This window comes from Macrobrachium rosenbergii, chromosome 21 (assembly GCF_040412425.1).
Source record: "Macrobrachium rosenbergii isolate ZJJX-2024 chromosome 21, ASM4041242v1, whole genome shotgun sequence".
Lineage (NCBI taxonomy): Eukaryota > Metazoa > Arthropoda > Malacostraca > Decapoda > Palaemonidae > Macrobrachium > Macrobrachium rosenbergii.
This window is the reverse complement of record NC_089761.1, coordinates 57,322,987-57,395,075: the sequence shown is the minus strand read 5'-3', so window position 1 is coordinate 57,395,075 and position 72,089 is coordinate 57,322,987. Positions and strand designations below refer to the sequence as shown.

Genomic DNA, 72,089 nt, shown 5'->3' with positions numbered 1-72,089 from the left:
AAAATACCAGTATTTCAGTATTCATTATGACTCTAAACTCACTTATTTAAAACATGATGTATGTGTGTGTATGCGTGCATGCATGTATATATATATATATATATATATATATATATATATATATATATATATATATATATATATATATATATATATATGTATGTATGTACTGTATGTATGTATATATATGTGTGTGTGTGTGATGATGTAAGGGCGAGAGATTTGGGAACGTTCTGCACTACAAGAAGAATATGCAATACTGGGCAACCACATTCAATCATTTTCACCAAACAGCTGTTGGGATACGAAGCAAAGCATGTGAAAAATGGCACCAACACAGGGATAATGAAATTTTGAAGGTACCCCTAGTGCTTTATCAATATGAAAGAAGATTTCATAAATATGTCCAAGCTGGAGTGTATCACTACATACAGCAGATATACAAGCCCGTACCGCAGCAGAAGGATTTGTTCAAATAAAAATTGACACTTACAAGGCAGACCATCAAAAAACTTATAAATAGGAAAGCATTGTTTTGCACCTGATTGTTGTTTTATCTGTTTCATAAAATTTCTAGAAGTCACTGGTGTTCAATTTATGAATTTCAAAATACTTCCAAATATCCTGAGAAATTATCAAACAGATATATATATCGATGGATTGTCCTAGGAGTGAGGACAAAGAAAAACAATAATTTTACCAGGAAGCACAAGAACGCATCGAAGCTTCTTGATCCTGCTTACATCTCGATTAATCCATTCAAACAAAGGAAGAGATAACAACAGGAAACTTAAGAGAAATACTATGTAAAAAAAAAAGACAATCTGAAAAAAAAAATATCATTCTCATATGATAACAAAAGATCTATGTGGGACCTCAACGGCAAAAGGGAGGATGCATCACTCAGCTTCAGGAGAAATATTTAAAAAGTAGCGGAGAAAAATAAATTTGTATGATATGTCTGAAAGTGACACATTCCTAATGTATGGTCATGAATAAAACTCACAAAAATGAGAAAAATATTTCACTGTATAAAACTAAACAAAACCTTACAAGAAAATTTAATTGACTCAATACAGATCACCCTTCATGGCAAATGATTTATTTCCGATGCGACAAAATCCACATAACATGAAATATCACTTACTGACGGCGATATAAAGGTGAACTGTCAAACAAAATCTAAAATGCTCACGCAGACGCATTATAAATGGTTAAGCAAAACCCCGAACTAAAATGAGAAACCAAAGATATGAATTTCTGTAACACAAAAATAGAGGGAAGGATGAATATCGGTAATGCTGAGAGGGTGACATACAAATTTTCAACTGTATTTTATCACGTTGCTTACCCATAATCTTATTCTTTTTATCTTTTATTATTCAAGACTTTGTATACTTGTTTCTTTATCCACTTAAGTAATGAAAGCAATAACTTGTAAACAAGAATAATCCAGTACAAGGAAACAGTGTTTATGAAAATGACCGAACTCAACCTCCAATTCACATAAACAGTAATGCTGCATAAATATGAGTAAGGATAATGATTAAAGTATTTTGGAGCAGTAGAAATAAATATAAAACGAAGGAGTACACCCAGGGGTAATAACTATGTCCAATCATAAAACAGCCAATGGAAAACATGCCAGAAACTCAGCACAAAGTCATCCAATTCGGAAATGCGTGACAAGATATTCTAACAGTATATTCCGTCACATCATTCGACACATGGCCGTATAAGTTATTGACTGGGCAACAGAGCTAAAATGAAACGCGGAACGACGTTATTTGATCGAACGCCATAATAAAACCGGGCTTTGTCAATATTCACTCCACTGAAACCAATACCGTTGTTGTTTATATCACAAATAAAGCCACGGGGATATAGCTAAATCTCCCTCTCTTTGTAATTCAAGAGTAAGAATAATATCACTAGAAATTTACTGTCAATCCGGCTATTCCCAAGGCCCGAAACAACAAAATGACTCGTTTGATACATCACATCCAGCTGTAAAGTTTGAATGTTCTGAATTGAATGGGAGCGCATGTTGCAGGACGTGACTGTTGAGTTTCTAAGCCAGGACAGAGAAATTTCCATTGAAGTCAGACCAAAAATCACTAAAAAGGGCAGTGGAATGCATTTTTTTCATTAATGGTAAAAAACTCAAAGAAATACAGTTGAATTTACGTGCGGCTAAAACCGAGTCTTTATGTGTGGCTCATAGGATATAACAGAATAACAGTGAAATATCCGGAATTTACACCTGCATTCCTCAGAATGTTTCATTATTTTAAATCTGCCTTCTTTAATATGTTTTAATTTTTCATATAATTATGACCTTAAAATATTTGCAAATCACAATTTTGAGAAGCAAAATTCAATAAGAAAACCGTAAGTTACGTAAGTATACCTCAGTTTAACCAGACCACTGAGCTGATTAACAGCTCTCCTAGGGCTGGCCCGAAGGATTTGACTTAGTTTACGTGGCTAAGAACCAATTGGTTACCGAGCAACGGGACCTACAGCTTATTGTGGAATCCGAACCACATTATAGCGAGAAATTAATTTCTGTCACCAGAAATAAATTCCTCTAATTCTTCATTGGCCGGTCGGAGAATCGAACGCGGGCCAAGCAGAGTGCTAGCCGAGAACGATACCAATCCGTCCAAGTAAGTTACGCAACTGATCCAAAATCTGATAAGGGTACTCTGTGAATTTAAAACACAAATAAAATTTTAATGACAATAAAATGCAAGCGAATGCAAGCGTATGCAAACGCCACGTTAAAAGATCTTAAAATATAACAGTTGACAGTAATTCTTAAATTACTTCAAGAAATTTATGAGGTCCTTTAGAAATTCGACAATGAACATTAAAGCAAAAATAAAGTAACCAGAACACCAACTAAAACATAATCTGATTTAGTAGCATGAAATTTGCAACACTACTACTTTTCTCTTCAAAATTTCCAAGACTTTTGATGAAATATACACTTTTATCCACATTTTTCCTGTAAACAACTACTTACTGTAGTGTAATTCAGTTCAAGATAGACTGAAGCCCTAATGATAGCCATGAGTTAATGGCTGAAATAGCTGTCAACAAAAGAGAATAAATGGAAAACATAGCTGCAGTTTTCATTATTTTAGCCTTGAGGATATCTGGAAATTCAGAAAATTAAAGATGTTTCTTAAAATAGTGGACGCCACATATGAATCAGCATTCAATAGGATATATCATAAATGTACAAAGCTGAAACCGTAAACTGTATCTTCCTAAGTGTCAAACGAACCTTTAAAAAAATTACAAAAAGGTTCATGTCAAAAATATTACTTCGAAAAAATCTACATCGATTAACACATGGACTGTGGCAGTTGGACTCTCTTCATGAACTTTAGCAAAACTAAAAATCCTGATGAAATTACCTCGAACACTTCGGAACCTCCTAGTCCAACGAATCCCAAGCTGCTTGCAAACAAAAGGCACGTACTAGTAATAGCATTAATCTTGGCTTTGCCAGCTGCCTGCAAAAGCAATTGCAAGATTCACTCAGAAATTTCAGCTCCAGTCATCAGGGCTGCAGAAATGCTGCTGCCATCTTCTCTCGGAAAACTTCGGAATCCCCCAAAGGGAAATGGCACAAAGTAGAGCTCGGGTTTCCTTTTTGATCACAATGTGCAAAAGGATTCATTCGAAATTCGGAACTGGAGATTTAGTCTGAAAAGAGTAAATGAAGAAATTCGCGAATGCAACTCTCCCATGATTAAAGATAAGCAGATAAAACTTTTCAAATAAGTACGAATCAAGTCAGGGTGAGAAGAAAATGGAAATGCTAAAATACTGAAAAATAAAAGTAAGTGACCGGAAGTAAACTAGACAAACTTACTACGCCTAAACTGCAAAAGTGTCAATAGATATTCAAAGCAACATAATGTAAAGAACGACTCTAGTAAAGATTTCCAAAGTATATATAGCTTTATTTCTTTTCAATAATGAAAAACATTGGAACCAATATGAAGACAATAAATTACCCTGTGTACTCTGCGGTAGGAAGAAACAGTTTAGCAACGTTACATGAAGGAGCGATTTGTGCTAAGTATGGCTTTTACATACACCAGACGCCAAAGCACACGCTAGATGGTTGTGGGTCTGAAATTGAATGAGCATATTACAGATGTTTTAACAAATTTACAACTGAAAATTCCCGCTTTCATAAGCAAAAAAAAAAAAAAAACCTAAATTAACTTTATGCATAACGACCAAAATAAAATTTTAGAAATCCACAGCGACTGCTTGTCACCATGAAAGATTATTAATAAGGTCAATCAATTCTGTTCCAATATGGATATTTAAATCTGCAAATAAACAAATCTCATTTCCATTTATTTCCGTATGTTTTTTTCTTCTTATACAGGCACCATACAGAACATATATAATTCCATGAAGGACTTAGTATAAAACAGAATAAAGGGAACAATATAATGAAGAAGCCAAGAAAATACTGTAATAGTACACCTCGAAAACTTTTTTTTTTATAGCCGACCGGCAACTTTTCTGTTTATACCAGCGAACGTTCAAGAATAGGAGCAGAGAGAGCTTTTCACGGTGATATCTCGCCGTCTCCTTCCTAACGCTAAAGCCACAGGAAAAACTGCCGAATTTCAGCAGAAAACATAAAGCAACAACCATTGAGATACAGCGGCCAGCGTCTTCAAAGAAACGAGTGGTCACCTGGTTAAGTTCGAGGATTTCCACGTTTCATTATTCGTAAAGAGTCACGAAACCGATGGCTACCAGTTACTTCACAATACGCATGTATCATCGTAGAGGACTATCACAGATAAATTACACTAGGCATTACGAACAATCCGCCATTTCAATATTCATTTTACTTGACATGATAAAAGGACAGAGATAATATTCCATCCGAATACATAAATTAATTATCATTTAACCTGGTGAGATACAAAAGATTAAATAACATTTCAGGATCCAAGCTATCAAATGCATTTAACATTGGACTGCACGACGCAAGAGCATTTACTGACATTTCATAATCTGAATAAAATATGAGGATAATCTGATATTTTGAAGTAATTGATAAATAGTCGTCACTGACATCCAGTGCCGATTTTAATATTCAAAATAAAGCCAAACATCTATACCCCATCGGGGAAAATACATGTCTACTTGAACATGTCCTCTGAATATTATGCTATGCAACAACGGACTGGCATATCAACTGATGTGGCAATATACAAGATATATACGGTAGAATTTCAAATGACGGACATGACGACACCATAAAATTTTGCTTAACGAGGGAAACAATAACCGACTGAACCTTACAAAGCGACATAATGGATGAACGGGTTGAGAACAACAGCACCTACAAAAGCGTATAAACCATTTACACAAATGGCGTAATTGGCTAGCATGCGATGAATTAATCTCGTCAACTTAATCTCTCACGAGAATGGTCTGCTACCTGACGCTGAGAGATAGTAAGGGGACTTACGTATGGTGTGTCCTATGTTGTTAACAGATTATAATGGGGATTATACGCTGTTGCTTTTACGGTATATACAATATATAACAAAGAGTTCGTAAAAGATGCAAGGTGATCCATTTAAATTATACATTCATAAGTACAAGCTGCTGAAGTCGCTAGACCAAGGTAATAAATAAAAAGTTTAAGTTATCATTCTAATTCACAAGATCAGAAGCAAGGTGTGTGTGTGTGTGTGTGTGTGTGTGTGTGTGTGTGTGTGTGTGTGGAAAGGGTTTGGCGTATATGTGGGTCTGAGGCAATGGTGTGTTACGTCTCAAAGGCTGTTGAATATCTTTGTGGATGAACAGATTCAAGAAGTCAAATACAGGATATTAAAAGTAGGTGCAAAGTTGTGGGGTTAGGAAATGATCGTACATACGCTGTGGGATGGTTCATGTTTGTAGATGATACGGTGCTAATTGAGGATAGTTTAGAGAAACCACAAAAGCTTGTGAAAGTTTGAAAACGACTGCGAAGAGGGAAAGTGTGTTAAATGTGAAAAAGAGTCAAGTTATGGGGATAACTGTAAACCAGGACGATGGAACGAAGAGGAAGAATCACTGAGATGAAGTTACTGTCTGCGTTGCATATATGGCCCACATAATAAAACTGAAATACTGTGAAATCATAAGATAGGCAGACATAGTAAATTGCTAAGTGTAGGGGAAAAGATAGCTCAAAGAGCTTCGAGATGGTTTGGTCGTGTGAAAAGAATGGAGGACGATAGATGGGAGAAAGGCGCATACTCGGTAGCGTTAGGATGGAGAAAGAGAAAGGCCAAGAAAGCTGGACAGATGCCGCAAAAAGGCATTGGCAAAGAAAGGTTTCGTGCTTGCACGATGAAGGTAAATGGCACTAGTGCGTTTGGGGGAGTTTGAAACGCCTTTGCGTCGTTTTCTTCTAGATACAGTCCCTGATAGGAGGAAAAACCTTACTGTACATATTACACACACACATATATACATATATATAATATACATACAGTATATATATATATATGTGTGTGTGTATGTTTATGTATATATAAATAATACAAATATATACTGTGTATATATATATTTATTTATTTATTAATATACATATGCAAGTGTATTTGTGTATACATACCGTATATATAATATACATATATTTATTTATCTATGTATTATAATAATTACGCCGTTGCGTTGTTTTCCTTGTAGATACAGCACCCGTTAGGAGAAAAACTTACATTATATACATACATATATATATATATATATATATATATATATATATATATATATATATATATATATATATATATATTTATATATATATTATATATATATATAAATATATATATATATATATATATATATATATATATATTGTATATATATATACATAAAAATATATAAATATATACATATACTTATATATATATACACACATATATCTTTATATGTAAATATGTATGTGTGTGTGTGTGTGAGCGCGAGCGTCTTTGTACAAAAATATATAATGTATGGATTATCATCATCATCATTTAGAATACGAATCCCATTCATATGCAACCAGCTTACTAGGCCAGACTTGAAATTCAAGCTTCCAAAGGATTTTAGCGTTCACTTGAAAGAAGCAACAGAAGGCGTTAGAAAATATGGAAAAAAAAGAGATCAGCTATTAAGAAACTAAATTAACGGAGAAACAAATAAACAGATAAAAATTCAATGAAATTAGGATAGTAATGCATTGCATCTTCGCTTGGACTTTTGAGGTTCCAGTTGTACAACGTCCTCCGGAAAACTGTTCCACAGTCCAACCGTGTGAGGAATAAAGGACCTCTGCAACTGTGAAGTTCGACAGCGAGGCACATTTACTGGATAATGCTGCCGCTGTTCAGAAAATCTGGTCGTTCTCGGAAAGAAGATCAGGGATCAATTGTGAATGTGAAAAATCTCTGAAGTATTTATCTCTCTCTCTCTCTCTCTCTCTCTCTCTCTCTCTCTCTCTCTCTCTCTCTCTCTCTCTCTCTATATATATATATATATATATATATATGTGTGTGTGTGTGTGTGTGTGTGTGTGTGTGTGTGTGTGTGTGTGTGTGTGTATTATGTATTTACACACACATAAATATATATATATATTATATATATATATATATATATATATATATATATAATGTGTCCATAAAAGGTAGGTGTTTAAACGTAAATCCAATACCAGGATGAGTATAACTGACCAAAAGATTAATTACCGTTCACTCTTAACAAACCTGAAATGTACAGCTAGTCGAAAAACTTGATTAATTCACCTAAAATCATAAATACATTAAATTCCCACAATATGCACTACACTGACTTCTATCACAGCAATTAATCAGTACGTAATGATCCTTTTGCACAGACTTTAATCATTCTATTAGTGCTTATGCCAAAAGAGTGAAAATTAACAATGGATATTTACTACAAAGTTTAGTTTTCTTTATTTCACTTGAATCTATGACTAATGCTATTTGTTTTGAAAGAAATTACAAGACACCATGAAGCCCTATGCTTGCAAAATAACAACACTTACTGTGTTCAAAAGTAGTGAATTCAATAAAATTCTTGCAGAATACTGGAATGGAAAAATAAAATACTTGACTCTACCTTTTTTAGTTTTCTGTCTAAACTGCTTGAAAATCTCTGGTTTAAACGCCAGAATGACCATAAGTAAAAACAAACATACTGAAATTTAAACAATTTTACTATGGTTATGGTGAAGTAATGATCTACTCTCACCACACATTTCTGGGTACTTATGCTTAAATATAAAAAAATTATTAAAACAAAAATTTTTAATATATACTATATAATACATACATATATATATATATATATATATATATATATATATATATATATATATATATATATATATATATATATATATATATATATAATACACACACATATATATACACACACACTTGTGTAAGTGTGTGAATGGTGTATGTATTACTAAAAGCTAAGGTGAAGGGTAAAGCGGAGTCACTTGACAGAACAACTTGAATTACCGCCAAGCCTAAAAGCACTTGGATAATTTAGAACAAATTCCTGTCACCAATTACCACAAACTAGTTTTAATTACTCAAAGTTCTTATCTTGTCAAACGTAGCTCGAGTCCTGACGTAAAATTTCTTTTTGGTGCCAGTGCCATTCAAACAAACGAAAATTTGTCTACATAAACACATAACTAGAATACGTGCACAAATAAATCAAACATTGAACTAGCAGGAAAATCTTCTTACCATATAACTGTTAACAGCATGACATACAGTTCTTTTTTAACTCTATCAAACCCAATATTGTTTAGTACCGAGCACAGTTTTCTTAAATCCACATATCCAATAAATCACGTCATTTGATCTTATTGCGCCAGAGCATCGTAAAACCAAAGTCAATAAACTTTTTTTTTTTATTCCATACTGGATTGACATCAGGCCAAGTAGTCACATTTTTTCAATAAATTAGAACAGCTCCTGTGATTTCATTCCTGATTTTACAGGGAAATAAGGAGAAAAGCCTTGGTGTTGAGGATAACCTAAAATATTTATACCTTAATCTACGAGACAAACACTAAGACTTGTTATCTCATCGTTATGGCAACCAATGCCCTTACCTTTCCTAGAATCACCTACAGTGTTTTGTTTACAGCCTTGAAAAAATAAACAACCACTGTTGGTTGAGGAAGTTAAAAAGATTACAAACACATCACATAATAACTTATTTTTCATTTATCACTCGCATCACTTACTATTTCCAAGAGGTTTATATTCTGGAAATAACTCAATGTTTCCTTTTTATGGGTTTCTTAAAAATAAAGGCGCTATTCATGAATTGAGCTTTGAGTGAGCGTGTGTCTCAGAGAGAGAGAGAGAGAGAGAGAGACTTTTATCGTACAGAAAATTCTACGTTCAACCTACTGAAAACTACCATCACTGACTTCCGTATGTGACTGTAAAATCAATTACAATAACTGTTTTCCGTTAATATGAAGCAAGTTACCGAGTAACTTGACCAACGTGAAAGAAAACGTGATATTTTATCACAGGGCATACTGATGTAGTTCCTTCTTGGGAAACGGCTGTTTTCTCATTTCTAGTAATTAAATTGTTTCGCCTCCGCACATCAAAGGTCACTGATACTAACAGCATTATTCATGGCTACACAACTAAAGCAGATATAATTTGAACAACAAACGTGTCTCACTACGTACAGCATGCAACTTTAAGATTTTAATTTTCCAAATGTGAAAGCACTGTATTTTGCCAAGTTCAAAGGTCACCTGATGGTGTTCACATGTACAGTATACTTATTTCTAACACTATTGCTGCTAAATCGTTTTTTCTTTGAAATAGTCTTGGTTCCTCAAGTACTAAGGTCGCATTACAATACTTTAATATTATCACTGAAAAATAAATATCTTAAACTTTGGAAAAACGCTAAAAAGACCTTGTCCAACAAGAACCCATGTCGGATTAAATAGGAGTATATACGGTTATTTTAATAAACAAAGTTAAAACCCACATACAGTAACTTTAAAATTTTCTTTACCTCAGCAAAATAACAGTTGAATTTGACTACAATAAAAAGGGACAATTATATAAAACATGTTTTCGTAGAGAAATATCTTTCTAACAATAGAGGAATCGTTAAAACATGGAGGTTTGATTGGAAGCATCTAAAATACAAATACAAAAAAGGAAAATTCATACAAATATATATATATATATATATATATATATATATATATATATATATATATACACATACACATATACAAACACCGATATGTGCGTATGCTCTATGCTTGTGAGCTGTGTGTATGCAAATATTTATAACCCCTGCGTTTCATGCACGAGACATACTTTTTATAGGGAAGACACAGATTAACAAAAAACACGCCCAAGACGTACAAACTCGAGAAGGTATCCAATAATCAATATGGAAAACCCGACGACTCCCTCACCTGTGCAAAGAAAGAGTGCGTGCGAGGAAGGCAATATAAATACCAGAGATCGCTTCGCAATGCAAATATTCCTCCATCAGAATAGCAAATGAAGTGCAAAACGAATTTTTGATAGAAATTGCGACCTTATCGACATTCAGCATATGGGTCTTATTATCTTGTGAGTATGACGTACCTTAATGGGATTTTGTTTTATGAAAACTTGGTCAAGTTTTTAATCATATAACTGGAATAACCGAAACAAATATAAATGAATCTACTCACCATGGAAAATCGTACTCGATTTTGCTATTATGGCGCCCTTCTATTCAGCGGTTGGAACAGGTAAATTGAATACGGACTGAAATACCAGGGGTCATTAAGAAGCAGTGGGTTTTATTTTGACTGTAAATAAACCTGGATCAAAGGAACTAGTGGTAATAAATGCAATGACTGGGCAGTAATGATTAGCGCAGTAAATAGCAACTTAAGCCTCAAATTAAATCACATGGTGCAGTGTACAATGTTCCAAGATTACTAAAAAGAAAAAAAAAAACTACAAAATATTCTTCCCAGATTGAAGGTTCTACGGCAGTGACTCCAGCAAAAATTCAAGACACGATGATGGATATGTTACTATCAATATCATTATCATTTTAACATAACTTCACGTTTACCATCCTCATAATGAAAAATAGAAATGTCACACTTTGCTGGACTTGTTTATAAGCGGAATATTTATATTCCACTGGTTTTTGAAGGAAAGTTTACACGGGATACATAATACAGTAAAAAAAAAAATGAAAAGATAAACGCAAGACTACGTCTGGAGAAAAAAATGAAACCAAAATCAGATGAGAGAATATCATTTCGAATTTTCTCCCCGTCTCTTTCTCTGATTCTTACGTTTTTTTTTTTTTATGGCTGGGCTGTTGCATAACAGCTCTTCATCTTAATATAAATAAGAAAACATCCCTTTAAAGAACCGCTGGCCCCCGAGCAAAATCCTGAAACACGAAAATGGATTAATGAGAATGGTCTATTGAAACACAGCTCGTAAAAAGAAGCCAATATAGAGATGGCATTATCATTCAAGCCATAACAATTACGCCCAGTAATTGCGATCCTCAAGGTAAGAGTAATTACCCGAAAAATGCAGACGTTACATATGAAATAGGGCCATCATCGAAGCGAAATGACCACCAATAATTGGGTAACAGAATGGGAAATGTTTTGCATTATATCAGGTGAGATCAAAATAGAGAACTGAACAATGAACAGCAGATTATGCGAATGCCTAAACAATGCTGACATTGATTCACCAAACCATGATGAACAATACTGCAAATTAGCAGTTCCCAGGAGAGATTCATAAAAATGTTCGCACTAACTGCACACATAAATATAATATCTATATAAAAATGTAAATATCGCACTTTTATCACATCACCGTGATTCATATACAATCAATCACGGTTTTCACACACACATAAATAACATATATAAATACTATATATATATATATATATATATATATATATATATATATATATATATATATATATATATAATGTAATATGCATATGTATGTATATATAAAATATATATATATATATATATATATATATATATATATATATATATATATATATATAAATATATATAACACCAAACTTCATAATTAACTAAATGTTGCGACAATACAAATCAGCTGTCTTGATGGGGTTGGATGGATTTCGAGTTTATGTACAGAACCTGAGTTCTGCAAGAACATTTACAGTACAGTCGGCGTTAACTTCTATCTCTCTTGATGGGTGGCCGAATGAATTTAGTCAACTCTCTACACTGAATCTAAACCAAATTCATGCATCCGAATCCTGGCCGGAACAGATGCATTTATTTATAATTCTCATTGGGCGTAAGTTATTCGTCAATATCAAATGATGTTTCTGGCTTAATATTTGTGACATTACATACGTCATATGTACATAACTGACTTCGTGTGTGTATATATACAGTTTATATATATATATATATATATATGTGTGTACGTATGTATGTATGAATGTATAAATATACACATACATGCGTGTCTTTGTGTATATATACAAAGACTTGTTGAGAATTAGAGGGTCAACTTCTTTGGAATAACCATTCTATGTGAAATCGCGTATAATGAAATACACATCGACACACGCATGCACGCACACACACACATATATATATGAGTGTGTGTGTGTATAAATTAAGTTTAGTCTGCGTGTTCCTTACCTGGAAGCACAGAAAAATGCATGCATACATATAGCCTGCAATACAGTACATTGATGCAAAACAAAACGCAATACAGAGAGGTCCAATATAAAACCCAAAATTCAAATACATCCCGTGTAAAATCCAGGGAAAAAAGTCAATCAGTAAAAGTAGGTTTATCAAACCAGTGATATACGATATCGAAATTTCTGTAAAAATATAAATAAATTACCAGCATACCCAATAAAACCGACAACATTCATCTAAAATTTACGTTGTTTTGAGAGAAACATTTTTCAGAACAAATGCATTCAATATATCGCAGGATGCTTTGCAATAACGCGACAAAAATAAATGCACTACGAGAGAGAGAGAGAGAGAGAGAGAGAGAGAGAGAGAGAGAGAGAGAGAGAGAGAGAGAGAGAGAGAGTTATTTTGCTTGCATTTACTGAGCGGAAAACAAAATCTCGAAGATGAGGGGATATGCAAACAAACAACTTCCTCAAGTATCAATGACGCAATCTCTTACAAGAGGGGTAACGGGCTCTGTATTGGACTAGACAACAACTTCTAACATAGAACCTCCGTTTAACACAGTTCTGGAGCAGTAGTTAATTACCTGGGTCATATAATAAATGCAAATGCCAAGCAGGCATCCCTCTGAGAATGAAGCTCTTGGATTAGTGGCCAATTCACCCGGATTAAGCTACAGAACAGGTGAAACGTAAAGGGGTCTCCAAACCACGTTCGGAATTATTGAAAGACTAACGAGGCCCACATCTCCGTCACTTTCAGTGAAGGCACGAACAAGCAAAACCTTAGTGGAACTACAGTTAATTTATAAACGCGAGTTATTATACGAAAGGGGTTGGTTTAGCTCCCTACACTACGCGAGAGACACGGTCTTCAATCAAGTCGTACTTTAAATGTAAACTATCCTATCCAGTTAAGCAGTAGATTTTATAATCTTTGTTTCTGATACCACGTCATTCCGCTATCATCACAAGTCAGGCCCAAGTGTGGAACAAATCTAAAATCCATCAAAAAGCTGTTTGTAGGCAATGGTCACATTAAACTTGAAGCGATATTCATTTTCTCATCGTTGCCTTATGAGAGAAGTGTTAAAATGTCGAGTTCGTTATTCATTACAGAAGGGATAAAATAATAATGTCTACAAAGACAAATATTTTGAGTACATGTACGCACAGATGTACGGAGACAAGATCATAATCCTATGAAATGAACAAACACCAAAAAGGTTTAACAAAACCGTTGTCTTCATATGGATTATCGTCAGACGTTGTGTCAGTTTTAAAAAAGAACCTCTTATGAAATTTTCTAAATGCTTAATAAGCAGTTAATGACCATCGTGAAAATAAAAAAGGAGGCAAATTATTAAAAGGAATCTTCATATATTTGTCACATGTTCAATTTTCACTTTTTACAATTTGTAATCAAAATGTTTTTCGATCCCTGCTCCCTATAATCTTTCTTATGAGACAGGCTTTTTTTTCGTTAGCACCCTCTCTCTCTCTCTCTCTCTCTCTCTCTCTCTCTCTCTCTCTCTCTCTCTCTCTCTCTCTCTCAGTTGGATAATATGATCATGTTGCCCTTCCCATTGGTCATTGCAAGCGCGAAAACATTCTTTGAAAGAAGCATTCTGAAGACAGCATACCAAAACTGACAATAATTTACTCAAAGAAATATCATTATTCTCAGTCAATGTAATGACGTATTCTAGGAAAAAAATCACTGCAAGAGATTTTGCCCGGCTACTTTCTCGTAATCGTTTCCCATAATCACTGGATGATTTTTAGCAAAACCTATCATACAGCAATTCTTGGGTTAGGGGGATTCACGTTAAATTTGGGGTCACGCCCCTCGCAAGGGGTGAGTGAAATTTGCGCGAGGTCATTCAAAAATGTTCTCCATAAAACTACCAGCCCAGAAATGACAAAACTTGCATGGAAACTTCCTTATGTTTGTGAAAATTTAAGTTTATTCAAATCATAACCATGGGAATATGATGGGGCCACAATAGTGATCCAAAATTTCACATCACCCTAACCTTTACAAATCTTCTCAAGAACAATGCCATAATTTGCCAATTTGATATATAAGCATCCACACTTAGTGAAAATTTAACTTTCACTTATAATCATCTTCGCCTAATGAAGTCTACGTTTGTACCCGCTGTCGTTCAGAGGTTGCGTAACGTCCTAGACTAAGGACTTAGCGTCTCGACTCTCTGATGCTGGCGTCATATTTGACGGTAGGTTGAAACTTTCCGTCTCAACCCTCTTCTATATTACTGTCATTTTTGACGATATGCACGAATTTATACTAGTTTATAAATAAATCAACCAAACGGGCCACAATGCTGGATCCTGGAGCCATCGTCTGAACAAATCTGAATAAAGATAGGAGGATGATTGCATATGACCTTGACAAACTGCAGCCTATTTGCTTTTGAGAAGATTTTTAAAGATCCTTTATCACAAATTTCTATGTAAAACTAACTAAGCCGCCACGTCGGAACAAATTTGAATCAGCACTAGATAAGCAAGTTTTCACACCTGGTTTTTTTTTTTGGCCCAGTACTTCTAGACAAGGTTTTTCAATGACTCGAACTGTTTTCACAATTTCTTAATTATCCTCACCTTTTAAGGAGGTTGACCTCCGTTTGAACAGACTTGAAAACCTTTAACAATGATGCTTTGTGCCAAATTTCGTTGATGGTAAACCAGTGGTTGTGGAGAAACCGTCGAAAATTGAAACAATTTACGCCAGCAGACAGACAAACACACGCCGGACAAACTTTGATCAAAAGCCTAGGCAGATGAGCTAAAAAAAATAAGGGCAAACATACTGCTCAAATATTTGTGTTAACACAGTAATCTATCCAAAATATTTGATGAGCATTATGTTCCAGTGTTTGCCATTTCGATGCATCACGATAACAATGCGGAGATGTACAACCGATGGGCCCCAAAATAACAGCAATAAAAAAGAAAACGACTACATTGGATATTCGGTCGACAAGGGATTTCTGATTTCCATATTCTGCCTTTATTCGCCTAATATTAATGAATATAAAGTGAATACACTGCAGAATATTCACGAGACGGTAACTACTTCTCTCTCTCTCTCTCTCTCTCTCTCTCTCTCTCTCTCTCTCTCTCTCTCTCTCTCTCTGTGTGTGTGTGTGTGTGTGTGTGTGTGTGTAATCGTACAAAGGTACACATCGCAATTACTACCTTCTCACCTTTCTGAAATACACTGTAAATTTTGTCATAAAAGTAAACACACTTTAAACGCTTTCATATTACATTCTTACACAAAGACTCACACAAACAGAAAAGGAATAGCGGTATTCCACAACACCATTCACATTCCAATTCACAAAATAGTCAACTGAAAGCAAAGTAGACAACAACATGCATTACACGGCAGATACGCTTCTGTAAAAGTAAAATTTCTTGGTCCAGGAAGCATCAGTTTTTGCTATAGACCATTCTACAATGACATTCTACGACAAAAAGCGTTTTATTTTCTTAACAGAGTAGTTTATGGCACCAATGTTCAGCTATAACTATAATATACATTAAGGGATATATATGGGAACTGCTGGCAGGCCTCCAGTATTTTCCACAAAAGGACCACACTGGAGGCAGATATGATATGGTGAAGAAAAAAAGATGACGGGAAAACAGATACAAACACAAATTCAACCTTCAAATATAGGAATATATAAAAAAAAGGTATTTTAGAGTACGACATGGAAATATAAATAACTTCATACACTAAAAAAATCTGAAAATATACATTCATATTCTTTCCAGATTGGCCAACAGACTGACGCAGTATCGAAACGCATTTATAAGAAGTTTCTTTTATGACTGTTCTTCTCAAGAAAAATAAACAATTTTCGTTTCAAACACAATGTGTATATATTTATATATATTAATATTAAGCCGTAAAATCCCTTAAATATCGGATTCACTTTACCCTGGTAATAAACTTTATCCAAAGGGAATTATAAATGATAAGTGCACCCCTCCCGGCAAGAAGTCGAACCTATGTTTTTTCGGTTTTGATATCCACTACGCTATCGTGCGGCCGGTTATCATTTATAATTCACTATGGTTGTAAGTTATTCCCAAGGTAAAGTGAATTCGGTATTAATGGGCATTTGTGGCTTAATATTTGACAGTATGAAATAGTCATATGTGCAGTAGTGACAAAACTATTATCTATTTGTATATGTATATATATATGTATATATATATATATATATATATATATATATATATATATATATATATATATAGATATAGATAGATAGATAGATAGATAGATAGATAGATAGATAGATATTCTGTCCAGAGGCAAAAGCTTAAAAACTATTACCCTTTCTCTCTCTCTCTCTCTCTCTCTCTCTCTCTCTCTCTCTCTCTCTCTCTCTCTCTCTCTCTCTCTCCATTTAACTTGAATTTCGCAAAGGGTGAAACTAACAGATTCAATCAAAATCTCACGGTGGAATCTCCTCCGCAGTTCAATTATCAGATTCCCATTAGACAACAAGTGAACTCATTATCACTTAACTGCCGGGGAGTTTATGCGTATAACTTGGAACGTCCCCTTCCAATCCCCCTACCCTCTCAGGGGCTTTCAGGGGGTAATCATACTGAACTCAGAGCAGAAAATTGTTAGCACAAGGCACTTGGCGATCTTGAAGAGGCACTTCTGTGCCATTATAACCTCACTGTCTTTCATCAATAGAGAAAATTCTAAAGTTTGCTTCCGCTAATTGTTGGCAGACATAATGCGTATTAACAAACTTTACCTTTTCTTATGAGATATATAAAAACTAAAAAACTGTATTTATAAAATCCTTGGACCTATAATCGCAGGTCTAGAACACAACAATATACAAATAAATACCAGTCCTTTAACTGAATTCATAATAGAATCACAAAGTTTGCTTATCTCTCCAGAATCATTATCCACAACTAATGCACATCTGGATACACCAACAATATGTAGGGATTTGACTTTAAACAGAATTCTAAGAGAGCTGAACATCTGTATAAAACCAATGATATCGAGACAAACCGAACTTCTAACACCTGGATGCAAGCAACGACACCTGCATGCAAGCAACTCTGAACGTCGCCATAAAAAAAAAATCTTTCGAAGCCGCAGTAAAAACATTCTTCATGTTAAAGGAAGAAATAAGACTGAGGAAGAAGGGATGTTCAGAAACACTAATTCCCAAGTAACCGGGGAATAGAATCACAAAGTAATCGTAGCAAATAAAATACTGTTTTCTCTTACAGCCCTCCTTCCCACTGCTCTAATTTATTATCTTCCGTCATTTGCGTCTACGGCTCCCAGAGGGAGCGATCCATCAGCACTGGAAAAATGAGGCTCCGTTCATCTTAACCTCTTCCTTTTATGGTATCAGTTGCCAATTCATTCTCAGTTCACGTCTTTCTATCCATCACAAAACCATGTCTCTAAATGTGTGCGAGTGATACCTCGTGAATGGAGCTCTATTATTTCTCAAATACCTTTCTTTTGTGGACAACGGTGCTCACACACACATATATATATTATATTATATATCTAAATACTGTATATATGAGGCTATCAGTCGAGAAACATGCCAAGCGCCATCTTGGGTCAAAGTATTTTTTAATTCAATTTATTATATTTTAAAAATGGCACTTGGCATGTTTCTCGACTGAAAAGCTCATACATATTAATACACACACACACACACACACACACACACACACACACACACACATATATATATATATATATATATATATATATATATATATATATATATATATATATATCCTTTCTTTTTTTCACCATACGTGTTTTTTTCCTTTATAAGGTGTGGCACCAGAATGTCAATTGTGCAGCAGATTGGTAAGCCAGGAAGAATAAAAATGCACAGCAAACGTGAGTCAAGCAGTGCAGGGAGTACGTATTTGTTATGAGTATCCATACAAGCCAAAGCTGGAATACATGAAGGGATTGTTAAGTCAAATGTCTTTCAAGTAAGTGACCTCTATGGAAGTGAAATGGAGATCATGAATAGAAACGGGTGAGAAATGGGAGATATGTAAAAGCGGTAAAAAGGCTAAAGTGGGAGAACGGATGAAACAATTTGTGTTGATGGCCTGACCATGCATAAAGAATGAAGGAATATAGGTTGGGGAAAAAGTGTATCATTCGGAAGTGTTGGGAGGGGGAACGATGGGTATAAATCACTGTATAGATATGAAAGTATCAGAAAGGGAGTACGTACCACATAGAAGCGAATTGCTAGAGATGTACAAACTGGTTAGAGGTGCCGCTGATAAGCTTTCTTTGAAAGTGCATGGAGCGTTTAGTGCTATGCACGTTTCTGCAAATGGGTTTCATCAGGGATTCAGCACATCCAATAAGAATGTGATATGTGATAATGACCTCCTGTTGTGTTTCTTCTTCTGTATCTAACTCCCCCGTCCCGTTAGGGCATATAGAAATATACGTATTGTACATTTGCAATGTGCAAATTTATGTGCATTGATGAATATATAAATATAAGTGTTTTAGTAAGAGAATGAGAAATTTCGATACCAAACTAGAAGAAATTTAAACAAGAATGTACTCATTCAAAATACATATTAACTGATGCATATAAGCTGTGCACTTTTGTATGAATACTGATGACTAAATAAAGTAGCTGCTTAAACATGGTTAAATATGAAATAAGCTAACAAACAAACAAAAACTCTTCGAATAAAAAACTACTTGTTAATAAGTATACTTAGTAGCACGTGACCTGCCACTTCAGTGAGAACGCAGAAACAAAGAAATAAATTCACTTCATGCTTGAAGTCTACGGAACGAACGTTTGGTCAAAGGTATCGATCACCCGATTTATTTCTTCCATCCTTTGTTTATTCTATTATACTCGTACATAAAATACAAGAAAATACTAAAACGATCGTTAACGATCATAGGGCAACAATTCCTTTTTCTGCCAAAGCTTCCCATAATAAAAAAGGAATTGGGAAAGGTTTTTCTTTCTTGTGAAATATCCATACTTGATTTTGTTACATACAATTACAAACCAAACATAAAAACTATCTGTGAAAGACTACCGTACAACAGTTTGTTCCCATAATGACACACCAAGAAATCTGCAATTTATTCTTGAAAAACTTACTTTCTTTTTATCTCTCTGAACACCGCAGTGTCCGTGCAAGAAGCACCATAAAGTACATATCGTAAGGTTAAGCGTAAGGTCGCAACAACAGCACCAAGATATTCATACATACATGAATTCATATACATACAGAGGATTGTAAGGTTCTCTACTCCCTGGCAATACGAGGATCCCTTCACCCCTTCCGACTGAAATGCTCGTTAAAATAAATGATATTGTGCATTCATGTATTCCCAACCCATTCTCTTGGGAAATCCACAGAACAAGAGGCTCCAATAGCAATATCCACAAGACAAACTCAAGCCAACCTTAATACTTTTAAATAGCGCTATCTTCCAGTTTCTATTTCTCGCTATTCTTTTTTTTTTAACAAACATTGAAAAAAACTGGCTATCTTTCGGCCAACGAAAAATAAGGGATTGGTTGATTAATTCAATTTGTGCCCTGGTGTTAAAAGGAAATAAGGAACAAACCAGTAAATAAAAAAAAAAAATTGTTCCAAGTAAAGTCGTGAGGACAGAATGAGGCAGTCCGTGGTCTTCACGCTGGCCCCTTGGCCCTTGCACGTTCCTTCGCTCTCACTCAGACTCAAATAATCGATCAAAAGTTAAAGCTTTCCTTCGCCTTATCCAAGTTTCAACTTTATAATTTTAAATTAAGAATACTTCTACTAATATCATTCTTTTTCTATACTACTTAAAGGGTTTGAGTTACTTTCATACACACTATAAAAATCAACGTATTCATATCTTCTAATACCTAACCACTTAACGTCCTGGGGAGTTTCAGTCCAAAATCCCAGAAAGAACCAAATGTTTTTACGACAGTGAACGGTCTTGAAAGAAAAGTCCGATCCGATCGATGGTATTTCTTCGAAGACAAACCGCCCTTTTGACAAGACCAAATGAGAGAGAGAGAGAGAGAGAGAGAGAGAGAGAGAGAGAGAGAGAGAGAGAGAGAGAGAGAGAGAGTTAATTTAATGTTTACAGGATTCCCAGATATGCAGTGATATTACAAAGGGTATGTCTTAAATATGACAAAAATAAAATTTTAACCATTACTTACTAGCGTACCAACATCACATGACAACAGTTTATCAGATTTTAATAAAATGTATGGTCAGGCTCAGCTCAACAGACATGTGATTTTAAATGTTAAAGTCTTCCGCCCAAAGCTTATACCACTTACTTCAACTGATCAACACTCATTCAATAACTAAACCAAATCAGAAATGAGTAAAAATTCTGGTATAATACTGAGCCACACGAAACGCAATATGATAAAGATCTCAGAGAGTTAGTCATAACCATAATCATGAACGCGCTCGCGCGCACACACACACACATGGGGATTCGAACCGCCCGCCTCTGAATCAGCAGCTCGATACTTAGATCATTTCATTCATCTACAGCGAGCATAAAAGCGGGTATACATATACATATACATACATACATACACACATATACATACATATATATGTGTATATATATATATATATATATATATATATATATATATATATATATATATATATATATATATATATATATATATATATATATATATATAGTGTATCACACCTTTACTGTACCAGACCTAAAGCAAAACAACGCGTACCTTTAGTAAGTCGAAACAAGTAAAATGGTTCGATGTGTGGCGGTGCCGCTTACGGCAACAACAAACTTGCAACACACAGAATTAATCTCATTCTAATCCCTGGTTACTGCCATACCTCTTACATCGGGGGAGAGCACGGTTTCAAATGGGAATTTTCCTCTGCATAAACAATGTAATAATACTAATGGTAAAATGCGTTGCACAAGGCTACGCAATTTTCCCTTCGAAATACAATTGCCATTAACAGACACCAATTTTCTTTGTGCGATCGAACATACGGGTATGGAATCAGGCATGTTTCCGAGCATATACATATATGTCTGAATGTGTAAATACAAAAGTACAGGGCACTGAAAGAATGACTGCGTATGTAAAGTATATGCAAATTTACATATAAACATCGATGAGTATGATTTAAGTGCTCATGCCGACGTGAGCATTCACAGGTCTATACATATATATATTTATAATCATATGTGTGTACACACACACACACACACACACACACACACACACACACACACACACATACATATATATATATATATATATATATATATATATATATATATATACATATACAGTATATATAATCAATTTAAACACGAAGCTGTTTCCTGTAACAGGGTAATGAGCTATTCGAGAGAGAAAGACAATAGGTACCGACGCAATCTAACTAAAACCGTAGAATCGTAGATAAATTTCCTGTTCAAAAAACTTACACAGCTTAAACCGTTTTGTATAGGCCGTTACTTGATCAAAAGGTGTAGAGAGAGACACCGTATGTAGGTAGAGAAAGGGACGAAAACGACACCAGAAAGAACAATATGCACTGCGAAAAACCTACGGCACAAACTAGTTCAAAGTCGTGAGTAAAAAGCCACAGGGGCAGAAACTACGCCAAATCTTGTTTGATATGGACAGCACATGACCAAGGGCTGAAGAGTTGGGGGAAACTAACAGCCTACGCATGTTAGATTACCCCAAACTAAGTTAGACCAGTTTTGGCGAAATCAAATTTACCGACGCGAGGACATCGAATCAACTTTCAGGCGATTCACTACAACGCTGTGTCAAGGCGTCGTAGACTGCATCCCAATTGCAGAATGGCACCCACCTCTGAATTCCAGCAACAACACCGCAATTTTCTGCACATTTCAACGGCAGCTCAAAGTCATCCAGCACATTCCACCCACTTTCGGGTGCAGCATTAAAAGTGGCCGCTGAATTAATGGGTCGGGTTTCTCTGGCCAATTCACCCATTCTTTGAAAAAACAGAAATGAGACAACATGCGACCAACAGAGAAAAATAGGAAAACCGAACGGTCCCGAAAAATTCCATCTCCATCTATTGAATCCTTGAAATTTTACGTAATCTTAGTTAGCATTTTATGAATGATGATTTTTTTCTTCACTCATTTAAAATTAAATTTTTTTTTCGATTGGATATCTACGTGGAGTAAATGAACTACATTTAATGTTCATTATGAAAATTAACACAAGTAAATAGTTTACCTCCCGCTAAATAAAGAACAGAAAACGGTACATAACAAAATCACGATATGTAATCTTATCTACTGTGACATGAGCACTTTAGCTTAGTGACTGAGAACAAAAATATGAAATCTGACATCTAGGCTGAGATTAAAACCAACGTTGTGCTCATTACACGAAAAACTGCATATCCTCCTTCCTCTACAAACGGACTTGGATATCAGACACTGCACAGACGGAACAGTCTCCTTCACACAAAACTTATAATACCCCATACACACATATATTTATATCGCACATCACCACAGGTGAAAAAGTAAGAGACAGGGTGTAGGTCCTGACCGGTTTCGACTTTATTTTCAAGCCGTTGACGCACCTGTGGTGATGTTGGATTGACGAACTACGCGTTTATGTAATTATATATATATATATATATATATATATATATATATATATATATATATATATATATATATATATATATATATATATATATATAAACTATATAAACCACTGAACTCTATTCTGCAATAACTGCACCATACCTCTTCAGGGTGAAAAGTGAAGAAACCCAAACAGTGTATGTGGCAATTCGACAAAAATACCAATTAAAAATAATAATAGTAAAAACAACAACAAAAATCATGCTCATTAATAGTATTACTTGGCCACAAATAAAAAATGCCGAATGCAAACTCCTTTTCTTTTACAACTACGTCCATTCCTGCCATTCAAATAGAGAAAAACAACTACAACAACCATAATAATAACAATTATAAAGCACATTTATTAAAAGCTGACAAAAAGCTCCTTAATAAAACAGCAGAATTTGTGACAAATAAACGTAGAGTTAAAGCTCTTCGATGAGCAACAGCAGGAGCAACGGAGCTAGTTCGAGCTATTCTGCACTTCAAGCGTCACTGTATAATATATTACACGCATCGTTACGACTACACGCTACTCCTCCATTGAAAAGCGGAGACTTGTACATAAAATTTGCAACCATGAAACAAGTTTCCGATTGCATAATCTAACGAAAGGTAGGTGAGGCAACAAGCCAGTCAGATGACACAACTAGGCGTTGCTAATTTGCAACAATAGACTCAATGGTCGCGCGTTGGAGGGCAAGAGAGAGAGAGAGGAAAAGAGCGAAACTGTCACCATCAGTCTTCCAAGTAAAACAGTTAACACTTAATTTAAGGGTGAACACTGGACTCCTGACACTGGCCCTCTCCCATATAAATAGGGGTTTGTTAGCGATCCTTTCCATTCCGTCGTTAACCATCGAACTAAGTCGAACGGCGAAATCCAGCAATCGAACGACAACGACTTGTCTCACTCATCTGTCAAAGGAGCCATGTTTGCCAAAGTTAGTGCTGGTGATTCTTTCCCTTTGGACTTTTGTGACGCTATACGCGATGACGAGATAACCAGGAGAGGTTAATACAGCTGGATTCGATTGACGGTGGTAGGGGACTTTTTAATTCGGAAAACTGATCCACTACGCAACTGTAATTCAGAAAACAAAACAAGCACTCAGTATTTCACATCAAAGATGAAACACAATTCATGCTTAAGCCGGTAGTTATATGAACATTATTAATGTTCGGCCTCGCTTTGACATATGCCTACCAAACAGCCAGAATAGCAGCGATCGGGAGGTGGAACAAAGCCATACTAACTTATACACCGGCAGTTGATAGAACACAAGCATTAACAACTAATCCGTAAAAAGATCAAACACCGGATTAACATTAAATTATGTATCTCTCAGATTTTGTATGACGACAGAGGTTTATTGACATCCAGTGCAGCGGAAATTAAACAGCAAGTGCTTATCTCTCAGTCACTTTTCATCTCGTCAGCAACACGAGGTGGAGGGGATATGTCGTTACTCAAAAATAATTTCCTTTTCATCTTGCGGAAGTCACTGACCTCTGCAAAGCCATTTTTACAACATACAATATCTCATCCTTCAACATCAAAAGTGTGTGTATAATTATCTGAATTTGTTGTTATTATCTTAACGTTTTCAGTCTAATATTAATTAAGGCATGTTCCGCCAATTAATTCTTGTTAACTGTTTATTTATTTAGATACGAACAGCTATAATAAAGTATCTTGCCATATATACAGACAGAAGGATATAAAAAAATATTCGGAAAAACCTATCAGACTGCTGCAAGATACTTGAAAATTCTAAGTCACAGAGAGAGAGAGAGAGAGAGAGAGAGAGAGAGAGAGAGAGAGAGAGAGAGAGAGAGAGAGAGAGACAGAATTTTCTTCCGATACTGATAATCTGCTTCATTTGTTTTTAGAGTCAGTTCACGGCCTGAATATTATTTCTGCACTTAATAGCTTAAGAAAATCAGACCCCACCCCTGTCCTACGTTGTCTAATTCTCATCTGGAGTCTCAAAAAAGGAAACAAGGAAATACAAGAGCGGCAAAACAGTTACACTTGCACGAAAGTAACGCATTATGAAATTAACGACTTTTTACCTTGTGCAAATCAGGGCTATCTATTGTTCATAATCTGTAACAGCAAAGAACTTAAGCATAAATGGGACTGAATGTATCTATAAAACATTCTGGTCACTCATTCAAGTGGGATTCTTAATTCAGTCTTAAACATTTCTTTACATAATATGTTACTTACTCGTATGAAAAAATAATAATTCAATTCTAATATTTTGGAATAATTGTCATAAGTTTACACTGTATGCAAGTTGTTATTCCTCTGAGTAAGTTCATAAAACTAATACTGTAATTTTGGTCTAAAAACCGTTTCAGTTCACCATAATATGGAACCGAAATTACAGGGAACTACAAGCACTGGTTCCACTTCTGCGATTCGTGTTTGACCAAGATACGTAAAAAAAAAAAATGAGAAATCCCCAATGCCATTAAGAATTTTCTCTTTCTGACAGAGAGAGAGAGAGAGAGAGAGAGAGAGAGAGAGAGAGAGAGAGAGAGAGAGAGATGCATATATGCTTGCAAAATGTCAAAATGTTTCCCCCTTTTTTTTCCACAGACTACGACAGTCTCTTATTTTTCCTTACCCCTACTCTTGATAGCAGGAGCCCTGATGGCTACAGCTTATCCGGACGGATACGGCAAATCGGTAAGTAACTTTTTTTTTTTTTTCCTTTTCTAAATCTAGATGCGGTTCTGACAGTCTATATGATACCGCAAGGTTTATTACGGTGGCAAAATAGAATTCACTGGCTTCTATATATATCACTGTCACGTCAATACATCTTAAAACACATTACAACCTAATACTAAACATTTAGGCAACTTTCTACTACTTGATCAGGAAGAAATTTTGCCAATACCAACAGTCAACCAGTAACTAACAAAAACAAATTTTTATTTTGTTTGGGTTGTTTTTTGTATGACCATAAATGCAACTAACAGTAATGGTGAACTGTATCTTCCCTCGAGAACTACACAGACATTCATGAGTAAGGCGCAAAGTCTTCCAGTTATTAAGACTCACGAAAAATATGCATTCATGCAAGAGTACATCTGAAGATACGGCATGGTCAGTTTTGTCGATTCAGATATTTACATCCATAAACTTCACCTATTAATATCCATGTTATTACATAACACGGCTAATGTCCTGTATTAGTAAACATGGAGTGAGGTCCTGCACCGCAATTCATTATGTAAAGTGCGGTGCAGGACCCCACTCCGTGTTTACTTTATACTTTAGGCTGACAGTAAAATCATTCTGTTTGCTGTTTTGAGGAGATTCAGCTAAAATTTTTCACAATTAATTTACAATCTGAATCACTGGTCTTACTTTGTCACAGTTGCCTTATCTTTCAAATAATTATTTATTTCAGTCAAGATCGTCTACAATATTATTACATATACCATTCTCACCTAAAGTCTCGATCACCTTACAGTTAGAATCACTACGATCTTCAGTCACAAAAACCGGACAGAGTAAATGATTTTCCTCATTTCAATCGCGATTTCATTACCTTATTATTATGATTTTTATTCCCTTACATAATGAATGACTGTGCTCACTTTCAACAAAAAGTACATTACTGTATGAATATTGTGTTCACTCATTCACAAGAACCTTGTTCATCACTAATTGTCAATACTTTTAGCCATGATTAATTTCTAGTTTGCATCATAATCAAGCCAGTCAGACTAGGCCACATTTTAATTGCAAGTATTATTCTCGCTCTCAGTTTACTTTTCCTTTTCTACTTTGAACCGTTGTTTCCGCTCAGCCACGATTGCCTTACACTAAGAATTATTACCTTCATATCCAGGCGCCATCCCCACTCATTTCCATTCCAGCTTCAAGCCCTTGTAATCTACTTTAATGTTCTTGACTTTCAGGCCCCAATCCCTTACAGTTTCGATTACAGCGTGAAAGGCGATTACAAAGGCCCAACCTTTGATCAGAACGAGAAATCTGACGGGAAAGCAGTGAAGGGTTCCTACACGGTTGCACTACCTGACGGTCGCAAACAAACGGTAAGGTCGATTTAGACCAGTCTTTGAGCTTATGAAAAATGAGAGTTCTGACTATACAAAAGCGTGCCTTTCCATGTATAAAACTTTCTGGTAAGAGAGAGAGAGAGAGAGAGAGAGAGAGAGAGAGAGAGAGAGAGAGAGAGAGAGAGAGAGAGAGAAACACAATAATTATTTAATAACAGCATACTAAACTTACATAAGTTTACAGAGATATTCGAAATCTAATCCAATAATTCAGATACCTAAACAATGAAAGGCACGATAAACATGGAAACAGATAATTGAGATTTACTTTCTTACAACAATTCAGGTTGAGTACACCGCTGACGACTACTCAGGCTTCGTGGCTAAAGTCAGCTACGAGGGAGAAGCTAAACATCCATCCAACTATGGCCCATCAGTCACATTCCATCAAGACGATGACTATTATTAGTAATATCTCCTTCGATGGTAAAGAAAAAGTGCGCTTATATTTATTCAACGATTAAAGTATCAAAATATAAAGGTAACTGATAGGTTGTTGGGGCGGTTGTGAGATAAATATTATATGTTACAGAAAATTATGTACTTTACAACTGATTAAAAAAGAAAAGCGAAAAATCTACTTTAATTTTACCTTTGTATTTTCATAATCTGCATATAATTTTGAATAACACAATCAGCACTTAAGCAAATCATAATTAGGACAAGGACTTCGTCCTTTTCAAAGTCCATACATCATATCAGCAAATTTTAACATTCTTATCACCTATAACTAAAGTAAGTAAAAAAATATATAGGATATAAAAGCTGTCACTTGCCAAGAGAAATTTTTTCTTTTGCGAATATCATGCAAACAATTAAAAAAAAAAAACCACTGTTCAAAGCCACGTACATTAAAATTGCTTTAAAATGTGTGACAAAAAACAAAATTATCTTTTCTGATTTTCTCTGCGACAGAAATCTAGAAAAGAAAAATGAATGCAATACAGATTGCTCTAACTACGAAATATCTTTTTTCCCCAAAGAGAGAGAGAGAGAGAGAGAGAGAGAGAGAGAGAGAGAGAGAGAGAGAGAGAGAGAGAGAGAGAGAATTCGGGTTCGTCTCCGAGGAAACGTGTCAACGGATTTCTCTCGCCAAAAGAATCCAAGAAAAATTTGCCTTTTTAGCCAAGCAAATGAGTGAGTGAACGAATGAGACATGTACATCAAAAGAATGAGTGACGGAATGAACTAGTCATTTTCGTCAACTAGATGAGTCATAGAGGTCAGGCGGATGTATTGCAAAAAAAAAAAAAAAAATATATGCGAAAACCCACACTAAGGAAAAGTGAATAAGTGATTATGGTTATTTGAGAAAAAAAAAAAATTAAGTCCGAAAACCCTCAGCCAAAATAATGCACCTGGCTAAGTGAAAGGATGACCAGATGAAGAAATTATTCAAAATAACTGTGAGACACAGGGGTATGAATGACCTTAACCATAAGAACCAGTAACTGATTTATCAATGCAAGTTAACAGTAACGGCCATACGAATAACGGTACTAAAAGATCTTTCCCTTTAATAGGGGATCTATCTCTTCTTCCTTCCGCCACAAGGTGACATGAATGTCTCTCCTATATACCACACTGTTCTGCTAAGCTTCAGGGAGAAGTCCTCCCCTCAGACGGTTATGTAACACCCGCCACGCCACTATATCCCACTTCTCCCAAAATAAACGATCCCCAGAACATTTCGTTGGGTGAACGTTTCTTTCACCCTACCGTCAAATATGAAAAAGAACTCTCTGTTCCCGTCTCCTCCACTTCCTATGCCACTCCTTTTGTGTGGCGGGAAACAGTTTCCGAAGGGTCCCCGCTTCTTTATTAAGACCCCATTTTTTGGAGGCACAGATTACTTCCAGCCTCAATAAGAGCATAAAGCTGCTTACTCCGCCGGCCTTGGAATAAAAAAATATGAATGTACAAAGTGGAACCTTCAGCAAACATTTCTGCTTTACGGAAATGAAAAGAAAAAAAATACTGAACAAAAAACACATTTTATAAACAAAGTACCTGGGTATTTACATCCACAAAGTAATATGGCAAACAACGGGAAATTTGAGCTCCGTCGCCCACGGTACTATGACAGAGAGGTTCTCATGACAGATGGAAAACAAAATATAGAATTCTGTGAAACTTTGGAGTGCTGCCATATGTCAAGGTCGGTTGGGGGTATGGAAGGAGGGTTTCTAGTAGCCTCTTTAAATCATCCTATGACTATACCATTGTAATTTTCAAGAGACACGAGGAAAAATAATTTTATCCAAAAGCCGTACCGGTTGTGTAAATGGCCTTATTTTGACTGTATAGCCCAATGTGTATCATGGCAACATCTATAAAAATAGGTGGGCTATAACTAACGGAAAACTAAAGCTTAATTTCTTCTTCCTAAGTAAAAAGACACGGTGGTAGGTTACACTCATGAAAAAACGAACCACACGTGAAACCGGAAAACTTTAGGTATCATTTCCGCATTTTTCTTTAGAAATATTTAAAATAACGACATTAAGATCCAACAAAATCACCCTAAGAAGTTTTAAATACTAAAAGTCTCCATTTTGAGTCAAGAGTTTCTACCTCTGTGTCGGTCACCCAATTCCACCCCTTCATACATACGACGGTAACCTTTGACATTCTTCGTTCAAACAGCTTAACCTGAAGGAAGGCTCGTTCAACAGAAAGTTCTCTTTGAGTAAAGGAAGGATTAGGCTTAGGCCTTACACGGACATCAGGGGAAGTCTAGCCCAGAGATCCAAGGTGTATAAACCATCAAAAGCCAATAGCTTCCAGGAATCCAAATGGGACAGCTCCCAGAAATCCACAAGAATCTTAAAGTTAGGCATCACACACTTACAGAGCACAGCCCAACCATCGTTTGACGAGAAAAGTTGAGGAATCTGGCTCTTGGTCAAACCTCTCTGACTTTGACGACAAGGCAAGATCGCTTAGCTGGTATATTGACATTGACGTCATTCACAGAAAATGATGACAATCATAATTATTAAAAAACTAAAAGGCATAACGATGAAATCCGACAACACCATGCACACATCAAAATAGATTCAGAGGTTATAAATAAACTGCATGACCTGATCGCAATAGACAAAAATTTGACAGGTTTTCCAAAGCCATAAGAGGGATTCTTAAAAAATTCAGAAAAAGTATGAAAAAAAACAATCATATGATGGTTGGGAGCTGATATAAATTAAACTGGCGTTTTGACAGCACATGCCCTTAGCCAGGGCAAGTAATTTCAGTTTAAAAGGGAGAAAGAAGCCTGATGTAGACCTCTGGAGTCTGTCAAATTAACAGAGACGAAACGTATGGGATTTTAAAAAATAAAATGACTACTTAGAAATACACAGAACTTGGATAACATATATATAATAGGCTATAAATCCTTTTTGCTTTTAGCTTTAACTTTTTAAGACAACTTCAAAAGGACTGATACATAGTGGTAGAAATTTACATACTGGCGATTAAAATAATATTTGTACCTGACAGGTACAAGGAAGAGCCATCGCCTCATTTACGACCAAGGTCAGTGCTGCAGCGAAAAGCCTTGTTTTTCCATGAAGGCGATATCTTACTTTTGCCATTAAGCCAAAACATTCTACCTCCCTTAAAATCTATACATTTTGAGTATTCTTTTTGAAAAAAATGGATAAACTTTTTACATTCCTTTTATGATAATAACAACAGAGAAACAAAACGCAAGAAACCTAACTGTATAATCATAAAGTAATATTATTAAAAGGTATTCCCGTCTACTTAAGAACTTCAAGAGTTAGTGCATAAATGATACAATGAAAGCAGGACGTGTAAAAAGCTGATTCATTTGAAAAATATTGTGGCTAGAAATATAAATGAATCCGTTTTAGAAAACTTCATCTATTTATTTAAAAGCAGAGAAGTAAGATGTTTAGATTTTAAGGTGGGTAGTTATGTTTGGGCTTAACAGCAAAAGCGTGAGCCCATCGGGATGGAAAACATGATTTGATAATAAAGCACTACGTGACAGATATGGTGATCCCCTTTTTCCGGTCAAGAGCTAATATGTTTTCAACCTATGCGTGACTGTCTGTAATGTTATCTTAGCCTGTATAACGTAAATTTCCACGATGTATCAGTCCACTTGAAGATGCCTTAAAAATCGAAAGGATTTATAACCTATGTTTGATTCCTCCCAACGGTATACCTGAATAATTTATATATATATATATATATATATATATATATATATATATATATATATATATATATATATATATATATAAATATATACACACACACACACACACATATATATATATATATATATATATATATATATATATATATATATATATATATATATATATATATATATATATATATATATATATATATATATATATATAATATGTGAGTGTGTGTGTGTAGAATCTACTGGACACTTTTTATCAGAATTCGAGAAAGTTAAGAAGGCATTGTGGCTATTACAATTACATGCGTATCTGGTAAAAGGTGACCAGTAGATTTTAAATGTATATTTCAGCCTAAAAAGCAATAAAAATCGATTGTCCACTTGGCTACGATGGTGAGGATGGGTCTATTCCAGCTCTAACATATATATCTGAAAACGACCCAGGTATATGTATGTATGAGAGGCAATAGACATTTATCCCTTTCGTGGTCAGGTGGACAATGGTACCTCGTTCTGATTAGTGACCCCGGGTTCGTTTCCCGATACCGGGCATCAGGATTTCTTCATAATTCTTGCACTTGGATCTTAAGGCTTTGTAGTGACAAGTGTGTCCAAAAAAGCGCGAAGAATTCGAGAAAGTTTAGAGGGCATTGTGGCTATTACAATTACATATATATATATATATATATATATATATATATATATATATATATATATATATATATATATATATATATATATCAATTTAATATCATTAAACCTACTTCTTGTTGATTATTCTGACGATACTAGCAATTACCTTTGCTAACAAAGGGATTAGTAAACTTCGAGTCGTTCTGATACAAGCAGGTGTATAAAAAAAAGTAAGGTATTCTTTACTTACTGGAACGGCCTTAGTGGCACATAGTACAGTAGATAAGACTCCTTTCTTTCAACACTTACCTGAAATAAGAAATTTTACGATTAGAATTAACATAATAATTCGAGTTATACAACATAATACTTCTAGTTATACAATCATAAAACAATCTACTTAATTCAGAAATACAGGTAAAGCAACAACAACAACAACAATAATAATAATAATAATAATAATATAATAATAATAATAATAAACAACTTGGCTGAAACTCTCACAACGACAGAAAAATTTATACAGGAAATATATATATTACATATAAATACCGAAAATTAAATATCGAAGAAAAAACGTACAACTGATTGAGGTCAATCGAAAGTGATGACAATATTTCACTATTTGGAAATTATTCATCTCGTGAAACCTTTAAGCACATAACCATGCATTACTCAGCAAATTACCAGAGTACATATACATACACGCGTGTGCACACACAATACATATACAGTATATACATATATATATATATATATATATATATATATATATATATATATATATATATATATATATATATACTGTACAGTATATATCTATATATATATATATATAATATATATAGTACATATGTGTATATATATATATATATATATATATATATATATATATATATATATATATATATATATATATATATATATATATATATATATGAGAGAGAGAGAGAAGGAACCATCAGTGCAAAAAGCTCACTTTACCTGCTTTGTTCACACACACAGAGGGCTCAGAAGCAGCTTGTCATAGAGCCCTACACACACTCAGCTATTCACCTCTATCTTGTGCACTCAAGCTTCCTGGATATTATGGTCCTTCTTTTCCATTCTATCAGACCAGTACTTTTTTGGTCTCTCTCTCTCTCTCTCTCTCTCTCTCTCTCTCTCTCTCTCTCTCTCTCTCTCTCTTCTCAACCCACCTAATGGTTCCGAATTATACACTTTCTACTTCCTCCATTCTCTCCACATGACCAAACCACCTTAAAGCACTCCGGGTCCTTCCTTCATCTATACTAAACTTTTTATCACGTACAGCGCATATCTGCAAGTTTCCTAACCTTTCGATATTTCCCATGCCTCATATACGACGAAATACCAAATTGTCAAATCTTAGTTTTTTCCATTCGAACCTAACACCATATACTCCACTTCCATAACTTCATACATTCCAATTTTGCTTTCATAGACACTCAGATATTCTTACAACTTAACCTGCTATTCTTTTAGCTATTGTATGAATCACCTCCTCTCTCATCGTACCATCCTCCATTATATTTACTCTAAAATATCTATCCAAAGCAACCACTTCTATTCTTCCACCAACCCTCAATAATTTATATTCTTTCATCTTCCTGGGTTTCATTTACCCGCAAAAACTACCAGATGCTCATATTTAGGCTACTCTCAACTTTCTCCTGTAAAGCCTTCCCAGTTCTTTTACTAGTTCCTGCAGTCTCTTTTCACTATCCCCAGTCAGTACCGTATCAGCTGTAAATATCAATCATTCCACTTTAAGTTCACAATTCACACAGTTTTGCATCTGCATCTACTGTCCTTTTCTCTAACTTCTCGCATCACTTCATCCATAAAGATATTGAACAGAATGAAGGCATAGCACACACTTAATTTCCCACTTACACCGCAAACCAATCACTCTCCCAACGACATATTCTAAAACAGGTTTCACTCCATCATGAAAAATATTAAACGCTCTCAACAACTACCTTCTATACCGTACATTCGTAACATCCTCCATATTGACTCTATCCGTTCTTTCATATGCTTTTTCTAAGTCCATGTATACCATATGCAGCTTTTACTCTTTACTTTCAAACTTCCAACATATCTGTTACAAGAAAAAAAAAAGCCCTTATTTGTCTAAGACCAGGTTCTTCACTCCTTTCTGAAGTCTTTTGTCTAATTTTCTCTTCCAATAACCTTTCCTTATGTACTAAGTAATTCTATGTTTTTATGATTTTTGTAGAATCTTCTCTTACCTTTTATGTGTAATATATATATATATATATATATATATATATATATATATATATATATATATATATATATATATATATATGCATATATATATATACACACACATATATATATATATATATATATACACACATATATATACATATAAATATATATATATATATAAATATATATATATATATATATATATATATATATATATATATATATATATATATATATATATATATATCTATCTATCTATCTATCTATCTATCTATCTATCTATCTATCTATCTAGAGAGAGAGAGAGAGAGAGAGAGAGAGATGAAAGTACCATTCAAGCGAAAAGGAGGCCCCTATAGCTGGTAAGAAAAAAAGATTATAAAATCATTCACAACTGAGATCGAAGGTGGAATCAGGATACAAAGGCTCCCTTGACTACAATGCATTTCTATCAGAGAGTCCAATATATTCCAGCGAAAAGGAAAATATGTTCTCTTTGTGTGAAAACTGTTTATCGTGGACTATTCCTTCCTTTCTATCCAAACCAATGATGTCATGAGCAAGGCATGAAGGATGAAGTGGAAAATATCCATGGCTGGTGACTAGAAAAATAATGATACAAAATTCCAATCGTTACTTTTGCATCAGGACAACACGAAACAATAAGTTACTTTCTTTCGAAAGAGCAATCAAAATACCTACAATTATTATTATGACAGTATACTTTTCGTTAATCCTAAGTTTTTAGGATTACTTTAAAAAGGATATGCAAACTAAATTCAAAATACCACCTGACATAATTGGTGTTTATGAATCTGAAATTTGACTGCGTCTAATTGATAAGTAATTAAGTCGTTCAATTTATATTAATAATAATAATATTATCACATCATTCGTCGAGATTATACATACATATGGCAACTAGCGGTCTTACTGAAAGTATTCTCAAACAAAGCGATTCCTGATAATTATGACGCCGCAGTGGCAACACTATCACCAACGTCTAAGCCTCTAAGGTATCGCCGAAGCAAGTCTCCAAACAACATTATTTCGCTTCTGAGCACACAAAACTGAAATAACCTCAAATCGCAGACAACTATTTACAAGGCGATAACCGAAAGCTTCATATCGAACGTAACAACATTCCTGGTCCCTTGGACGGTAACCTTCCCTTCATAACTTTTCGAATTTTTAGGCTCTACGACTTTTTTTCCTTTAAAGCAAAAATTAAAAGGACAGACAACCTACTACTCTCTTTTACTCTATATCTGAGTAAACAAGATAAACGAGGTAGAAATAAGAAAGTTTCATTACATATGAAGCAATGAATATCCCACTTAAAGGAAGAAGAGTTATAAGAACCAGGAAAAAGAAGTAGGAAGAGAATTACAAAGTTTGGCAGGAGTAAAAATTGAAGTTACTTAACCCTGTAATTCTGCGGATTAGCGATTTCACAAAGTAAATAAAGGAAGATGTGGTATGACGGGAGTTACAAGGCGGCATGAGAGGAGGAATTCTTTCCTTGAGCTCAAGGGAGCAGTGACCGAAAGGGTCCTTATGAAAAGAGGGTTCAACCTGCAGCATAGAGGACGAGGCTCGAGAGACGAAGTGAGAGTACGATCGCTGACTAAACAAATTCTCTTGGATTTAATCCCATGAAGGAAGCAGAAAACAAGAATCGCCTCCACCATGAAAGCAACACATCAAATAAAAACGACTAGGTTCAACATAAGATTCAATAACTAAGATAGAGATTTTACAGTATCTAAACAATAATCCCAATATTTCAAAGGCAGATTTAAATATTTGAGGAATGTAATTGTTCCAATAGAAGCCTGTTAAAATTCTTATGCCAGACTACCAAATGCTATGGAGGTGTCGAGGCGACGACAAATGATACACTAAGTTCCACGAAGAAAACCAACTGCTTTGAGGAATGAAAGGTCACAAACAGATTTAATTCATTAATTGCAGGCTATCTGGCGTCACAAACTTATATACAGAATTATCATAATGAAATTTAGATACCCGATAAATAGTAATACTGTCTCTCATCAATACGAGATACTGGTCTCTGCTCAGTAACCTGACTAAATGAAGGACACTGCTGGACTACAAGTTTTATTAAGAGAATATTGTCATTAAGAGAACACACTAGTTAGTAAAACAAAGCCCAGACACTGACTGACTCTTTCCCACACGGACCTACTGTACATACTTAAAATTTTCCCCAATAAAGGCCTCGAAATCTAACAAACTCTCCAATATTCATCTCCACAACCGCAGATGTCCGAAAGTAATTCCGTCCATCCGGGAATAACAGCCGGTGGATTTCAAAGTTTTATCTAAATGGCCTTTCTTTGGCCGCTGAGCACCATTCTAAATTATAGCAATTCGTTCAAAGTTAACAGAAATCTTACTGATAAAAGTTTTGGGGACGCACGTCTCGACAAATACAATAACGTAAAGCTAACTCCATAATCTCCAGTTGCACAAGTTTTCATCAAAAGGGTAACTGTCTGGAACATCTGGATAAAACCTAACCATGCCTTTTAAATTATAATCGTTAATACAATTTTACCCTAAAATTTTAACTGTTACGCATGTCTAACAGCTGCATTCAAGTAAAAGGGAAAATATACATATCGCACAACACGACGAAATGAAATATTCATGCAACTTAAATGAAAAACACAGAATCAAGTATGAGAATGGAATTTCACCTTTCATACTGAAGCCTAAATATCAAGATGAAAAAATAAACAAATATAAAAAATTGGGATGATACATTCAAACATCACAGCGCACTCACTCCAACACAGAATACACAACGTTTTTATAAATATAAATTATAAGCATTCAGGCGAAAATACAATTACAAACCAAATTCACTTTTTATTGGGTTTTGTATAAACTCAACGACCAAATTCTATTCCTCCCACATATGTTTTTTTTCGAAAAATGTACGATCAGTTATATATAGGATTTTACCTGCAAAATCATGCAAAAATCCATCACCCTACTTACAAAGGAACCATATAAACTCCGAAATTAAATTACGCGTGAAAAACATTATGACAAGTTTATGTATATTCAAAAGGGCAGAATTTGTTTCATATTAAAACCAAAATAACCACAACATCATACTTTATGAGTTGTATTAATAGTGATGTTTCCTTAGCGAAACAATCAAAACATCAATGTCAGAATAACATATGGATAAAAAGCAAAGGTGAGAGTAAAATAAAATGGTAGTCCAAAACTGAAATGTTTGATGGTACACAAATATCAATATCAAATTTACGGGGCAAAGTGCTCGCAATTATTTAGTGTGTATATGTATATATATATATATATATATATATATATATATATATATATATATATATATATATATATATATATATATATATATATATATATATATACATACACATATATATATATACAGTTATTTATTATATATATATATATATATATATATATATATATATATATATATATATATATATATATAATAATATTATAATGTATGTATATATGTATATACTGTGTCTGTAGAAAAGGAATACAATTCTGTTTTATACAAAAATGCAAGAAAACCTTCGTACGCATTTACTGTATATACGTAAACTTACAAATTTTTATAACAATGCAAGTTCTCAGACCTTCATCACTTTCGTTATTATAAAAGTCTGGCGGATCAAGGTTCTCTACAGCATAGCACTAAATGTCAAGTGTCAACTGAAGAGAGCAAGAATGAAAAGGTTATCTAGGAAAATGGCAATTCTTTCGCAACCGACAGTGGCTTTGAACTGGCCCAGAAGAATGGCAACGATGAATTGTTAATAATAATAATAATAATAATAATAATAATAATAATAATAATAATAATAATAATAATAATAATACCTCGGTCTTTCCTGATCACGTAATTCTAAACAAAAACTGAAAAGCCATTCTAAAACCCACAAGTACAGGTACGTAATTTCCTCTTGCTAGCCTCATTTCTTCATTGTGTCTTAGTAATCGCTTACTTCCTTAAAAAAATCTCAGTGTACTTGAAACTCGTAAAGATAATATAACTTTCATTTTATAATTTTCACGTTCTAAAACAAAAGTTCAAAACCAATTTCTCTCACTATGCGCAGTAAACCAACCATTCCATCACCTGCAAACAGCTAAATATTCATGTCACCTTACAAAAAATAATTCATTAATCGATCCGCCCTTACAAACAATGCAACATATTTTTCCATGCCAAGGACCTCGATATCAAATCTCCTACGATTAAATTTTAAAATTTATCCAAACGCCAAGCAAAATATTCATCAAAAATGCCTCTCTCTCTCCTAAATTAAACGCTAAGTATTAATTTGATTCACAGCAGATCCCAGTTTCAAAAGGGGGTAATGAAGGACCCTAACATTCACAAAACGAGTTCTGCCATCAATTTCCAGGAAGACTAATCTCTCACTTTATCCTCTAATCGTACCCGTGACACATTCCTTTATCGAAGATTATTTAACAAGCAGTTCGCGTTCCAGAAGTTTCAGCTGTCTTACACATTTTTCTTTCAAACTCCCAATGCCTAATTACTCTCAATTCATTTAGTTCCGCACCTGCAGGAACGAAAATACTCCATGTCGTAGGATTCCAGAATTACTGGAATCTGGAACCTTTACATCACCCACACTGGCACTGATAAAGCAAATATTAATGGTAACAATCATATAAAACATCACCTATGTGCTCAGTAGAGAGAGCGTCAGGCGAAAAGTTAAAACTTGACAGCGATTTTACTGGAAACTTTATCCCTTCCACATGTCTATATACTGATCTTCATTAAGAATCCGTATGTACATTTACTGAATCTTGTCTGTGAAAACAAACAGCTGCTACGAGTTCCTGAAATAAAATTGACGGCCTTTGTTTTCTACTTAAGGCACAGATCTTCGTGAAAGAAATAATTTCCTCTTCCAATCTTGGCATCTTGTTACCATTCAAAGTGATATTACATCAATGTTCTAATAATATACAAACCTCTCCAATTTAAGCATATATACTTTCCAAAAGAGGTAAAGTGCTGATAAATGAACGAATAAGTACACATAAAACTAATAGATAAATAAACATGAACCAATGGGCTATTCCTAGGGTAACTTGCGTTTTGTTAACTATATTTTATTATATATATATATATATATATATATATATATATATATATATGTGTGTGTGTGTGTGTATATATATATATATATATATATATATATATATATATATATATATATATATATATATATATATATATATATATACTCTACGAAGATAATTTGCGAGTTATTATCTAAAATTACAAAAGTTATTATAATATAATCATAGATCCCTTTAAAAATAAAAAAATATAGTAAAATTCGAACATAAAAATATGCATTATTTTGTTGCACTGGTAAACAAAGTTGAGTAAAAAAATGCGCTATAAATCTAAATGAAAAGTGCAAAAAAATCAGTGAAAACGATGCTAAACAATTATATTGCACCTTTCACAGCGAGCGTATACAATCCTTTATTTTGAAATACTGTTTCATTTTTTACTTCCAGAAATATTTGACGGGCCATCATTCCAAACATTTTAACTCGTCAGCCATAAAGTGGGAACAATTGGCCAGCGTGGTGTTCGATTTCAAAATGAACGTCAATTTCCAAAAAATTCTCTTGAACTGATGGGCTTTATTCGGAACAGTATGAAATAAAATAAATGGGGAAAAATAAATAATCTGTAAGCGTTTCTGGACTATAGCCAGATACAATGCCCGTAGTTAGCGTAAGGTATATTAGGCTTATTCAAAGGGAATTAAATAAAAAAGAAGATAATTCTGGCAGGCTAAGAACAGGTATAACAAAAAATTAAATGAAAGGTAGAATTAAAAACTAGGCTGGGTGTAAATGTTGGTTACATTTTTATTCAAAAGCCAAGGGTGATTATTCATTTTTCTAAAACCTACCGAGCGGGGAAGGGGAACCCAAGTGAAATCGACCGATATTGTTAACATGAACATTAACGTTTTAAATAAACAGTGGTAGTAGATGAAGGTCAATACAAATGCACTCTGTACGTTATGACGTAATTAATGAGATTGAAAATAATCGCAGGAAATTCTTCAAACACTCCATTTTGTTTTGGGGTGAACAGTCACAAATTGTAGCATGCTTCATTAATGCCTACAACCTCGTTAAAACACTTCAGCCGAAAAACGAAACGTCTCCTTGAAACTCTTACAATGTCATTTGACTTAACCGAAAAATTTTCCATGACAAACCGGTATTAAATTTCATGAGCCTTAAATCTAAGTACGTGAGAATGCGGCCGAATGGATTTTGGGAGGGAGAGAGCGAGAGCCAACACCCAAGGTCGCATGATTGCAAAACATATATAAAGGATGCTGTTCAAGTCTGGTTAGTTCACTCCTGTTCATCTCCTGCAAGACCCAACACCGAAGACGACATGTCTCGCCCTGTTAGTAACTAAACATTTCAAATATTTTTGTTTGATGAAAATTGCTGCAAGATTACAAGTGCTTACAACAGTATCTAGAACACACGGTGTGGTGACAATTTCCTCGTAGAAAATTTGTTATTTTCGTTGACAAAGGAGCTGCGTCTGTTTTAATCACCTCATTTTTCTTAAGAGAAATTGAATTCACTGCCGTTCTTCACCGTAATCATGAAGGAAAAAAGGTTTGGTAACTGGTGGTGCCATGGTGTTTCCATTTCCTTTTTTGCGGCGATAAAAAGCCAGAACCAGCATGACAGCCACATTCTGACCCGTCTCCAACGATGCCACAAAGAAAAAAAACTGATATTGACAACAGAAAAGTTTTTTTTTTTATTACGAATGTGAAAACTAAGTTAATTAACGTTCGCTTGAATAAGTACTGAAAAGAAAGATTATTTTTGTGGATTAATTCGTAATCTCCAATAATTACTCGGCATAACACAAAGCTGATTAGGCCTATTTCTCCGCATTTCAGTTACCTAGAATTTCCCAGCAAAATTATAAAAAGAATTCAAACATACTTTCCATTTCAACAGTAAAATCATTTCTTTACTGTACTGTAAATACTCTCTTAAAAATACCTTTCACAGAGCAATCGTCTTTTAATTTAGCTATTTTTGTTGGATCTACGGTACATTAGCTTCGGAAATTTTTGCCCCAGAATGCATTTTTGGATCACTCTTTCTTGTCCGAAAAAGTCTGAGAAAAAACCCTAGTAACTCGTTTCTCTCAGGTCCTGGTCCTCCTCGCTATCGTGAGTTTAACGATGGCCCATCCGGGTGGTTATGGCCACGGAGGCGGCCACGGAGGCGGCCACGGAGGTGGACTCGGAGGCGGTCATGGAGGTGGATACGGTTATGGAGTAAGTATACATACACTGCAGTCTTTATAGCATATATCTGACTTCCTTATTCTAACTGGATAAAAATCTTCAGATCGAATTTTAATCTCAATGGCACTTCCATCAGGGTCCCATACCATACCACTTCGACTACAGCGTCAATGGCGACTACAAGGGACCGCATTTCGGACAGAGTGAAAAGTCCGACGGAAAGGGCAACGTCCACGGATCATACACCGTCGCTCTCCCCGACGGTCGCAAACAACACGTGAGTTAGCCTTACCTCCGTTTCACCAAATTAGGTATTACTAAGCTTGCAGCCTATAAACGCTTCATTTTTGGTATCTTCATGTGGACTTTAGGATGGCATTTTCCACTATTTCCTATTTAATCAGAAATTCCGGACTGCGCTTATTGTAGTTTATCATTGAATGTGGTATTTACGAATACGTCCGAGTGACCATTTATGAAATAAGAACACTGAGCATACCTTAATACTATTTTCTATATTTCTTTTACTGACAGGTTGATTACACGGCCGATCACTACAACGGATTCGTGGCTAAGGTCAGCTACTCCGGAAAGGCCCAGCATCCAGCCTATTACGGACCAGCCGTCGTTTTCGACCAACATGGAGGTGGATATCACTAACGAAATCTCATCAAACGACCCTGATTCTCTCCTGATCTGACCCCATTTCATATGTATCTAGTGTATCAAATTTTAAAGTGAATAATAAAATTATTTATGAACGGCAGGACTGAAATTTTTAGATATACCATAATAAATTCTAATTTAGCAATAGTTAAAAGATTACGTTAACTTATAGAGTTCGTGGGGATAATGTTCAAATAATCATTATTCCAAATATACATCAAAATAAAGGAAGGTTTATAAACGGATAAAGAAATTTCCGCCTAAGCGCAAACATTTCTAATGCGCAGTTTCCCCCTGGGTGGAACGAGTGAAAACAAGTCCTTCGCAAACTTAACTTCAATTGATGAATCTTAGATAACAGCAGGTGCATAAAATTTCCACAGCAGCTTCTCCTTATGTTTCTATAGAAGGCTCATCAGCAAGTCGTCGACCACCAAACAGACATGCACTACCCACTCTAGCACTCCCTGGATATTAAAACTATTCCGTGAATTAAATAAAGAAAAATAGAATGATTTAGAGATAAAAGAATACCGATTTGTTAAGCCAAGGAAACAAGAGCTATAGAAACTATAACCACGAGATTCCAATACCTGCTTCTTAGCCATCCAAATACAACAAAAGATTAACTAACTACTGGTTGGATTACACTGAAAAGCCTATTACTCCTACATAGCGCACACTGTTGATGTGGACCCTTTCCCAATAACTAATATTGTCACTAAGAATCAGTTACAATGAAACATAATTGTTCAAGCAAATATCAGCATTTAAACAGGTAAAACCTATTTCGAACGGCCCAATAACATAATTAATGCATAATACTTCCGATAAACTTCCAATCTAGACGGCTTTCAGCTCTCAACACTTAAATGGAAACAGAAGTACCTGATGACCTCATTACACTTGAATTTCGGAGAGCCCAGTAACAGAACAAGTTGTCTAGATTTCCCAGGTCTTAATTCATTTGAATTTCGGATAACCTTATTTAGACTTAGATTACTTAATAATTATCTTCACTGAACTCCAGTTTCAGATGACCACTCAACTTCCACAGATTTCCGATTATCTTGAAATATTAGCACAGTTGAATCGACTTAAACTTCGAGACTCGTCTCTGTTCCATCATTATTTGTGATGCTTTGGCCATCGATACCACAGCTAGCATGATTATTTCCTCGAACTACAGTATTCTACCGGCCCTTAAAAATGGATTATTAATGAGTGTGCTAAGGAGTTATTACAATAAAAGACAATATTCATTCCTTGCACTTCTTAGTTGATATGTATTTTAAGGAAATTAAATAATAAACCAGCACCTCCACCAAGAACAAAACCTATAACATGCTGAGAGAGAGAGAGAGAGAGAGAGAGAGAGAGAGAGAGAGAGAGAGAGAGAGAGAGAGAGAGAGAGAGAGAGAGAGAGAGTTTATCTAATAACGAGAGGTTTAGGAAAAACTTTTCCCTTCCAGAACTACATCTCCCCATAAGTGGATATATCCACACTTCCCAAAGCAAACTAAAGATGACTCTACAAAGAAAAAAAACGAAAAACAAAAGATAGTTTGACAAAGGGACTCAGACAAAAGCCCATCGAGGACAAAAGACACCTAGGACAAAGGCCCTACAAACAAAACCACCATGGACAAATCCCCTCAGTTTAAGATGCAAAGTAAGACAAAAGACCCGACAATAAAATCTGCACCCGAACTCGTTCTGGGATTGACGGAATATTCCATATACAGTACATGCACAGATAACCAGCGCCACACTGAGGTTTTGTAGTTGACAACCACGCGAGAGTTACAGGTACAACACACACACAGACATACATACATACATACATACATACAAACACACACATATATACATATATATATATTATTTATATATATATATATATATATATATATATATATATATATATATATATATATATATATATAATCAATATATATATATAAAATCACAATCACGTGTGGAACAGAAATAAATTTCTGACTCACATCAGAATCGAATCCAGGTCTTTCAATTGAAAGGCAAGGGTGCTGCCCACTAAGGCATACAAGTCCAACTTCTTTTATGACTTGTATGGTCTAGTGGGCAGCGCCGTTGCCTTTCAACTGAAAGACCTGGGTTCGATCCTGATGTGAGTCAGAAATTTATAAATATAAATAATATATATATATATATATATATATATATATATATATATATATATATATATATATATATATATACTGTATATATATGACCAATTATCGGTTTTCCTCTAATAGCATGGCTTTACAAGAAACACGATTGTCATAACAATCAAAGATAACCTTCTTCTGCCAAAAATGTCATACCTACAGAGAAGGCTTATCACCAGCACGTCTGCCACTCCTACACACACTGCACCACCTAATTCTATAGTTCTTTGCACCCACACTAGCACCTCCTGGGCAGTAAGGCCATTCCATTCCAATACCTCTTCCATCCTCATTTAACGAGCACTTTCTTGGTCTCCTTTTCCAAAGTATATATTTTTTATCAACCCCTCCTCCTCCTCCATTCTTCACAGGTGACCAAACTAATTGACCCACCATTTCACCTATGCTGACGTTTTACCAAATCGCCATCTCTAGATCTCTAATTTCTCAAGCCTTCTTACTCCACGTACATAAATATAACATCAGTATTTACTCTGAACTTCAATGTGAGTCCAAAAGACCCTTCATTTATCAGAACCTTTGCTGGCATCAATACAGCTTTCGAATATATCTTTTAAATTCCTTGCTTTCATTATTCTTTGATACCCTCTTCTTTTATACCACCTTCATCCATTACAGTACTCAGAAATACGTACATGAATCGACTATTTTTAACACCGTATAGTATATATAACACTGACTACTCCATCTTCCTAGCTTCCTTTGGCCTTCATAACTATACTCTTGCTAACATTAATTTTCAATTTTTCCCGTTCACAAATACTATCCCAAATCCATCCTGGAAAGTGGGGCCATAAATCCCCTCCCTATGCGAGTGACTCATTCCTATGCAGGGCGTTACGAATTATAACAACCATAGGCGCTGCTACACTATAAGAATTCGCAGTTTCTCGTATATTTTTTTATTTGGGTGGTCTCATATGAGAATCCATGTCTTTTCTTGAATTTAGAATTCGTGGTTCATTTTGGAATTAGGATTCAGGGTTACATTTCTTATTAATATCTACACATAAGACAAAGACCATTTCTTCTAGAGAGTGTTGTCAAAAGTTTCTGGGCAAAGTACTGGAACGAAGGGCAATCATCCATTATCTTAAATTTCAAGGAATTTCATTTACCTTCACTAAATACACTAAATACGCAAAATTTTACTTTACTGCAAACTACAAAAGGCATAGTAAGCCATCTATTAAAACCATATATCCAGAGATCAAACACTGTATCCAAGGGAACTTCACTTTTGCTAATCCTGTGTGCATCCAGATGTCGAAAAAAACCATTCTTTACCTTGCTATTATTTATATTTCGATTCAGTAGAAAATTTACTGAAAAGATATAATATTAAATACGTAGCTTAGGCTGTAGTAACCTTGGTCATTCAGCACTCACAGATAACCTTCATTTTTTTATTTCTTCTGATTTTGATCTACCGATCGATAAGCACGTCACTAATTATGTCAAAATTATCTACTTCACAATAAGGCTGTATACCTTTCTTAATTACCCCAGTTTAATGATAGTTAAAATGCATGACGATACCGAAGAGAATTTAACGCCAATTACAAAAACCTTCACTCTGCTTCTATCATTCCTTTAAATAATTTCCTAACTGAACCTTCAACAAATATATTGAAATCTTCCTCTGCTTACAAAACACTACGCTGAAATAAAAGCACCAATACAGTATACACTGTGCACAATAATTTTGCGACAGCTTGAATTAAATGAAAAGTAAACAAAATAAATTTATAAGTAGAATACATTCAACTATACAAAAAATGCTTAAACGTAAGCGATGTTAAATGCGAAATATATCGTACACAATACTGAAACGGCTATGAGCTTTCTCGAAAATTCAACAAAAAGAATTAACCAGTTCGTATAGAGCATAAATTTTAACAAATGTGGGTAGACAATATTCCAATCAGTATAAATCCACTTATAATAGTGTCACTCAGGTACACCAAAGACTATATATATATATATATATATATATATATATATATATATATATATATATATATATATATATATATATATATATATATATATATATATATATATATGTATATATATATATATGTATGTATGTATGTATGTATGTGTATGTATGTATATATAAACATATATACATACATACACATGTATGTATGTATGTATGTATACACCGTATATTCATGAATAAGTCAATAACGTTCCACTGGCCGAAGTGAATCATCTTATGTTAACATTTCACCAAAAACAAAGCATATCAAGAACCTATATTCTAAGATTCAAAATTTTACAATTTGAAACCCCAAGCGTCTCAGGGATGACTTACTGCACGAAACTAAGTAAAAACCAAATTTTGTGTTACACAGTACACACACACACACACAAACACACAAATTGTAACGCTTTTAAATTTCCATCATGACATTAAAAAAAAAAAGAGGGCCACCTAGGCCTCAGAAATGTGGGTGAAAGACAACAAACAGAAAGATAAAAGCAAAGAAAAAAGCAACTGCTCAAGGCTGAGGTTCAGTATATAACGCGAAACGACGGCTGAAGTCGTCAGTTCCGTCTCGGTCGCCAAGAACGAAAGCATCGAAATGTTCCAACTGGTAACTAAAATTGATTTCCTCGTCAATTTTCTTCTTTTCATGACTCAGACCCTTTCATCATTTCAATTTCTTTTCCTCATACAGGCTTCTCGTACTACAATTCTCTCTTTTTTTTCTTTTTTCTACTGCCTTCTAATATTTGCATTTCTTTTATTACAGTTTTGCACACATCCTAGTTTTTTACTTTGATTCCAACATCGTCTTTCATTTCTATTGGATTTCAGTTATCATTTCCTACTGGCATCAACAAAAGTGTCTGCGTTTAAACAAAAAAATATTAAGGAAAAAGCGCGTGATTTTTTTGGAAATCAATTTGATTTTAGAAGAGTAAAAATTAGCAAATTACGAAAAAATAAATATGCAACAGTCACTAAAAACGTACATCATCAGCGCGCATTTAAGTAAGAGAATTCGGTGGAAAATTAGTGCATCGCGGAAAAATTCTCCAAAACATTTTCTTTTTGATTTCATTAAAACCAAAATACTCTATGAGAGAGAGAGAGAGAGAGAGAGAGAGAGAGAGAGAGAGAGAGAGAGAGAGAGAGAGAGAGAGAGAGCTGAAAACGTTAGTAAATCCTGTTTCAATTTAGACGCTAAAACAAATAGTTAATTCGTATTTTAATTAAAAGTATTTTGACGTTAGGAAAAGAAAATCCTCCTCCTGAAAACATTATATGAAGGCTCGACTGAGATGACATCATTAATGGAAATGAACTATGAGTGACATGTGCTGACGAATACGTACCAACGGTTTTTCAAAGTAACTCATTAACAGGAACCAACATCATCGTCAATAGTATAACGTTTCTGAAATATTTGTTTCTTTTCAGTTTGTGGTATTCGTAGCCATTCTCAGCGTCTCTACGGCGCATCCAGGCGGTTACGGCCACGGAGGTGGTGGTGGGAGCCATGGCTATGGTTATGGAGGGGTAAAGGATGTACTGCATTTGTTTTTCATATCCCTTAATTTGCAATACAGCTGAAAAGTGTCACTATGCTTAGAACAGTGACACACACACACACACACAACACACACACACACACATATATATATATATATATATATATATATATATATATATATATATATATATATATATATATATATATATATATATATATATATATATATATATATATATATATATACATATACATGAATACATACATATATATATATATATATATATATATATATATATATATATATATATATATATATATATATATATGTGTGTGTGTGTGTGTGTGTGTGTGTGTGTGTGTGTGTGTGTGTGTGTGTGTGTGTGTGTGTTAACGACAAATTCTTTTCCTATAGGCTCCTATGCCCTACTACTTCGACTACAGCGTAAAAGGCGACTACAAAGGGCCATATTTCGGACAGAACGAAAAATCTGACGGGAAGGGCAACGTCTACGGATCATACACCGTGGCTCTTCCCGACGGTCGCAAACAACACGTGAGTAAAGGTTCTTCGTGCATTACAAACTGAACAGAAAATCTCAGATAAGAAAATGCAATCCATCAACTGCATTTCACTTTGCATTCGGTTTTTCCCCACAGGTCGATTACACAGCTGATCACTACAACGGATTCGTGGCTAAAGTCAGCTACTCGGGAAAAGCCCAGCACCCGGCCTATTACGGACCTGCAGTTGTTTTCGATCAAAACGGAGGTGGATATCACTGAAAACGAGACTCGCTAACGGCATCCCATTTCATCCTGAACTCGCTCTGTCTGTGGAACTTTTTTTTACTTAAAACTCAATAAAAAATATTTAAAATTTACTTTTTAACTTTATATCTGCATAAAGGTATCCTATGATTAAGCTTTTTTTTTATTTAAGGTTACTGTGAAAATTCTAAATAAGAAAGAATATGATAAAGAGGAAACGGTCAAAAACAAGGGCACTCAAACATCAGTTTTCGCGATAAAGCCGCGTCTGCTGCAATCAGTTAATCTATACACTGCTGAGCTTTGCATTGAAAATCGCCCTACCCCACCCCACCCCACCCCACAAACAATCCTCACTAGCCCTCCCCCTCCGAGAGATTTTTTCCTATGCAGCATCAGCATTCTTTTCCATCATTACCTACGACTGATTAGATTTCAGCCAAGGGAACCACTATTAAGGTAGAGAAAAATTACAGAAGTGACAGACTCGTTCTTGTACGGATATGAAAAAAATGGTTCAAAAATGGTTCAAAAGATCTCGACATATCTTACGAGAAATTTGATACGCTTTTCACTCCTGAATGTTTCAGGCCCTTCAAACATTGGTTTGTATCTAACAACTTCATTTCCTGATAAAATGATAACCATTATAAGAAAAATATCAGGGCAATAACCATTTTTGTAAAAATTAAATTTTCTTGTTAATTTTCATTCTTGACCACTGACATGTAGCACAACAAACTCTTCCTGAATTTAGCGATATCAATCCGCCCTTTAGTGCACATGAATGGTTATCTTCAAATACTTACTAATCACAGGCCTATTCCCATGCCAGACTCATTCGGAGAGATCGCATAAGGAATGAAAGTAGTGAAATACCTATCAAGCAGGGGAACATTGATTTGTCTATGTCTTGTGGACTTCGAGAAAATAATCACAAAGCAGACAAGGCAATACTCAAACCTCCGCCTTGTTAATTAAAAGTTTTTAAAGCAGTAACGGAAGGTAAGATCGACGTAAAATAAACAACGGCTGAGAGACTTTCGATAAAGCTCCCATATAGCGTTACAGAAATGAGAAGAGGGGGCAGGAAAAATGTGGAAGACGTTAAAGACAGACTGAATGATTTAATATGAGAAACAGGCGAAGAAAAATGTAAAGAAAAGCTAACACAGGACGTACAGATTGCAAATAAATATATTAATCATACCATAACGTACCGACAATATTTGAATGAGTTGGTATATGGCTCAAACTAGTACTAAAGTATTCTAAAGACACACACAGGCACATACAAAGACACATAGTGATATATATATACACACACACACACATACATATATATATATACATACTGTATATATATATATAATAAAAATATATATATATATATATATATATATATATATATATATATATACGCATCGTCAGGGCACGATGCAAATCATATATATAAATTCGCATATATAATAATGTATAATGTATGTATATAATGAGTGTATAGTGCTATATATTATATATATATGTATATATATATATATATATATATATATATATATATATATACACAAAACACATAATCAATATTTGAGCCATATGCCAACTCATTACAACTATTGTCGGTACGTTATGCTATAATGGATGCATTTATTTGCAATCTGCAAGTCCTTTGATAGCTTTTCTTTACCTTTTTCATCGCCTGTTTCTCATATTAAATTATTCAGTCTGTCTTTAGAGTCTTCCACAATTATACTGTATAAATATATATATATATATATATATATATATATATATATATATATATATATATATATATATATATATATACATATATATACTGTATATTAGAAAATGTCTACAACGGGGAATGAGGAAAATGAGTAAAATTGACTTGTGAGTATTTAGTAGCTAATGGCAGTAAATGAATGATCCAGTGCAAACAAAACCAGCAGTTATATCAAAAGCTTGCTCCATTTCATGTCACAGGAAGAAAATGTTGACTAAAAGGTAGAAATCATTTAAAAAAAAATAAAAACTAATCACGGAGAAGAAAATTAAATGAAGCGTGTCATTTAGGTAGGCTATGCAATGGAGGAACTAAAGAAGGGATTTTAAATTAGATCATTTGTAAAGAAGTAACATAAAATTCGTTTACCAAGGTATTCAGTAATACGGGTATACGCACGCATGTATATGGAAAAAACAGAATCCCATATAAATTAAGACTACAGTAGATTAAGGTTGAGAGAACATTACTGCACAATTCAGAAACATAGGGATGGAAGGTGTGGGGGGGGGAGTGAAGTCCAAGGAAGGGATGGATAAATGGCAACGAAAGGGTAATGGAGAAGAAGGACCTGAACATCAAGGAAAACAGTATATGTGCAAAATGACAGGTGACCGGGACAGTGAGGGTCTAAAGAATACCGGGTGCAGTGTATACATTGGGGATCAAGACGCAACTGATGAACCTAAGTGATGGTGTATTAAGCGGCCAATATTATGTAAATTTTCTACACAATGGGTCTCTCCACGAATTGGCAGGTAATTATGAATGTGGCAGTGATCGTTTGATGGGAACTGACTTCTTTTAAGGGAAAAGCCATAACATAGAGAAAAAGATATATATATATATATATATATATATATATACAAATTGATGAGCCTTATGTATTGACGTATAAAGCAGCTAATAATGAAGAAATTATCTGCACGGGGGTCTATCCAAGAATTGGCAAAGTATGAATGTGGCAGTGATCGCTGTCTAGTCTGTTCTTGGGAACCAACACCCGTTAGGCGGAAAATTCATATTGAAAGAAAGGAGGACTAACATTAATTCGTCACACTACGTTTTGAGAGAGAGAGAGAGAGAGAGAGAGAGAGAGAGAGAGAGAGAGAGAGAGAGAGAGAGAGAGAGAAATGTAATGCAATAGTACCATTCCTCCATTTAAATAAACTTTACATGTGTACATGAAACCTAACACCTACTGTACATCAAGATCTAGGTTTAATCTACAATGAGGCTTGATGCATATGATCATTAGAATGTAATCAAATACCTTATAAACGCTGAACAGTTTTCATAACAATAATAACTATACATTCATATATACTTCAAGCATTTATACTCGTAGGTACGTGTTTGAACAGATCATCCAAACAATGGACATCGCTATCAACACGGAGCTATTGGTAACTGGCCTGTAAACGAAAGTGGGCCGGATCAAAAACCGGCCGGAACCTGTCACAAAACCTGCTGCAAAATGTTCAAGGTGAGTTTGGCCATGTATATATAATTCCCGGCTGTGACTCACAATAGCGTCAGTTCGATCTAGTCGTCGAGAACAAAAGCAGTGAAATGTTTCATACAGTAATTGAAGCTTCTCTTCATTTCAATTTTTTCTGAGGAATCGAGAAAACGTGTTGCTTGCGTAAACAGTGTTTGTGAGAAGTGGAAAATATCAGCTCAGGAGATATTCGAAACCCACTCTTTATGCATGATAAGTTAAACTATATATAGACGAAAACAATACATTGACTTTATATACATTTTTTTAGTACAAAAGTTTCCTCCCAAACTTTCCTCACATTGCACAAATAACCAGTGGAAAATTAATTCTTTCGATACACAAGGAAAAACTTCTTTACAATGTCCCTGTTCCATCAATTCATTCTTTGGCATACCAGCCATCCATACCCTTTTTGCCAAATAATTAAGTATTCAGTAACTTATACAACTACTATATTAATTTTGAAATGTATATTATATTCAGAACACGGTTAATTTTATTAATAGTACTTTTACTCCAAAAGCAGCTTATCAACAACATTTGCATATATACTAATATTAACATGGGCAGATTCGAAACATATAAATGGTTTTAAAGTATTATCTTTTAACACCATATTGCTGCATTATGAAAAAGAGAATAAATACTAGATTTCTTATTAAAAAATATTTTCTGGGTCCCCAGAATAAGTCAAATACGCTAATGCTGAGAATCAATTTCCTTTTCTTTTTTACAGATTTTGGTAGTCTTGGCCATTGCCAGCCTAACTACGGCTTTCCCAGGTGGTTATGGCTACGGTGGCAATGGAAATTATGGTTATGGAGGGGTAAGTAATTGGAGAATTATATATATATATATATATATATATGTGTGTGTGTGTGTGTGTGTGTGTGTGTGTGTGTGTGTGTGTGTGTGTGTGTGTGTGTGTGTGTGTGTGTGAGAGAGAGAGAGAGAGAGAGAGAGAGAGAGAGAGAGAGAGAGAGAGAGAGAGATCTCCATTCAAAACTCATCTCTGAGGATTTTTTTGTAGACTGGATTTCGTTTCCTTCAACTTTTCAAAAGCCCTTTATCTTTGTTACGTTTCTGCTTTTACCAATCTTATTTTTACTCCCCATGCAATCCTTATCATTTCTTTCGACATTCTTATTTGATTCCCTAAGTACTAAATTGTGGCATACAATATTAATCAGAGCCTACATTGGGTCACCAAATGGCGTCCTTGCACTAGTTGTTCGAGTTATGTGAGAACTGCAATTTTTCGTTTCTCCAGTTCTCTGTTTTAGGTCTGATAACTTGTTCATCCACACAATTACTTTTCTGCACAAACTCATCTAATACAGACAAACGACGTTATCTCTCTCTCTCTCTCTAACAGCACGTCATCCTCCTTGACCAATACTTCAAGGGTCAAAATCGCAATTTCACATTTACTTTCAATAATCGCTATTCGCGACTTAAACATCAGACGTCCGTCACTTTTACAAAACAAAGTTCTTCCAACCAATACCTCCTCGTATTTCTTAGGTTTTTAATATTTCGTTCTTCACATCTCTTCTATTTACCGGCAGGAACCTCTACCTTATCACTTTGACTACAGCGTCAAAGGCGATTACAAAGGACCCTATTTCGGCCAAAATGAAAAATCTGACGGTAAAGGCAACGTGTACGGTTCATATACCGTAGCTCTCCCTGACGGGAGGAAACAACACGTAAGTTTCCCTTTGCTAATACAAATAAAAATATGTAATCATACAGTCAATTCAAGCCTTCTTCTTTCAAGATTTTGTCTTACTTTGAAACATTTATTCTCAGGTCGATTACACAGCTGATCACTACAACGGATACGTGGCTAAAGTCAGCTACTCTGGAAAGGCTCAACATCCGGCCTATTATGGACCAGCCGTCGTTTTCGATCATCACGGAGGTGGATATCACTAAAATACCGCTTCTATCTCCTATCTTAATCTGTAATCAAACGTTTTTAATATAGACAATTAATAAAAGATAAAACAATCACAAGTTTTTAACTCCAGAACTATCAATATTCGTCATCTCAATAAAAGCTGTGAGGAAGATGATGAACATGAACAAGAAAAAGCGAAAAAACTGCGAACAATGCTAATATAAAACTTCGCTAATGAGACAAGTGCGATATCAGCCTCAGCTAAATGGGTGACTCACTGACGGAGCTAATTCATGAGTATTGCTCCCCCTGAAACATCAGAATTCTTCATTAACAAATCAGAAAGTTTGGGCATTTGCTCATAAACCAATGACTGCTGCAGGTCAGGATTTTGGTTATAACTAATTATTCTTAAAATATAAAGCAACCTGATTCAAGGTATTACCTGATTCAAGGTATTGCTCTTTTATAACTATAATCTTTATTTTTGACCTCTCTAAACATCATGACATCGAAATAACTGTTTCAATTTTATTGTCAAAGAGGACACATACATCTAGTCAAAACACTACACAAGAAATATGCTTGAAAATGATTCAATACACAAAATATGCGAAAACATTTTCTAAATTCCGGATACGTCGAAAAATTTTACTTAATTTTATCTTTTCCACTACCCGTCCTGTTAAATTTAAAGTTGTCTCTTTTCAGCTACCCCACCGAAAAGTTCATTTTTGAATTAATAGTGACTTTAAAATCATTCATTACCATACAAACAGTAAAATTAGGGAACCTCTGTCAACGGTGGTGTAACAATTGGCGAAAACCTTGACTTTGATTCTTACAAACGGATGATCAATGTAAGTTTATGCGTAGCATTCTTTTCTTCACAGGCTGAATAGATAGTTTATACAAAAAACATGCTTTACAGAAAAGCCGAAATAATCAACATGGGAGAAAGGAAACCCACGAATGTGATTCGTGAGATGGAGTGATGATACTGGTCGGGAAGTTTAGGTATTCAAGCAACTGCCTCAAAAGGTAAATCATTGAAATAGGAATTTGAGAGAGAATGTGGAAATCAATGCAGGCAGTTGGAATGATCAACCAAATAATCACAGATATCCGTAACACTACAGCAACAGTTTAAAAGTCTATGAAAACATCGACAATTATATATAGATACGAGTCAGAACAGCACAGTAGTGACGGACAGGAAACTGATAGAATTTGAAAATGTATCTTGAGAAAGATATTAAGAACGAGTGCCATAACAGAGTAACTACGGGGAGGAAAAGTAAAGTTACTGGAGTGCAATCCACTCCTCAATAAGAGATTGTCTAGATGGAAGAGGAAGGGCGTATTAACAAGAAGGAAGGAAAACGTAAATGGGACTTCTGCAAGCTGCCTTAGGTGGAGTAAAAGGTGAGAGAATAATGAAGAAAGTAGAAGAGGAATTTGGGATGCCCTTCTAAAACTCTCACAGGACACACTTTTCAGGCTGAGAATTCTAAGGTCTTCTGCATCCACATGGTGCCATAGAAATTGTATGACTGTGTGTGCATATATATATATATATATATATATATATATATATATATATATATATATATATATATATATATATATATGCACACATAGTCATAATATATATATATATATATATATATATATATATATATATATATATATATATATATATATATATATATATATATATATATATATATATATATATAAATATATATATATATATATATACACAGTCATACAATTCCTATGGCACCATGTGGATGCAGAAGACCTTAGAATTCTCGCCTGAAAAGTGGGTCCTATGGGAGTTTTAGAAGGTCATATATATATATATATATATATATATATATATATATATAGAGAGAGAGAGAGAGAGAGAGAGAGAGAGAGAGAGAGAGAGAGAGAGAGAGAGGCCGTGTGCAAAATTTTTTCTGGGTCTGTCAAGCAGTTTGGATTCCTATAGAATCTGAACCGCTTGACAGACCCAGAAAAATGTCGCACACAGCCTCTATGTCACCCCAGGAAGGTTTATAACTCAAAATGAAATCCCTACCCCGTGACAGACCAAGCAAAACAAATTAAATTTTCGTTTTTAGTCCACCTTTTCTTCAGTAACGTTCTGGGAGTTACGAGTAGCTTGGGTGGAAAGCTCTAAGTTTTCTGGTGACGTCATTAAACTTCTCCCACTGCAAACCCTCAGAGACTATGGTAGTACGACTAATGCGAATTTCTTCATTAAATCGTTGGTTTCTTCTTCGTTTTTACCTTCCGAATTCATTATAGCGAATGCTTCGTGACGTTACAGTGACGTATATCGTTGTAAAGCCGATTTAAATAAGGTCTGGAATAATCGAAATATCACGCTTGGATACTTCAGCAGTTGGCAGTTGGAATTAATCATCTTACAAATTGGCAAAGCACTTCAGTGCATACGGAAGATTAGTTTCTTATCACGTTGCTTGGTACTGATTGCCTGGAAGATAATGACTGAAAATTCTAGATTAAAACTATAGAGGAATGTACATAATTACATTTGGAAATCTTTTCCAAAAGGCACTAGCAGAATTTACGTATATAGAGCTAACACAACAAGACAATTCGTACCTTTTGCTGATGTAATCATACGTATTAAGGAATAGTATTCCTGACATCTAGGAAAATAAAATTACTATTTATGGTTATATAATAGGATGATATATATTCATTTCTATCTTTTATCAAAGAGTATTTATTTAAAACAATAAATAACTGATTGCCTAACATTCCTTCAAGAAGGGAAAGATTTTGTTTGACTCATGACCACGTTATTACTAAGGGTATGAATTGATCGAGTTTATAGATGCTGTACGGACATGCATATGGCGGTAATTTTCTTCTAATGATCCGTGTAACTTTATACTTCATTTTATATTAAGGAATTTGATGTCATTGTAAAGATAATGAGTTGTAATTTATTATGCAATGTTAAAAACGACCCCAAAACCAATATAAAGAATACGTATCACGTGTTGAAGTTAGCCGTAAAGGAAAGTACTTTGCCACTTTTTTCTTAATATGAAACTGTTGCAGCAATTCACTTAATAATAGGAATGAAGAAAAAAGGCGTACACGAGTATAGACTTTATATTTCTTATTAAAAAAAAGACGTCTATTCTCACACAATATTAATAAATGAGTTTAAATTAGAACTGAGGGGTTGGTTCTGTTTTTTATGAATTGCACAGTGAAGTTTAATTTCATTATAGTAACACATATCATAAAAAGACATCATTGGCCTAGGCCTATACCAAATTGTCTGTATCACATGTTAATAGTGTTTTAGATTTTTATTGTATGATTAGGACTTATAACAGCCAACAAGTAGCGTTGAAGGGTCTAACAGTAAAATGAATAATGTCTATACATAATTTATTCATATTCTGATCAGATCGTCTGAGATGCTTCCCAGATGAAATAAAGCAGCAAACTGTCACGAAGTTGATGCTAAGAGAGAGAGAGAGAGAGAGAGAGAGAGAGAGAGAGAGAGAGAGAGAGAGAGAGAGAGAGAGTTATAGGTTGTTATTTAGAGTTTTCCTGGCAGCACCGGGTTGGTCAGCTAGTATAAGCATATACATGTGTGTGTATATATTTAAACATACGCACACACACACACATATATATATGTGTGTGTGTGTGTGTGTGTGTTCTACAACGAGGGTGGCCAATGAGTAAAAAATATCTTTTTTGGGGGGAAAGAGGGAAATGAGCAAAATTACATTTTGAATATTTGGTAGTTAATGACAGTACATGCAAGTTACCATTCAAAGCAAAACCAGCAGTCATATCAAAGGTTTGCTCTATTTAATGTCACAGGAAAAAATGTTGACTAGAAATCAGACATCATATAGTAATGAAACAAAGAGGATAGATCAATTAAAACAGTCCATGGAGAAGAAAATATAATGAAGCGTATCATTTAGGCAGGCTATGCAATGGAGGAACTAAAGAAGGGATTTTAAATAAGATTCTTTGTAAAGAAGTAACATAAATTTCATTTACCATTGTATTTAGTAATACGGATATACGTACACATGCAGCATAGAAAACAGAATCCCATATAAATTAAGACTACAGTAGATTAAGGTTGAGAGAACATTACTGCACAATTCAGAAGCAAAGGGATGGAGGGGGAGTGAAGTCCAAGGAAGGGATGGATAATTGGCAACCAAAGGATAATGGAGAAGGACCTAAACATCGAGGAAAACAGAGAATATGAGCAAAATATGAGGTGACTGGGACTGAGAGGGTCTAAAAATACCGGGTGCAGTGTGTACTGTACATGGGGGATAAAGACGCAACTGATGAGCCCAAGTGATTGTGTATTAGGCGTTCAATATTATGTAAATTTTCTGCACAAGGGGTTTCTCCACGAATCGGCAGTTAAATTATGAATGTGGTAGCGACCGTTTGATGGAAACCGACTTCCTTTAAGGGAAAAGCCATAATACTGAGATAAAGATATATATATATATATATATATATATATATATATATATATATATATATATATATATATATATATATATATATATATATATATATATATATATATATATATATATATATATATATATATATAAATATAAATTGATTGATGCCTTATGCATTGACGTATAAAGCAGCTAATATTGAAGAAGATATCTGCACGGGGGGGGTATCAAGAATTGGCAAAGTATGAATGTGGCAGTGATCGTTGTCTGGTCTTCTCTCGGGAACCAACGCCCGTTCGGCGGAAAATCCTTAATGTTGACAGATAGGAGGACGAATATTAATTCGTCAGACTACGTTTTCAGAGAGAGAGAGAGAGAGAGAGAGAGAGAGAGAGAGAGAGAGAGAGAGAGAGAGAGAGAGAGAATGCAATAGTACCATTCCTCCTATTAAATAAACTTTAGAAATGTACATGGAACCTAACACCTACATCAAGATCTACGTATAATCTACAACGATGCTTGATGCATATGATCATTACAATGTAATCAAATACCTTATAAACACTGAACAGTTTTCATAATAATAACTATACATTCATATATACTTCAAGCATTTATAGGTAGTGCGTGTTTGAACAGATCATCCAAACAATGGACATCGCTATCAACACGGAGCTATTGGTAACTGGCCTGTAAACGAAAGTGGGCCGGATCAAAAACCGGCCGGAACCTGTCACAAAACCTGCTGCAAAATGTTCAAGGTGAGTTTGGCCATGTATATATAATTCCCGGCTGCGACTCACAATAGCGTCAGTTCGATCTAGTCGTCGAGAACAAAAGCAGTGAAATGTTTCATACAGTAATTGAATCTTCTCGTCAATTCAGTTTTCGTTACAGGAATCGAGAGAAATCGTTTTGCTTGCGTGAATAGTTTGTGAGAAGTGTAAAATATAAGCTAAGGAGAAGTTCCAAACCCACTATTTATACATGACAAAAAATGCTCTTGCTAGTTCTACAAAAACAGTACACTGACTTTATATAAATTTTTCAGAGCAGAAATTTCCACACAACCTTTACTCACATTAAACAAATAATCAATGGAAAACAAATTCTTTCAACATAAACGGAAAATATTCTTAATATATAATGTGCCTACTCCATCAATTCATTCTTTGGCATACCAGCCAACCATACCCTGTTTTGCCAAATAATTAAGTATTCAGTAACTTATAAAACTACTACACTAATCTTGAAATGTATAGTATATTCACAACACAGTTACTTTTAATTAATAGTACTGTTACTCCACAAAGAAGTTAACCAACAAACAACATTTGCATATATACTAATATTATGGGGAGATTCGAAACATACCATAAATGGTTTCAAAGTATTATCTTTTAACACCATATTGCTGCATTATGAAAAAGAAAGAGTAAATACTAGATTTCTTATTAAAAAAATTTTCTGAGTCCCCAGAATAAGTCAAATACGCTGATGCTGAGAATCAATTTCCTTTTCTTTTTTACAGATTTTGGTAGTCTTGGCCATTGCCAGCCTAACTACGGCTTTCCCAGGTGGTTATGGCTACGGTGGCAATGGAAATTATGGTTATGGAGGGGTAAGTAATAGAAGAATTATATATAATAGAAGAATTTTATATATATTATATATATATATATATATATATATATATATATATATATGTGTATATATATATATATATATATGTGTGTGTGTGTGTGTGTGTGTGTGTGTGTGATATAATTGTGTGTGTGTAACTTCTTCATCCAAAACTCATCTCTGAGATTTTTTTTTTTTTGTAGAATGCATTTCGTTTCCTTTAACTTTTCAAAAGCCTTTCATCTTTGTTACGTTTCTGCTTTTACCAATCTTATTTTTCCTCCCCATGCAATCCTTAACATTTCTTTCGGCTTTCTTATTTGATTTCCTAAGTACTAAATTGTGGCATACAATATTAATCAGAGCCTACATTGGGTCACCAAATGGCGTCCTTGCACTAGTTGTTCGAGTTATGTGAGAACTGCAATTTTTCGTTTCTCCAGTTCTCTGTTTTAGGTCTGATAACTTGTTCATCCACACAATTACTTTTCTGCACTCTCTCTCTCTCTCTCTCTCTCTCTCTCTCTAACAGCACGTCATCCTCCTTGACCAATACTTCATGAGTCAAAATCGCAATTTCACATTTATTTTCAATAATCGCTATTCGCGACTTAAACATCAGACGTCCGTCACTTTTACAAAACAAAGTTCTTCCAACCAATACCTCCTCGTAATTCTTAGGTGTTTAATATTTCGTTCTTCACATCTCTTCTATTTACCGGCAGGAACCTCTACCTTATCACTTTGACTACAGCGTCAAAGGCGATTACAAAGGACCCTATTTCGGCCAAAATGAAAAATCTGACGGTAAAGGCAACGTGTACGGTTCATATACCGTAGCTCTCCCTGACGGGAGAAAACAACACGTAAGTTTCTCTTTGCTAATACAAATAAAAATATGTAATCATACAGTCAAGTCAAGTCTTCTTCTTTCAAGATTTTGTCTTACTTTGAAACTCTTTTATTCTCAGGTCGATTACACCGCTGATCACTACAACGGTTACGTGGCTAAAGTCAGCTACTCCGGAAAGGCTCAACATCCGGCCTATTATGGACCAGCCGTCGTTTTCGATCATTACGGAGGTGGATATCACTAAAATACTGCTTCTGTCTCCTATCTTAATCTGTAATCAAACGTTTTTAATATAGACAATTAATAAATGATAAAACAATAACAAATTTTTAACTCCAGAACTATCAATATTAGTCATCTAAATAAAAACTGTCGGGAAGATGATGAACATGAACAAGAAAAAGCGAAAAAACTGCGAACAATGCTAATATAAAACTTCGCTAATGAGACAAGTGCGATATCAGCCTCAGCTAAATGGGTGACTCACCGACGGAGCTAATTCATGAGTATTGCTCCCCCTGAAGCATCAGCAGTCCTCATTATCAAATCAGAAAGTTTGGGCATTTGCCCAGAAACCAATGGCTGCAGCAGGTCACGATTTTGGTTATAACTAATTATTCTTAAAATATAAAGTAACCTGATTCAAGGTATCACTCTTTTATAAGTATAATCTTTATTTTGACCTCTCTAAACATCATGACATCGAAATAGGAGCTTCAGTTTTATTGCCAAAGATGACATGTATATCCACTCAAAACACACTTGAAATATGCGTGAAAACAATTCAATACCCAAAATACGTGGAAATATTTTCTGCATTCCGGATATGTTAAAAAATCTAGTTTATTTTCTATATTTCCCACTAAACGTCCTGTTAAATTTAAGGTTGTCTCTTTTCAGCTATCCCAACGCAAAGCTCATATATAAATTAATAACGACTTTAAAATCATTCATTACCACACAAACAGTAAAATTAGGAAATCTCTGTCAACGGTGGTGAAATAATTGGCAAAAATCTTGATTTTGATTCTTGAAAATGGATTATCAGGGTAAGTTCATGTCCAGCATTCTTTTCTTCACTGGCTGAATAGTCACTCTACAAAAAAAAAAAAAAAAAAACGCTTTCAATGAGATGCCGAAATAATGAACATGGGAGAAGGGGAACCAGGAATGTGCTGCGGGAGATGGAGCGATGAAAATGGTCGAGAGGTTTAGGTACTCAAGTGCAACTGCCTCAAAATATAAATCTTTGAAATAAGAATTTGAGAGAGAATGTGGAATGCTCAACCAAATAATCACAGAGATCCCTAAACACTACTGTAAGAGTTTAAAAGTCTATGAAAAAATCGACAATTATATATGGATACGAGTCAGAACAGCACAGTAGTGAGAGACAGGAAACTGATAGAATTTGAAAATGTATCTTGAGAAAGATATGAAGAATAAGAGGCATAACAGAGTAACCAAGGAGAGGAAAAGGAAGTTACTGGAGTGCAATCCACTGATCAATATGAGACTGTCTAGATGGAAGAGGAAGGGGTGTATTTACAAGAGGGAAGGAGAACGTAAAGGGAGTATCAGAGGGGACTTCTGCGAACGGCTATGGGAGGGTAACCCGTGGGAGAATAATGAAGAAAGTAGAAGAGGAATGTTGGGATGACCTTCTAAAACTCCCACACGACACTCTTCTCAGGCGAGAATTCTCTAAGACCTTGTGCATCCATATGGGTACCAAAAAATTGTTTGAGGCAGTAAAATAAGATAACAGGAATAATTAATGCGCTATGGAATATTTAGAGCTTACTATTAATAACTTATTACTTTTTAAAAGAGTAATCTTTTTAAGGGTTTAAAAGAGAGTGTTTTCTTTTGTAAATAATGCACCACCAGAGAAAAAAAATGATAGGGTAGTCTGGAAAAGGCTGAAACTGAAGTAGAACGAAAGTTAATGAATTTTTGAAGATTTGATCCTACTATAGAATTTGCTGTAAAGTACTAACAGTTGCAAATAAGAAGCAATAGAACCAACCATAAAATTTCTATAAATCTGCCAAGATGTCAATAGAAAACAATAGGTCTACCGACCACACTACTCACCTAAGCCATCTTACTGCACTTGCAAGCATATGATTAAGAATTTTTATTTTTATTTTTAAGTAAAACTTTGGATACCTACTGTGCCCAAGCTTAGGCAGAAACCAATGAAGGGATGAGTGTTTGAAGGAAGAGAAATTGAGAGTAAATATGAGCAAGAGTAAGGTTACGATGGTAAACGAAAGATGGAGCAAGAAATATTAACGTGGACGGTGAAGAAATGGAAGCGGTTGATTTGTTATAGGTATCTGGGAACAATAGATGATGGCAGGAAGAAAGATAAGATGAGTCAGAAAAAGGTGAATTAAAGGAGACAGTAGAGCGAAAGATCATGACTGATATAAGACTTTGAGAGTCTGTGGAAAACAAGTTAGGAATGCATGAGGAGACGGCTGCGCTAAATCCCCTTTATGAAAGAGACGTGTGGACGGACGGTGAATAAAAACTAAAGAAAGACGTTGAAGCTGTCGAGATAAATGGCTTGCATAGTATAAGGAAGTAAGTACACTTGAAAAGGTGAGACATGCAAACAGACATAGAAGAGATAAAAAAAGTCACACTGAGAGAAAGGATGGCTCCTGCAGTTCTGAAAATGTCTGCTCAGGTGGAAAGAATGGACAGACTGGTGACAAGGAGGTCTTAATATTAAGGAAGCGCAACTGTGCACAAGAAAGAGGTGATGATGGCCCAACTCTTTAGAGCTTCATCTACTACTGATGAACCTTCTTTGTGGATGGATATAGAAGCTAATGCTATGGAAGCTTTGTGCTTTGTTAAAGTATGGATGGGCAGTGATAGCTATCGAAGGAACTATCTTTAATTCTTAAAGGGACAACACCCTACAGCAACGACTTGGTCGTTAAGCACAACTCTTGCCATACTTCAGGAAAACGCGACTGGAGATCCTCTCACATAGAAAGACTTTATAACAGATATTCAGATGACAAAAAGCAATAAACCCCGACGTTAGTTATAGCTATATAATGGCAAAAATATTTATTCCATGTCTTAAAACGCGTTCCCGCTATCACAATACCAAGAGAATCTAATATTTACTGCTAAGGTTTAATTAGTATGAAACGCTATTATAGTTGCAAGGGAAAGTCTCTGGGAAATACAGAAATAACTGCATTTACACAACCATCAAATATGACACCTACCATAGCACAACTTGCCATCACGACCTATATAAATCTGTAAGATGCAGACTTTGAAAAATAAAACATTTTTAAATTTCCAAGTCGAATAACAATATGAAATTGATCCTTCAGACCTGCTCTGGAGAGAGAGAGAGAGAGAGAGAGAGAGAGAGAGAGAGAGAGAGAGAGAGAGAGAGAGAGAGAGAGAGAGAGAGAATGTACTTGGTACATACTCTTCTAATTACTTTAACCTATTCAATGTATATATATACATATATATATATACACACATACATACAGATATATATGTATGTATATATGTAAATAAATATATATATATATATATATATATATATATATATATATATATATATATATTATATATAAATGTATATATATATATATATATATATATATATATATATATACGCACACATACATATACTGTATATATACATTCATACATACATACATACATACACACACACACACACACACACACACACACACACATATATATATATATATATATATATATATATATATATATATATATATATATATATATATATATATATATATATATAGGCTAAGTATACAACACGGAAAGCATGCAGCTACCTTCTGGCATATTTGTAAAACTTCGATGTTTCTATTGCATCTAACCATTACTGAGCTACGAAGGTCAGAGACAAGTCTCAGTGTAGATTAAATATACGCCAAAAAGGTTAGACATGTTATGGAGATAATGCGTTTCTTCCACAAGCGATGGAAGCTATAACAGTTAATTAAACCAATAATCATACATGTAAGTTTAGCAGCGTCCAAAAAAAAAACAACAAAAAATTAAGACATTACTCAGAGGCATTTACATACAAACAAAATGAGTGTTTTTTTATACAGTTCAGCAAGAAAAACTTATGTAGAACAGTTTATAATATGCATGTAGCCACAGGTTATTAACCTGACACGAAAAAAAATGATAGCGGGCTCAAAAGGTTACATCGGTATATATATATATATATATATATATATATATATATATATATATATATATATATATATATATATATATATATATATATATATATATATATATGTGTGTGTGTGTGTGTATATATATATCATTTCCATCTTGCGTGTGTGTGTGTAAAAAAATATATATATATATATATATATATATATAGTATATATATATATATATATATATATATATATATTTCTTGCTATTTCAGTGTTATTCAGATCATTTCCATCTTGAGTGACATTATAAACGTTTCGTACAGTAATTGAAGATTAATTCAGGAAATCGAGTGATTTACGGAAAATATTAATCTCAACGGCGCGCACAAACTACTGACTCTAAACTCAAACGCTTGCAAGAGGGTAACCAAAATAAGTAAAATTATTTATAACAAAATACTTACATGATTACGGGGAAAAGGTATCAATACCTCGGTTTAATGTACTAGAAAAAAATTTCAACAGAAACAGCCTCCTTACATAAATACGACCATTTTTCGCAAAATGGGCCATTCAACACCTTATTCATTACATATTTAGGATAGTACATAATGATGATGGTAGGGCCGAAATTTACTTTAAATTCCCGCATTTTAAACACGATATATATCATCTTCAGTAATTGTGAAATGATGTTATTGGATTTCCCATGAAAAGTTATACATAAGAAATTAAATGGTTTTCAACAAAACTGAACTAAAGAGGAAAAACTCAATAAGAATAGTATAATTTGTGTAAATAATATATATATATAAATAATATATATTAAAATAATTAACTATAAAATATATATATATATATATATATATATCAAAATCATCTACTATAAAAACGAACACTGGGTTAATTGGAAATTAAAAGTTTTATCTTATAATTCTCGTGAACTAGCAAAATCATTTTTAAGATCAGTGGAAACTGCAAATGCCAAATCAACCCCCCCCCACCATCAGTGGTACCATCAGTGAATGTATGTCTTAGGCTGAAGTAGGAAAGTTGCCGCAGTTTCACTTGTGCAATGGCAGTATAACGGTGGAAAAACCAATATATTGAAATTTTGGACTGGACAGCAATAACTTTACAAACTGTAATGCCTAGACAACGATTACATGTGAAAATTTGCAAACCTTATTTGCAAATTTTCGCAACTGGCAGCCAAGTGGGAAGAGAAAATGGATATACTCGCACAAAACAACTCATATACACGCACACATACACACACATATAATATATATATATGCATACATACACATATACAGTATATCTATATACGCTCACACACACACATAATTCCCCGAAGGGGAATTATATTTGATAAGTGGTTCATCACCTGACGGATTCGATCCACCGACAGAAACAACCTCCCATTTCAGTGACGAGTACTTTTACCACTGGGCTTTATATATATATATATATATATATATATATATATATATATATATATATATATATATATATATATACATACATACACACACACACACATATATATATATAATGAATGTATATATATTATATATATAATTTAAATTATCGGTATTTAAATCTTAATCCTGCTGTCTGAATTACCCTTTTTATTATAAGTCAAAACTATTAAGTCAAGAATACGCTAAAAAAATGCTCTATTATCTGTTTCAGCTTATGGTAATCCCGGCTATTGTAAGCCTAGCTTTGGCTCACCTAGATGGTTATGGTCACCGTAGCGGAGATAAAAAACAATGTTATGGAGGGGTGAACTGATTATGAAAAAATATTATTCATCACAAATTCATTTTAGTTCCTTTTCTGCCAGCTGAAGTTCGTTTTTATCAACAATACAATATTCTGGGTAAACCAGCGCATTCCAAATCATTTTGCTTCTCTTTCGTCACTGTTTTCTCATTCTGAATACACTATCAATTCAGACACCTATGTTGTTCTGAGAAGACTTGATTCAAAATTTCCCGTGCACATATAATGAGACTTAACTGTGTGACAGAGCATACCAAACAGTCTCTTTGACTCAATTTATTATAGTGATTTTGAAAAAAAAACATTTAACACAGTTCCTTCGTTTTAGTTAAAATATTTTTCATATGATTTTTTCCGGAATACACTTGAGGGTACAGTTATATTTATTCATTATTTTCAGCAGAAAAGTTTTAATATTTTGAATGGTTTTTCGCTCTCACTACAAATGCATTTTCACGGGTTTTTCTCTCTTGAAGGACGTTCTTTCTATCTTTCCAACATACAATTCAGAAGGTGATCAAGAAACTTACTAACAGCACATCATCCTTATTACGCATTTATTCTGTGGATTTTATCAAAGTACGTGTAATTATTAAATAATCGTTATCCTCCACCCATAACTATCCTTCACACCCCGAAAAAAAATATTGCAATATCTTTTCATAGTTTCCTTTTAACAACGAACTATCAAGATTTTTCTCTTGTCTGTAGGATCCTCTACCTTATTACTATGACTACAACGTCAAAGGAGATTATAACGAACTCAATTTCAGCCAAAGTGAAAAATCCGATGGAAAAGGAAATGTATGTCTACTGATCCTATACGTTACTCTCGCCGACGGTCGAAAACAACATGTAAGATTTCGCATTTTGTTAAAAATCTAATACAAAATATTCACACACAAATTAGAGCCAAATATTGAAGATCTGTATCTAACCTTGTATCTTTTTTCTCACAGGTCGATCACACAGCTGACCACTACAACGGACTCGTGGCTAAGGTCAGGAATCGGGAAAGGCCCAACATCCGGCCTAATCCGGACCAGCTATCATTTTCGATCACTACGGAGGCGGATATCACTAAGTTTTTAAACAATACATAACACTGAAATCACTATGTATGAAACACTGCCAGTCTAAAACTCAATAAAAAGACACAACATTCAAATTTTTTGTTTGTTTGTTTCATAACTGCAAAATGTATCATGTAAATATTCCGTACAAGAAACTTTCTTCCATCGTCAAAAGAAATCACTGGGGAAGACGAAGATGATGACTATCAATCATGAAAATTTCAAATATAATTAAACTTAATCACCGAGAATCAGACAAGTGATTAATGTGATTCTTTGAACATGGACATTAATCAATTAAAAAACGGACCTAGTTGTAAACATTTAGGGATTTCAAACTTTAAGGCCCTATCCTAGCAGCTTCAATGTTACCATAAAAAACACGCGTATACACTCAAAATATTACGAGACAAGTTGAAAAATTGTTCAATCACAAAATCTCTTGTGGTTAATTGGTCTTACCTCGGAAGCACTGACAAATGTCACATACAGGAAGAATGACAAAGCTCGTGTGCCGCTTAAGCACAGATCTCAGATTCGACAAACTTAATAATTAAGCAAATGCAGGAAAACCAACATTAATTTATAATTGCAATGCTACTGTACCTGAGAGGAAATTTTTTTAAAAACTGAAATGCCTTGACGTATCTAAATAACATTTTTACAAGATACTGAAAGATATATTTCTAAACTGGATAAAATAAAGCCATTAACATGCCCTCGACATAAAGAAAAAAAAAAGTAAAATATTTGATGTCGGTTCTCAATATCAATGGATAACTGCGGGCTTGCAAAAAGAGCTTAGCTTTAACAATTTAAAATTGAGCATGAAAGGGGACTGAAGACAACGGAATACACATGGAAATAATAAATAAAAGCCGATCTACCTGTTTCACGGAGAAAATATTTATCTTTCAGGAATAAAAATGGTGATCAAGACTGCAAACCTCCACCAATGGGTTTGGTATCGTTGCAAGATTGTCTTTCAGCATCATTTTTGTTTTATATCTCAAATATCAAGCTATGATTACCAAAAGCGAATACTCTTCGTCACTTTGGTTTTCCGTAACAAATACTATAAACTGCTTTCTTCTTTCAATACGCATCAAAGACAATGACAATAAAATTGGTTATGAAGTGTAACCAACTGCTCTTTGGAGTATGGTAAAATTTCTGGGAAAATTTTGGAAAATGCTTTCATAATTCTTTCAAAATTTTGCTAACAAGCAAACAGAAAGTCAAACTAAATAAAAGACATAATTTTCGGCGGAGGCAATGAAACATACGAATGGCCGATTCATATATTCTGCAAGCTTTTGTGCATTTATATTTAAAGATGGCAGAAGGAATTTGTTGAGAGCAATTAGAAAATTTTATAATGAAAGTGCAGATGTGAGAATGGTTTGCTTGGTGTAAGAAAGGTTCTAAGACATGCAAGTGTTATTCCCCCATAACTGCTCAATATTTTTTATGGAGTAATGACAGAAATCAGAGAGAAGATGCTAAGTTATGGAATACGAAATGGGTTAATGAATAGTTGTGGAGCCGCTGATACTCAAGCGAAACAGTATCAGTTGGTGATAGAAAAGAAAAACAGTCAAAACAGAGTTTATGTGCTCACGCACGAGCGTGTTGGGGAAAAGGAGGGAGTGGGGGGGGGGCTGGAGCTTTGTGTACAGATATGTAAAAAGGCTAAAATTCTGTCAGTTATCTCCATGGGGCTCAACCATCATTCAACAGGTAAATCATTGATACGCACATCAGTAACTGTTCATGGGAATTTATCTGGAGTGACACAATTAGATGCGTCCTTATGGTATAATATACATACATACATACATACATACATACATACATACATACATACATACATACATACATACATACATACATTATATAATTTATATGTGTGTGTGTATGTAAATTCTCCTACAGTCGGAAGATATATTTTTAATTTAGAGAAAAAGTGGGCTCCAGGCAGCAAAATCTTTGCTATATTTCTTGTAAGGTAGTTTAAGAATCCTAACATTAAACACAAATCGTATAAACATTTGCCTATGAAAAAACAGAACCTGAATTTGAGCTACCTACAGTAGTTATCTCAATTATATACTGTAGTCATCATTTCTTAAATACGTTAATTACTATTCGTTTTTCTTCCCTCATGGCCGTTTTGTTCCGTGGAAGCGAGTTCGACGATTCTTAGTTTGTTACCTAAGAACGTACTCTTAGTATTAACAATAATAACCTCAACAACAACAGAAACAACAATATCAATAGAAAAGACATAAAACATCATCTAAATCGTGTATGTTTTTCCAATGGTTGATGAAGCATTGCCGATTTCACTTTCGTATCCATTTACTGATACGGCAATAAGAAATCTCGCTTCAGTTATCAAAGCTCTGATAAAAATTCTCTCTGAAACAGGGAGATAACTGGATTTTTAAAAATGCTTAGAATTACCAACACATATTTCGCTTTACATCACATTCTATGTATATTCCGTCCGATATTTAAATTGTTTGGTAAATAAAACATTTGACACTCTTCATGGTTAATCCAGGTATGAAATCAATACTTCAGATCAGCTTTTACATCCGGGAAAAAGGTTATCTAACTTCAGAGAGAGAGAGAGAGAGAGAGAGAGAGAGAGAGAGAGAGAGAGAGAGAGAGAGAGAGAGAACGGGTGGCAAGAGTATTTTATTTACATTTTATATATTTGTATATGTATATGTATATGTATACGTATATAAACATAGAAAGGTTTACATATCATCTACATGACAGCTACGAAGCAAGTACTGCAAGCATAACACGTACTTTCCATAAACGAAAACAGCACCCATACAGCGGGAAGACTTGACGTAAAATCAAACACGTATTACAAAAACAATTTCATCAACATTTACAGATATGAAAGTACGCGTCAGCGTATTTGGAAACAGTAAATCATCAAACGAGCCCATGAACACGTAACTACTATTAATTAACCAGTCGAATCATAAGGGCGGGGTCAAATTCCAAGGCAAACTACCAGCAAAAAGCAGGTGCAAAACGTTCAATGCCAACTTAAGTCCTATAAATATTTCTCCGCTGCCACTCCTTTCATCAGTTCGATCAAGTCGTCGAAAAGAAGAGGAACGACATGTTTCACACAGTAACTGAAGCTTCTCTCCACTTCTGTTTTTGTTCAGGAACTCCAGTGAAAGCGTTTCACTTGTGTGAATAGTGTTTTTCACAGCAGTGCAACGATAACCACACATACACCCAAAAACTCAGGCTTGACTAAAACATAAACACGAATGCATGTGGACAAACCTACATCAGCAAACATACATGCATACATACATACATACATATATTTACACACATTCATACATACAAATAAACACACACACGCATATGTATATATGTATGTATATATGTGTGTGTGTGTGTGTGTACTGTATACGGGAACACAAAATGTTTTCATTATTTTAGAAATTAACTTTTCGCTCAGCGTATTATATTTAATGAATTATATTCTAATACCGTGAACTCCTCTAAGGAACTAGTGCAAATGACAGAAGTGATCGACATTTTTCTACAAAAACCGTCCATTCGAAAAACTT

General features: G+C 34.5%; 6 protein-coding genes across 6 annotated transcripts in view; all 6 read left to right on the top strand.

Annotated features, from left to right (window-relative positions):
* The first annotated feature begins 24,303 nt into the window (after nucleotides 1–24,303).
* Nucleotides 24,304–28,176, top strand: LOC136849624 (cuticle protein 7-like). Its single transcript, XM_067122931.1, has 4 exons — nucleotides 24,304–24,468; nucleotides 26,133–26,222; nucleotides 27,467–27,604; nucleotides 27,915–28,176. The coding sequence occupies exons 1-4, from the start codon at nucleotides 24,457–24,459 to the stop codon at nucleotides 28,035–28,037; spliced, it is 363 nt and encodes a 120-aa protein (XP_066979032.1). The 5' UTR covers nucleotides 24,304–24,456; the 3' UTR covers nucleotides 28,038–28,176.
* Nucleotides 28,177–41,185: 13,009 nt separating this feature from the next.
* LOC136849623 (adult-specific cuticular protein ACP-20-like) lies at nucleotides 41,186–42,819 on the top strand. Its single transcript, XM_067122930.1, has 4 exons — nucleotides 41,186–41,220; nucleotides 41,993–42,121; nucleotides 42,228–42,368; nucleotides 42,626–42,819. The coding sequence occupies exons 1-4, from the start codon at nucleotides 41,209–41,211 to the stop codon at nucleotides 42,749–42,751; spliced, it is 408 nt and encodes a 135-aa protein (XP_066979031.1). The 5' UTR covers nucleotides 41,186–41,208; the 3' UTR covers nucleotides 42,752–42,819.
* Nucleotides 42,820–47,507: 4,688 nt separating this feature from the next.
* On the top strand, nucleotides 47,508–49,318 carry LOC136849622 (adult-specific cuticular protein ACP-20-like). The gene is made up of 4 exons (XM_067122929.1): nucleotides 47,508–47,573; nucleotides 48,404–48,502; nucleotides 48,892–49,032; nucleotides 49,137–49,318. Exons 1-4 carry the CDS (start codon nucleotides 47,562–47,564, stop codon nucleotides 49,260–49,262), a joined length of 378 nt encoding a protein of 125 aa, XP_066979030.1. The 5' UTR covers nucleotides 47,508–47,561; the 3' UTR covers nucleotides 49,263–49,318.
* Nucleotides 49,319–52,510: 3,192 nt separating this feature from the next.
* On the top strand, nucleotides 52,511–54,522 carry LOC136849500 (pro-resilin-like). The gene is made up of 4 exons (XM_067122846.1): nucleotides 52,511–52,519; nucleotides 53,274–53,363; nucleotides 54,106–54,246; nucleotides 54,350–54,522. The coding sequence occupies exons 1-4, from the start codon at nucleotides 52,511–52,513 to the stop codon at nucleotides 54,473–54,475; spliced, it is 366 nt and encodes a 121-aa protein (XP_066978947.1). The 3' UTR covers nucleotides 54,476–54,522.
* Nucleotides 54,523–59,694: 5,172 nt separating this feature from the next.
* LOC136849499 (pro-resilin-like) lies at nucleotides 59,695–61,662 on the top strand. The gene is made up of 4 exons (XM_067122845.1): nucleotides 59,695–59,703; nucleotides 60,474–60,563; nucleotides 61,291–61,431; nucleotides 61,537–61,662. The coding sequence occupies exons 1-4, from the start codon at nucleotides 59,695–59,697 to the stop codon at nucleotides 61,660–61,662; spliced, it is 366 nt and encodes a 121-aa protein (XP_066978946.1).
* A 9,764-nt stretch (nucleotides 61,663–71,426) lies between these two features.
* LOC136849621 (adult-specific cuticular protein ACP-20-like) overlaps nucleotides 71,427–72,089 on the top strand; it is a 2,487-nt gene continuing 1,824 nt past the window's right edge. Inside the window, exon 1 of the mRNA XM_067122928.1 lies at nucleotides 71,427–71,635. Coding sequence (XP_066979029.1) covers nucleotides 71,624–71,635 — 12 coding nt within the window. The 5' untranslated portion in view covers nucleotides 71,427–71,623. The remainder of the gene's footprint in view (nucleotides 71,636–72,089) is intronic.

Bases quoted from the DNA above. Each gene is read 5' to 3' on its own strand.
- LOC136849622 (XM_067122929.1), top strand. The intron at 48,503-48,891 runs GTAAAGGATGTA...CTTTTCCTATAG, and splicing joins ATGGCTATGGTTATGGAGGG to GCTCCTATGCCCTACTACTT. The intron at 49,033-49,136 runs GTGAGTAAAGGT...TTTTCCCCACAG, and splicing joins CCGACGGTCGCAAACAACAC to GTCGATTACACAGCTGATCA.
- LOC136849623 (XM_067122930.1), top strand. The intron at 42,122-42,227 runs GTAAGTATACAT...CACTTCCATCAG, and splicing joins GAGGTGGATACGGTTATGGA to GGTCCCATACCATACCACTT. The intron at 42,369-42,625 runs GTGAGTTAGCCT...TTTTACTGACAG, and splicing joins CCGACGGTCGCAAACAACAC to GTTGATTACACGGCCGATCA.
- LOC136849500 (XM_067122846.1), top strand. The intron at 53,364-54,105 runs GTAAGTAATTGG...ATTTACCGGCAG, and splicing joins GAAATTATGGTTATGGAGGG to GAACCTCTACCTTATCACTT. The intron at 54,247-54,349 runs GTAAGTTTCCCT...ATTTATTCTCAG, and splicing joins CTGACGGGAGGAAACAACAC to GTCGATTACACAGCTGATCA.
- LOC136849624 (XM_067122931.1), top strand. The intron at 26,223-27,466 runs GTAAGTAACTTT...CTTGACTTTCAG, and splicing joins CGGACGGATACGGCAAATCG to GCCCCAATCCCTTACAGTTT. The intron at 27,605-27,914 runs GTAAGGTCGATT...ACAACAATTCAG, and splicing joins CTGACGGTCGCAAACAAACG to GTTGAGTACACCGCTGACGA.
- LOC136849499 (XM_067122845.1), top strand. The intron at 60,564-61,290 runs GTAAGTAATAGA...ATTTACCGGCAG, and splicing joins GAAATTATGGTTATGGAGGG to GAACCTCTACCTTATCACTT. The intron at 61,432-61,536 runs GTAAGTTTCTCT...TTTTATTCTCAG, and splicing joins CTGACGGGAGAAAACAACAC to GTCGATTACACCGCTGATCA.